The 72,089-nt window shown below is 35.1% G+C and overlaps 5 protein-coding genes, 1 non-coding gene and 1 pseudogene across 7 annotated transcripts; 3 read left to right on the top strand and 4 right to left on the bottom strand.

Moving 5' to 3' along the window:
- Positions 1–450: 450 nt before the first annotated feature.
- LOC116116267 lies at positions 451–557 on the bottom strand. The gene has a single exon (XR_004125784.1). It is a non-coding gene; the product is annotated as a small nucleolar RNA R71 (small nucleolar RNA).
- Positions 558–24,422: 23,865 nt separating this feature from the next.
- LOC116116260 lies at positions 24,423–25,515 on the bottom strand (annotated as a pseudogene).
- An 18,020-nt stretch (positions 25,516–43,535) lies between these two features.
- On the top strand, positions 43,536–47,146 carry LOC116116264 (40S ribosomal protein S25-like). Its single transcript, XM_031402369.1, has 4 exons — positions 43,536–43,607; positions 45,170–45,244; positions 45,372–45,506; positions 46,781–47,146. The coding sequence occupies exons 1-4, from the start codon at positions 43,536–43,538 to the stop codon at positions 46,892–46,894; spliced, it is 396 nt and encodes a 131-aa protein (XP_031258229.1). The 3' UTR covers positions 46,895–47,146.
- A 2,434-nt stretch (positions 47,147–49,580) lies between these two features.
- Positions 49,581–51,426, top strand: LOC116116265 (uncharacterized protein At2g27730, mitochondrial-like). Its single transcript, XM_031402370.1, has 3 exons — positions 49,581–49,697; positions 50,361–50,399; positions 50,963–51,426. Exons 1-3 carry the CDS (start codon positions 49,596–49,598, stop codon positions 51,176–51,178), a joined length of 357 nt encoding a protein of 118 aa, XP_031258230.1. The 5' UTR covers positions 49,581–49,595; the 3' UTR covers positions 51,179–51,426.
- Positions 51,427–51,741: 315 nt separating this feature from the next.
- On the top strand, positions 51,742–57,191 carry LOC116116266 (N-carbamoylputrescine amidase). The gene is made up of 9 exons (XM_031402371.1): positions 51,742–52,034; positions 52,341–52,389; positions 54,086–54,177; positions 54,346–54,497; positions 54,589–54,635; positions 54,739–54,772; positions 56,226–56,392; positions 56,813–56,909; positions 57,001–57,191. Exons 1-9 carry the CDS (start codon positions 51,943–51,945, stop codon positions 57,174–57,176), a joined length of 906 nt encoding a protein of 301 aa, XP_031258231.1. The 5' UTR covers positions 51,742–51,942; the 3' UTR covers positions 57,177–57,191.
- Positions 57,192–63,924: 6,733 nt separating this feature from the next.
- Positions 63,925–65,231, bottom strand: LOC116116262. The gene has a single exon (XM_031402366.1). The coding sequence runs from the start codon at positions 65,152–65,154 to the stop codon at positions 64,075–64,077; it is 1,080 nt and encodes a 359-aa protein (XP_031258226.1). The 5' UTR covers positions 65,155–65,231; the 3' UTR covers positions 63,925–64,074.
- Positions 65,232–66,897: 1,666 nt separating this feature from the next.
- LOC116116263 (rho GTPase-activating protein 1-like) lies at positions 66,898–71,396 on the bottom strand. Of its 2 annotated transcripts, XM_031402368.1 has the most exons (5): positions 71,277–71,396; positions 70,345–70,464; positions 68,309–68,539; positions 67,472–67,763; positions 66,898–67,381 (listed from the first exon to the last, which is right to left on the bottom strand). In XM_031402368.1, exons 1-5 carry the CDS (start codon positions 71,364–71,366, stop codon positions 67,164–67,166), a joined length of 951 nt encoding a protein of 316 aa, XP_031258228.1. In that variant the 5' UTR covers positions 71,367–71,396; the 3' UTR covers positions 66,898–67,163. The 2 variants fall into 2 exon arrangements, with proteins under 2 accessions (XP_031258228.1, XP_031258227.1); XM_031402367.1 differs by having other exon boundaries at positions 66,898–67,763.
- Positions 71,397–72,089: the final 693 nt, after the last annotated feature.

Raw genomic sequence — 72,089 nt, 5'->3', positions numbered from 1 at the left:
CTAGAGATCGAGAGAACAGCTAGAAGACTTATTAGGGAACGAAGAGAGAGAGAAGAAACACTACACACAGAAATGGTGAACGATAGAACTTTGAAGGAATTCTCATTGCCCATGGTTGATGGTAGTGGTCCAAGTATCACTAGGCCACCGGTTCAAGCCAACAATTTTGAGATAAAGCCGACAATCATTCAAATGATCCAACAGTCGGTATAGTTTGGGGAAAATGCACATGAAGATCCAAACTCGCATATTGCTAACTTCTTGGAGATATGCGACACATTTAAAGCAAACAAAGTGTCAAATGATGCCATCAGGTTAAGATTATTTCCATTTTCACTAAGAGATAAAGCAAAGGGATGGTTATTGGCACTACCAGCAAGAACAATCACCACCTGGAATGAATTGGCACAAAGGTTTCTAACCAAATATTTCCTACCAGCGAAATCAGCAAAGATGAGAAACGATATCACATCATTTATGCAGGACGAGAACGAGTCACTATATGAAGCATGGGAAAGATATAAGGAACTAATGAGGAAATGTCCACACCATGGTTTGCCTGTTTGGATGCAAGTCCAAACCTTCTATAATGGGTTGCTTCCATATGTGCAAACAATGGTGGATGCAACATCTGGAAGAGCATTGCAAAATAAGCACCTGAAGTAGCCTATGAGTTACTTGAAGTCCTGGCAAATAACAACTATCAGAGACCCAATGAGAGAATACATCCGAAGAAGTCTATCGGTGTTCATGAAGTTGATGCTTACACGGCCATTTCAGCCCAACTAGCAGCACTTTAGAAACAATTAGGAGGTATGCAGGTTAATTCTATTCAAGCACCTCAATTAACATGTGATTTGTGTGCAGGTAACCATGCAAGCATTGACTGCCAAGTGGGGAACACCTTTGCTTTATCATCTTCATCTTTAGAGCAAGTCAATTATTTGGCCGAAAATCAGAGACCCCAGAATAATCCTTTTTCCAACACCTACAATCCTAGATGGAGAAATCACCCAAATTTTTCCTAGAGCAATCAAGGTAATCAATCAAACCAAAGGACAGTACCAAATCACCAACAAGCGGCAAATCTTCAACCAATAGAGCAGAGGGTATCAAAGTTGGAGAATATGTTCGGGAGATTCATGCAAAAGACTGCAAACTTCATGAATGAGACACAATCTAATTTTAGAAACCAAGCAGCATCCATCAGAAATTTGAAAGTACAGTTGGGACAAATTTTAGAAAAGTTGAATGAGAGAGTTCAAGGTTCTTTGTCAAACAATACGGTGACTAACCCACGTGAACAAGCAAAGGCCATCACCTTACGAAGTGGGAAATCCGTAGAAGAAGCTGAATAAAGGAAGAAGGATGAGAACCCTTCAGAGAAGAAGGGAGAATCTAAGGAAAATATTGATGAAGAAATCATAGTAAAAGAGAAAATGCAGAGCCAAGAAAATGAACTTCATCAAGAAAGTGTGCAAAAGAGAAGAAAAAATAAGCTATCTTTTCCAAAGATACTGCCAGAGTTGGCACATCATACCTCTTCTGTTCGTTTTCCTCAGAGGCTCAGAAAGCAAAATTAGATAAGCAGTTTATGAAATTCCTAGATGTATTTAAAAAATTGTAGATTAACATACCTTTTGCAAATGCCTTGTAGCAGATGCGAGTTATACTAAATTCCTGAAAGAGATTCTTTCAAACAAAAGGAAGTTGGAAGATGATGAAACAGTGATGCTTATAGAAAAATGTAGTGCCATTCTGCAAAAGAAGCTACCACCAAAAGTCAAGGATCCAGGGAGTTTCACTATCCCTTGTGTTATAGAAGATATTATATTTGATAGAGTTTTATGTGATTTAGGTGCCAGCATTAATCTAATGCCCTTTTCTATTTTCAGGAAACTAGGGATTGGTGAGGTGAAGCCCACAACCATATCCTTGTAGCTCGCAGATTGATCCATCAAGCATTCATGGGGTATTATTGAAGATGTGCTAGTTAAAGTGGATAAGTTCATCTTCCTTGTAGACTTTGTTGTGTTGGATATGGAAGAAGACAAGGAAATACCGCTCATTCTAGGAAGACCATTCCTTGCTACAAGGAGGACTATGATTGATGTTCAACAAAGAAAGTTGATCCTAAGGGTCCAAAATGAAACGATGACTTTTAATGTCTTCGAGGCTATGAAATTTCTATCAGAGTTAGATTCATTTTTTAGTGTGGATTTGGTGGATAAACTTGTAGCGGATACTATTGAAGAGATCACCCCTCAACTACCTCTAGAAGCTTGCTTTGCCCAATCCAAAACAACCGAGGTAGACGAGACAAAGAAGAATGAATGTGCTAGGTATTTGGAAGCACTCCAACCGATAAACACAAGCCAAGATCCAGAATTTGAACATTTTGACATAAAAAAAGAAAAGGAAAAGGCAAGAACGGAAGAACCTCTAAAGCTTGAACTAAAGCCTTTACCATCTCACCTTAAATATGTGTATCTTGATGAATCAGAATCCTTTCCTGTAATCATCATGCAAAGTTGAGTAAAGTAGAGGAAGAGAGATTGATTCGAGTGTTAAGAGAGCATAAATCAGCCATTGGATGGACCATTTCTGATATTAAAGGCATTTCTCCATCTCTTTGTATGCACAAGATACTCATGGAAGATGATGTCAAGCCTAGACTGCAACCACAACGGAGATTAAATCCTTCTATAAAGGAAGTGGTAAAACTCTTAGATGCAGACATCATCTACCCTATTTCAGATAGCCCTTATGTGAGCCCGGTGCAAGTGGTTCCAAAGAAAAGAGGTATCATGGTAATGAAGAATGAAAGCAATGAATTGATATCGACTAGGACAATCATGGGTTGGTGGGTGTGCATCGACTACAGGAAGCTAAATGAAGCAACAAGAAAGGATCATTTTCCACTTCCTTTCGTTGGTCAAATATTGGAAAGGCTAGCGGGGCATTTGTACTATTGTTTCTTGGATGGTTATTTAGGATATAATCAGATCCCCATTGCCCCTGAAGATAAAAAAAAAGATGACATTCACTTGTCCTTATGGTACCTTTGCTTACAAAAAGATGCCTTTTGGGTTGTGTAATGCACCGGCCACATTTCAGCGATGCATGATGTTGATATTCAGTGACATGTAGAGCGGTTCATAGCAGTCTTCATGGATGACTTCTCTATTTTTTGTTCTTCTTTTGATAATTGCCTTTCTAACATTTCCCTTGTTTTGCAGCGATGTCAAGATATAAATTTGGTGCTCAACTGGGAGAAGTGTCACTTCATGGTTCAAGAAGGCATAGTGCTCGGTCATTGAATTTCAAAAAATGGCATTGAAGTGGATCAAGCCAAAACGGAAGTGATTGAGAAGTTGTCACCACCTACAAATTTCAAGGCAGTCCAGAGTTTCCTAGGGCATGCGAGGTTCTATAACAGATTCATAAAGGATTTCTCCAAAATCTCTAAACCCCTTTACAATTTGTTGATTAAAGATGCATCTTTTGATTTCGATGATGAATACACCCATGCTTTTCAAACTCTTAAGAAATTTTTAGTGTCTGCACCCATTATTGCAGTTCCCAATTGGGAACTCCCATTTGAATTGATGTGTGATGCTAGTGATTTTGCATTAGGAGTGGTTTTAGGATGGAGAAAGAACAGGGTTTTGCATGTAATTCAGTATGCTAGCAAGACACTAATCGATGCATAGTTAAATTACACCACTACTGAAAAAGAGCTTTTAGCCATTGTTTTTGCATTTGAAAAAATTTGCTCTTATTTGCTAGGTGCTAAGGTGATTGTCTACAATGACCATTCAGCGCTCAAGCATCTGTTGGCAAAGCAAGAAGCAAAACCAAGGCTAATAAGATGGATCTTACTACTGCAACAGTTTTAATTGGAAATCCGAGACAAAAAAGGGTCAAAAAATGTGGTAGTAGATCATCTATCAAGGATTGAACAACCAGCACAGGGAATTAAAGAGGAAACTCAAATTAATAAGACATTCCCGGATGAGAAATTGATGAGAGTTGAAGAAGCACCTTGGTATGTGGATATTGCATATTACATATCATCACGAGTGCTTCCAAATGGCATGACTTTCCAGCAAAAGAAGAAAATTTTCTCTGACTTGAAATTCTACTTTTGGGAAGAACCTTTTTGTATAAACATTGTGCAGATCAGATGATATGAAAGTGTGTCCCAGAAGAAGAAATGAAGAGTATTATAAGGCATTGCCATGAGAAGGAAGTCGGTGGTCACTTTGGAAGAACTAGAACAACAGCTAAAGTCCTTCAATCTCGATTTTATTGGCCAACTCTATTCAAGGACGCTTTACGGGTTGTTCAAGAATGTGACTAATGTCAACAGAGTGGAAATATTTCAAGGAGGGATGAGATGCCGTTAAGTAACATCTTGGTTGTTGAACTTTTTGATGTGTAGGGGATTGACTTCATGGGCCCTTTCCCAAATTCATATGGGAATTTGTATATCTTGGTGGCTGTTGACTATGTATGGGTGGAAGCAATTGCATTACCCTCCAACAATGCCAAAGTGGTGGTGAACTTTGTGAGGGAAAACATTTTCTTAAGATTTGAAGTACCACGGGCAATTATCAGTAATGGAGGAACCCATTTTTGCAACAGATAGTTTGAAGCTCTCTTTGGAAAATATGGAGTGACACATAGGGTTGCTTTAACATACCATCCTCAGACCAGCAGGCAAGTGGAACTTTCAAACAGGGAGCTGAAAAGAATTCTAGAAAAGACGGTTAATGCATCCAAGAAGGATTGGTCACGAAAGTTAGATGATGCATTGTGGGCATACCGTACTGCATTTAAGACTCTAATTGGCATGTCTCCATTCCGTTTGGTGTATGATAAGGCATGTCACTTGCCGGTGGAGCTAGAGCATAGGGCATACTGGGCAATCAAGCAGCTAAACATGGATTTACAAGTTGCTAGGGAAGGAAGAATGCTGCAATTGAATGAACTTGATGAGTTTCATCATGATGCATATGAAAATGCTCGTATATACAAAGAAAAGACCAAGATGTGGCATGACAAGCACATAACGAAGATAAACTTTGAAGTGGGTCAAAAAGTACTGCTATACAATTCTAGACTTAAGCTCTTTCCCAGAAAACTTAAGTCTAGATGGTCCGGACACTTCATAGTTACCCAAGTCTACCCATATGGAGTTGTTAAGATCTCTCATGAGGAAAAGGGTACATCTAAGGTGAATGGGCAGCGATTGAAGCCATACATTGATGGATCGCTGAGTTGCAAGTCACTGCCCATCAAACTCGACATCCCAAAATGAGATCCTAGGAGAAAGTCGAGCTTCCGACTATAAACAAGCGCTTCTTGGGAGGCAACCCAATCGTTTTCATTTTTAGTTGTTTTACATTTGTTTATGTATTATTTGACTGAGGGAATAGCTAAATTTTGTTTTCCTTTTTGTGTTTCAAGTGAAAGATTAAAATTTGGCATAAAGCAAAATTTTTCTAGATTTCACCACGACAAAAGAAAAATTTAGCCGCGGCAATAAACACACTACCAAATGCGTGATCTTGAAATTTCAAAATTTCACTGCGGCAATGTACACTCTGTGATCATTATAGAAAATTGTCAAGACTTTGCCGCAGCATTGAACACTCTGTGACCCTTAAGAACTTTTTTTTAGATTTCACCACAGCAAGAGAAAGACTTCGCTGTGGCATTGAGCAATTCACATGCGAAGAAGAGGGAATTCAAGAACTTCGCCGCGACGAAAACCGTTTTCTATATAAACTCGCTTTATCTCTCCCATTTTTCGCAAGCATTCAAAAAAGCCTCCTAGAACCAAAAATTTCCATCTTCAAATCTTGATCTTTTCCAGTCGATTTCCTCACACTACTCCACTCCATAACTCCCATAAACACCCAATCACCTTACCTTTTTCAAAGATTTTGCACATTATTGAAGAAACTGTGAAAACCCTAGGTTCTCCAAAATTTGAGGATCTTGCAATTTGGGCAGAAATTGGTGAAATTTAAGGTGAATTTGTGGTGGGCGAGGTACGAATTCGTGTTATCTAGCTTTGAATTAGATCAATTTTGGTTTTTAAATGCTTTAGGTTTGAGAATTGATTGAATTGATTGAGTTGTGGATTTGTTGCAAATTGTGAAGTGGGTTTGATTTAAGAATTGTGGATTTTGAATTGATTGTGTTGAGAAAGTTTGGGTTTGTAATTTTGAAGTTGGTTGAGTGCATTTGGAAGCTTGGTGATTTTGGGGTTTGAGTGTAAATTTCGAAAGGTTAAGAGTGAAGTGAGGAATTGATTGCTAGGTTGTGAGAAGTGTGCATTAGTGTTGGATTTGGGAGTTGAATTACTAATTTTTGGTGGTAGATTGTAGTGAATTATATTGAGAGAAATGCCACTCAAAACCGTTCCAAAGGGTAAGGGCAAGCAGGTAGATAATAGGTTTGTAAACAATAAGGCTAAGCAACGATATGAAGTAGCCATTAAGAGAAAGGACATAGATTTTATTGCCGAGAGAGGGATGACCAGTGCTTTTGCGGATGATTGGATCAAAGGAAGAGATTGGATACCCTTTCTGCGAGAACCTAAGCATATAGTCGTAGAGCCCATTGTAAGAGAGTTTTACGCGAACTTCCCTGAGTGTGATCCCAGGCACGTGTATGTGAAGGGTGTCAAGGTGCCATTTAGTGCCAAGATCATCAATGAATTCTATAAGATTAATCCAATCGACCATGATGATTACTTGGAATTCAAGGCTAAGGAGATTGATTATGATGAGATAATTAAGGTTATAGCAAAGCCAGGTACCTCTTGGGAGATCTCGAAGAAGGGAATGAGAAGCTTAAAAGGGACTAACTTGACAGCCATGGCTAGAATTTGGCAATACTTTATCTGTGCGAGATTGATTCTAGAGACGCACTACAGTTCAGTGGATTCGGAGAGAGTCGTCTTACTTTATGTCATTGCAACTAGAAAGAAGATAGATGTAGGTGAAATCATAATGGATAATATAAGGCATGTGGCCAAACCAGTGAGTGTAATACTCTGTATTTTCTTTGTGGGTTTCATTTAATTTTATTTATGTGAATCTGTCACGCCCGCGGCCCCACACAGGAGTTCCTCGCGATGCCCACACAGGTACGTGACTCACAAAGTACTGTCCACCCCCCCCCCCCCCCCCCCTTAAGGGATTTCTTTCCCCCCCCCCCCCCCCCGAACCCCCGCCCAAGGGGCTATAGGCAAATGGGAAGGGGGGGGGGGGGGGACAGTACTTTGTGAGTCACGTACCTGTGTGGGCACCGCGAGGAACTCCTGTGTGGGGCCGCGGGCGTGACAGAATCTAAGGGGTAATATGTAAGAATTGAAACTTTTTAGAGATGTTTTAGTAAGAAATAAGGCATGGTGGGTTTATTAAGTAGTTTTGCAAGAGCACTTGTGTGAAAGTGGAAGTGTGAAAATCTTTCAACAATATTATGAAATTGATTAATGATGAGGGGTCTTTTTAATATTGTGTCATGCAAGGGTACATGTTCTCCAGGAGTGAGATCATGATAAAACTTAACTTTATTTAAAGGATTTTGGTGTGCAAGATGTAAGAATCAAAGACTAAGGGATGCATGCATAATTGGCCATTGCAAGATGGATTAAAGAAAATTTCTTTTGGAGAATTAGCCCACAGTTTTGGCACATTGTTTTGCCATTGATGGTTGTGAAATTTTATTAAATTGAGATGAGGAATGGTGGAGTGGAGAAAGAGATAGCCGAGAGAAACCAAAAAAAAAAAAAAAAAAAGTGTGAGGAGAAGCTTGCTTTATTCTTTTTGTCTTTCTCATTTCACATTCATTCTCCTATGTACATTGAAAGAGAGAAAAATAACATTTGAGTTAAAATAGAGGAGAGCCGAGTGGTGCTTGTAGGAGAAGAATTTTCAGAGAAATTTTGGGGTAAAGGAATAAGGTTACGCATGCATTTTCAATCCTTTATCGTTTTTAATCGATCTTTCATCTTCTCTTTGTTTAGATCTTAACTCCTATAATAATTTTGGATCAACTAGGTGAAGAAGATAGGAGGACTGAGCACTTGAGTTAAAAGCAAAGGAGAAAGTGTGAGTGGAATATTATTAAACTTGCATTTAAAATCATGTGTTGGTTGGAATGATCATATGCGTGTACATACCCGATTGATTGAGGTTTTATTTTAGTTCATTAGTTCTGAATTTCTAATAAATTGAAGATCTCCGTGACATGCATGTGTTTGGAATTGAGAGTATGAAATTATGTTTATGAAAATATTGGGTAAATTGCTATTAAAAAGAGGTACTTATGCGTTGCATGTTACTTATAATTAGGCATGGCTTTTACATGAATTGAATGGTATATTGCATGTGTGGGAAGTCAGCTAATTAAATTGTGTGGAATGAATTGGAAGGTTGTGGGTTAGTTATAAAATTGACTTGATTAGAAACATGAATATGGGTGGATACTAAATGAATTTTGAATTTTATATTTGAATGTTGTTAAGCTTTGTGATGAGTGGACGACTGGAAAATTTGGGAAATAATGGGCATGAGACTGCTGGCCTATATTGTATAGAATGTGAACGTTTACTTTGCCTAAAAGGTTAGAGATTGGCTGGATTTTTTTTGGGTGGTAATGGGTATGAAATCATGACCTGGAGGTTTACTTAAAGTGTATGTATATATATATATATATATTTTTTTTTTTTTTTTGCTGTATTGTTGTTGCATTGTTGGCTAGGTATTTTGGAGTCATCAGTGTAGTAATTGCTGCATTTTCATAAACTGCAGATTTGATTAATCGTGATTGTTGAGTGCGAATGAGTGTTGGAAGTTGGTAAAAAGGTAGAATTGATATTAAGGTAGAATGGATATGAAGTTAATGAGATATTAAATACTATAAATGGTCCATTTTTTTATTTTGGAAATTGCGGAAAGAGTGTTGAATAAAAATGTGAGATTTTTTCTTATGGGCAGTAGGCTCTTGGCAGCAGGGGGTTAATTGTCATGTTTAGAAGTTTTGGGACCTTAGAAAATTGATGATAAATATAGGGTGTAAATAGAATTTTACATACTTTTGTATTTTGACGTGGTGAGCATTGCATTCATGAATACATGTCTTTTATTGGAATTTTATATCATATTATACTTTATATATTCATAAGGCATGCATGATTCATATTTGGAATGAAATTTATTCATGCCTTTTATTGGAATTTTATATCATATTATACTTTATATATGCATAAGGCATGCATAATGCATATTTGGAATGAAATTGTGGATGCATGATTATTATTATGTTTGACTCCCGGATTGGAAACCGTAACCGTCCTCCTCCAGACATCAGCTAGTATTTGATATTTATCCTCATGCGCGCATTGAGATGGTCTGTCCTATCGAGCCATTGGGATATCCTACTAGAACAAGACGGACGTTTGACAAGCTCTGGGTGGGATTACACCAGGTAGTTATTGGCCGGTGTGGGATTTTGGACGCCTTGAGGGTAGACTGTGGGTGAGATTATATTTGATACCATATCATGACGCCCGGAGGGTAGACTGTGGGTCGAGCATGGTTATCCAATGATGTTCGTACCATCCTGAGGGTAGACTGCGGATGGTGCCACCCCGAAGGTAGATTGCGAGTGGTGTAGCTTCATGTCTGAGTTAGGGACTGGTTCAGATAGTTATGATCCAGGCCCCTAAGTGCTAGTAGGGTAGTGATAATTGATTTATTTTATATGATAGTGGTGTGTGATTTCATGGCATCCGAGAATAATATATATATACTGTTGTTGCCTTATCATGTAAGTGAATTAGTGTTTTGTGGCATACAATTATTCATGCATGTTTTCAAAGTTAAAGTTATTTTCGTATAAAATATATTATCCGCTCACTGGGCTTCCCAGCTCACTGTTTTATCTTTCCTCCCCCAGAACCGTAGATCGGGTTCGTGTGGAGCATACTCTACGCTCTAGGTTAGCCTTGATGCATGATGATTTGAATCTCTTACAAACTTTAGTGGACTCTGATACTACGTTTCTTTTTTAACTGGATTTCAGTTCCTGTTTTTAGAATAATTATTTGTGTATTTCCACCTTCTAAACCTCAAACATGCAAATGCACTACTTTTCACTTTCGTCTATAGATGGAATTGTTTTTATAAATGTTTTTTTTTTTAAAGAGTATTCACCTTCCTTTCAGGATCTTAAGTCTCCTGGAGCGCCCGGATCCGGTGGGATAGGGATACTCAGGAGGGGGCGTGACAATGAGAGCTAGCTATGTCTTCTCGCAGCTCATCACGGAGATTTGTATGAGAGCTGGAGTCAAGAAGGCAGATGATGAACCACTTTGTCATCCTACCCCAATCCTCGATCAAGCTTATTTTCGGAGGCTCCAAGATAGACCTACCATTAGAGGAGCCAGTTCAAACATATTTGGCACCATAAATTTTCATTTGTTTGACAGATGATGATGATGAAGAAGCCAAGGAATGGATGCTAGGATTTTGCACAAAAATCGGCCTTCACAAATTAATTAGGGGAGTATCTCTTAACCTCTACTTTTATTTTTCTACTCCTTGGATGTGCATGATGTGACATTGGGGACAATGTCATTTTAAGTTTGGGGGTAGGAAAATTTTGAAAATTTTTGTGTTTAGTTTGTTTGTGTGTTTTACCTTGAAATTGTGTTTCTTTTTTTTTAAGTTCTTTGATTGTTAATTGTTTAGTGTGTTTTGTGTGTTATGTTGTTGTTGCCTAGAGGAATTGCATAAGTCTATGATGAGACTAGGATTGTTGGGATATTATTTACCCTAAACACTTTTTCATACCTTTTAGGAGAATTCCGGACCTCGTGTATAACATAAAAGAGTTGAGAGGCGTCTAAAGAAGTGATGGTTTAAAAAGTTCAAGTTTGGGGGTGTAAGAAAGGGCAATAAAAAGGGGGCAAGCAACCCCAATTGTTTTGAGTTCGAAAAAAAAAAAAAAAAAAAAAAAACTGTATATAGTTATAATTAAAATTTCTGATTTCCTTATGCATTTCTAGCAAAAATAAGAAATGCATAAGTTTGGGGGTTGTGAAAAAGATTGTAAGAGTTGGTTGGAAAATGAGAAAGAATGGGTTTTGTCGATGTTGCTCTTTGTGTTTACATGAGGAAAACCAAGTTCTCTTACTTTGTTTTTCCTATCCCTTCTTTCAAGCCACTCACCCAAGCCTATTATTACAAGTCAACAAAGACCTTTTGATCCTTAGTGATGTCTAGTCCTCATTAGTGGAGACTAGTTCGATACTTAGGCTTATGGAATCTACCATCCTTTGATAAACTTCACATTTCTGCATAAAATAATCCGGGAAGTCGGAAGGTGGATTGAAGTGGGGATTACCTACTTAGGGGACCAATAGAGAAAGATAATCAATCAATTTATAACTTTTTGGAGTGTTAAACATTTTCTTGTAATAATGTATCAACAATTTTTTAGACTTGCATTTGCAATCAATTCTAGGCATCTCTTTTTCATTTTATTTTAAATTTTCCTCTGCTTTTTCAATTTTTTTTCTTCTTTTCTATTGTTCTTCTTTAGTCTCATTGTGTGTCTGATGCTCGAGGATGAGCATACCTTAAGTTTGGGGGTATTTGATAATCCTAGGATTATACTGTTTTTTCTATGCTTTTTGTATGATTTCAGATACTTATTATTAAGTTTTGTGTCGGAATTGATACTTAAATTCATATATTTTATGTTTCAGGCCAAAACGTGCAATTGGAGCAAAAACGAGTGAAAATGAGTTTCTGAACCCAGAATCAAGTGAAATTCAGTAATCGAGGGAATCTTGATGCTGATTGGAAGCACTGTGAAGCTTGTTCCTGTTAGGGATCTCAAAGATCGAAGACTCAAGCGAAGAAGCAAGCGGAGTGTAGTTTCGTAATTTCATAAAAGTTCAGCAAGAGTTCGCCACGACAAGGTTCTTTCTTCACCGCGGCAAGCTAGCCTCGGGTCAGATGTTTAAGCAAAATTCAAATCGATGCCGTGGCGAGATTCTTCTTCGCCTTGGCAAAAACTGTAAAAATATGTTTTTGTAAAACGCTATGTTTTACTTGTATTGTATTAGTTCCTAGGGTTTTTAGCCGACTATTTAAGAGAGACTTAGTTCATTTTTTTGGGAGGGTCGACATTTTTAGATGGGGGGAAGAAGAGAAGGAGATTTGAAGAATTTGGGTCTCCAAAATAGGGAAGAATTCATTCCTGTTCAATTTCTATTATGTTGAACTCCACATTTATTGTTTATGTGATGTTTTTCTTTATTTTGAGCATGAACTAACTCACTTTTGGGTTAGGGTTTTGATGTAACTTGGATTATATTGGTTTAATCTATAAATTTGTGTTGTTCATGAGTTCTATTGCTTGGATTATGTGTTTATTCTTGTTCTTAATGCAGTTGGATGTTGGTTTCTTTTGATTCAACTGAATGTTGAGCATGATGAGACTAAGAAGTGATTCATGTGTTAGCCTCTTAGAGTAAACATCGTAGATTAAACAAACGCTAGAGATAGGTTTAGCGATTTATGAAATCTTTATAGGATTCTATTTAGCATGATAGACTTTGAACTATTAACCTTCATTTTGTTGGGCACAAAAGCTTAATAGGGATAGGTAGGGGAATATAGCCTGAGAAGGTATATTCTGCAACTTAAGAAATTCAATTTATAATCCTTGCAAGTGAATTTGGAAGCAATAGAAATTATAGGTTAAACTAGAGTATCTTAGTGAAGTCGAACCCTAACCTCTTTTGCCTTGATTTGAATTTGTGTTGATTAGTTTAGTGTTAATCTTAGTTGTTTGATTTTGTGTTTTAATTCTAGCTTTACTTTCCCCCACAATTCCAGCATTTTTCTATTCTTCAATTAGTAATAGAATTAGGAAACTCGGTAATTAGCACGCAATCCTCGTGGGAACGATACTTTACTTCATCATTGTATTAATTTTTGCGACTAGTGCACTTGCTAATTATGCATGTTTGTCAAATCACACATCACAAGTGTTGTTGAATATTGTGATGACTTTTTTTATTATTTTCATTCCTAGGTCAGACATTGAAAAAACAAAAGAAATCTTTATCAGAGACAAATAGAGGTTCAAAATCTCGCTCAACAGAAAGAGGTAACAAATGTCATATTGTTAGTTAGACATATTTAAATGTTAACTCAAATATTAAAGTTACTTGGAAAAAAAAAATGTCATTTCGAGTATCCAAATCAACAAAACACATCTAAGTATTAACTTTATTACTTTCTAAAAATATCACGTTATTTCTTTGCACAGTGGAAAAATAGTCCTGGAACTTTGATGAACCATCCTACAAGTTCATTCATTGTGGATCCGTCATGTGGTACGAAGAGTGAACTGTTAAGAACTAAGAGCCAGCCATCCCTTTGTTTTCATTATGTTGTATGGATGGCAAAGTTCAGTTACCGTTATTGAAAGAATCGCCAAAACCATTAAAAGGTTTATTGGATGTGGGTAGTGGTAATAAGACGATTAGTTTTAGAAGCAAAATAAGGATATACAATTCATTGTTCTAATTTACATCGATGGGAGGGCATGTTGACCATGAGATTAACCAAAGGGCTGGTCCATACGTTTTCAAACTTTGCGGACAAAATTACCACTGAATAGGATCGTTACTTCCACCTAAAGGAAGGAAACCTCAGTTTGCGCAGCTTTATATTTATGACACAGAGTCTGAAACCAGTCATAGATTAAATTCTATATGAGATAATACAACCGATGGTATTGTTGACAGGGAATTAGTGCAAGAATTGCAATTGATGTTTGATGCGAATAATGAATTGGTTAAAAGTTTCCATTCTATCAAGAACCATATGCATTGGAATGATATTAGAAATATGCATTTGCGGTTAAAAATGAAAAGGGAAAAAGATGGAAGACAATACAATTTGCCAATTGCATCTGAAATTACGGGGTTAGTGATATTGGAATTTCAGAAATTGGAAAAGATGTCATTGTTTATCATTCAAAAAGGGTCTTCAAAGAATTTCTAACTTGCATCCAAGCTTTATGGCATTAAGTTATCCAATATTATTCCCATATGGAGAAGATGGATAAATAATTGACATTAACCATAAAGAGTTTCCTGACAAAAAGTCTTCAAAGAGAAACAGGCTGAGCATGAGAGAATATTATGCATTTCGGTTGTAGTATAGATTACATGAAGTGCATACTCTGATGAGATCAGGTAGATTATTGTAGCAATATATTGTGGATGCATATATGGCTGTTGAAGAGGAAAGATTTCGTTGGATTAGAAACAATCAGAAAAAATTGAGCAGTGATTAATACAGCAGGTTGATGGATGCCATTTCAAAAGATGATGTTAATGCACAACATCTAAGGAAATCTACGTTGCTCCCTTCATCTCATACTTGTAGTCCCCGATATCGTGTTCAGAATTATCAAGATGCAATGGCGATTTGCAGATGTTTTAGATATCCAGATATTTTTTTGACGTTCACCTATAATCCCAAGTGGCCAGAGATATAATATCTACAGAATTGTATTGGACAATGTGATCAAGAAAGTAGAGTAACTACAGTTTGCAGAGTTTTTGAGATCAAATTGCTTGAGCTAATGCGAGAGATAAAAAAAAAAGATGAATATTTTGGTGAAACGGTGGCAAGTAAGTAATCCAATGAATAATATTTCTACTTTCTTTAAAAATCTGGCTCATTGATATTTTATGATATGAAATTATATTATTCCAACTATTGCTGAATACATTATAATTGTTTTTGTCAGTTATCTACACGATCAAGCTCCAAAGAGAGGCCTCTCACATGCTCATTTATTGGTTCCGAATATAAGAATCCTTCAGCATCCAAAATAGATGAAATAGTTTCTGCTAAAATACCAAATAAGGAAACTGATTGTGTTGCCTTTGCAACAGTCGAGAATCACATGATCCACGATCCATGCGGTGATGTTAACAAGAATTCACCATGTATGGAGAGAGGAAAATGTAAAAAACATTTTCCAAAGAAATTTGTTGATCAAACATTTGTGGATGACAACGGATATCCAATGTACAGAAGATGAAATAATGGAGCATTTGTTGAGAAAAAGGGAATCAAACTGGATAACAGTTTTATTGTTCCTTATATTAGGAATCTTTTGGTTAAGTTTGATGCTCACATAAATATTGAAATTTGTAATCAACATAGATCAATCAAGTATCTATTCAAGTATGTCAACAAAGGGTCGGACAGAACGAGAGTTTCTATGGAAATTGAAAACAATGGTCAACAGAACAATCAATGCGAGATTTTATAGAACAAAGATGAAATAAAGGCATATATGGACTGCAGGTATGTACAAAATACATCAAATATAATGTTTTTATATTGTTTGTTCATGTTTGTTATTAATATAATATTAATTGATTCAATCAAAAACATTACAGATATATCTTTTCTATGGAAGCTTGCTAGAGGATATTTTAGTTTGACATGTATTACAGAGAACCGGCTGTTGAAAGATTGTCATTCCACTTAGAGAACGAACAAACAATTATTTTCGATCCAAGTAAGTGTTTGGTTAAACTTTTGGAAAGCAAGGTTGTTACGCAAACAAAATTGACTAAATGGATTAAGGATAATCAACTATACCATTCTGCAAGATCATTGACTTATCTTGATTTTCCAAGCAAATGGGTTTGGAAGGATACATAAAGACAATGGTCCTCATGACTAAAATCAAGGTGTATTGGCAAGGTATATTTTGCATTTCCAGGTAGTGGTGAGAAATATTATTTGCAAATGCTTCTGAACTTAGTAAGAGGAGCAACATCATTTGAAGATATTCCAACTGTCAACAAAGAAATATTCAGTACATTCAAAGATGCATGTTACGCATTAGGATTGCTGGATGATGATAAAGAGTGGAATGATTGTTTGGATAAAGCATCAACGTGGGCTACCAGAAGACAGTTAAGACAACTCTTTGTAACTATTCTCGTATATAATGAAGTGGTGAGTCCAAAAGACTTGTGGAGAGCAAATGTAGAACGCCTATCTGAAGACATTCCCTACATTCATAAATAGAAAATGCGGATGACAGAATTGAGGTGCACTGAGGAACAGATTCAGAATCATGCATTGTTCGAGGTTGAAGAGCTGATGAAAAAGGGAGGAAAATCCTTGGCTGATTTCTCTGGAATGCCAATTCCAAACTGTTCCATTTCTTAGAATTCACAGAATAGATTAATTTCTGAGGAATTAGATTATGATATCGACAACATCAAAACACTGCACAGTGATTTATACAAGGGTCTCAAGAATGGCCAAAGACGTATATATGATTCAATCCTTGATTCCATCAACAATCAAAGTGGAACACCATTTTTTGCTTACGGACATGGTAGAGCAGGCAAAACCTTCCTATGGTCAACAATCATGGTCAAATTAAGATCCGATGGTAAAATTGTACTGGCTGTAGCTACATCAAGAATCGTTTCATTGCTATTATCCATGTTAGAGTATGTGCCCTAGAGCCAATCAATTATTGTAGAATTGACTCTTCATAATAATGTTCATTGATCAATAAAAGACATTTTATTCTATATCGCGTAAATCATCATTGTATGTATTGATATATGTCCTTAGAATGGTAGAACCGTGACGAGGGTATCAAGTGTTTCAAATCTTGATAGTGAGAACCCTATGAGCACATATGGTGGCCATTCTAGAAACGTCCGTAGCCCTAGTATTATTCTGAAGTAAGGGCACAGATAATACGGTAAGGCTATCATAGTGTTGAACGACCCTGTCGAAAGGCAGTGACTGATCTCACTTGTCAAGGTTGTTTGGTGACACCCTGGTGCAAACAATGGGTGCTGCTGTAGGCAAGTTCACCGACTAACCCACCAGAGATTCCTGGATGGTAACCCTAGTGTCTATGGAACAAATCCTCTAATGAATGTGGGTGCATGTGATCCTTAGACTTAGATCACCGAAGCGCCTTGTGCACCGATTGGTGTAGTTTGACACTAACCCAACGCAATTCTATTCAGAGTTGTCAATACGGTAGTGATTATGGCATCAAGGAGTGCATCAAGACTGGTGGATCGACAGAGGATTCATCACTCCTGGGTACGGGGAAGTTATCTCACGACGCAATTCAGTAAATGGCAATGACACTAAAACTATGGCCACATGGGATTGAGTTGTTTCTCTATCCAGTTTATAATTCAAGTCATTGGTCCAGTAACTGAACACATAATATCGAGAGTAACCGAGGTTACACTATTTCTTGTTAGTAAACGGTCCCGTATACGCAGCACAAACAAAAAATTAATATACAGGATCGTTTACATGACCAAGATCAAGGGTATAATTTTACAATTCTATTAAAGCAAGAATCTGCAGAAATTAATAATCTGTGTTAGAAACCAACGCACGTTTGAGGCTCCACACGATTGTCTTTGAACGTTTTGATATGGATCCAGTGTAGGATCGAACCCACGTAGTCTACACGAAGACATCTCAAAAGAACCAAGAGGTATTTGCTAGATCCTCTTTGGCTTCAAGATTGAAGAAAAGAAATCAAATTGAATTGATTTAGGCAAGAAGGTTTCTGGCGTGGGAGTGTCAAAGGGGGTTGTGTGTTTTTGTTTTTCAAAGAAAAATCTCCATGATTAATTACATACTTTTCTTTTATAGTAAAAACAATTTGCCCTAATCCCATACGGAATAGGCTTGGGCTTCAACCCAAACGCCCCATGTTCCAAACACTCCCAATTTGATTTATTTTATTTTCTATCATTATCTCAATTAAATCAATTAATATATATATATATATATATATATATATATATAATATATATATATATATATATTAACATTAACAATAATGATAATATTTTAAATATGTGCGAACACACATTTAACGTAATTTCACTATTTAATTTTTCTAACAAATTAAATAAAGGCTACAACCTCAGCAAATTTAATTGCACTGTGAAATTACCAAAATACCCTTTCACCTTAAAAGACGAAAATGCCCTTCTTTCTCTGGATCTTAAATTGTCTTCTATGTGTGTGACCCATAGGCTCCTCATCATATCGGCAGTGTATAGTATCGCGATTAACACCAATTAATCGTCTCACTAAACACAGACCAAGATTGGCCCCTAGCAAGGCATCTGGCCACCCGATAGATTCGGATTCATCAAAGTAGCTACCTATCAATATGGTTACTGTGCAATTCGATCCTTTCATCATACGTTATCTCGACGAGACGAAGGCATAGAAATAGTGTCAACCTTCGGTTACCTCAATATTATTTATTCAGTTTCTGGACCAATGACCCGTATTATAAACTGGATAGAGCACACACTCAATCCCACTGTGGCCATAGTTTTAGTGTCTTACCATATACTGAATTGTGCCATGAGATAACTTTCTCCATACCCGAGTGATTGAATCCTCTGTCAATCCACCATAGTCTTGATACACTCTTTGAGCAGCCAATCACCACCGTATTGACAGCTCTAAAAAGAACTGCGTTAGGCAGTGTCAACACACCAATCGATGCACAAGGCGCTCCGGTGATCTCAAGTCTAAGGATCACATGCACCACCATTCGTTAGAGATTTGTTCCATAGACACTGGGTGTACCATCCATATGGAATCCTCTGGTGGGCCAGTCCAGTGAACTCGCTGCGGTGTAATCGCCACAGCAGCACCCATGTGTTGCACCAGGTTGTCACCAAACAACCTTGACAAGTGAGATCAGTCACTGCCTTTCGACAGGGTCGTTCAACACTATGATAGCCTTACCGTATTATTTGTGCCCTTACTTCATAATAATACTGGGGCTACGGACGTTTCTAGAATGGCCACCATATGTGCTCATAGGGTTCTCACTATCAAGATTTGAAACACTTGATACCCTCGTCACGGTTCTACCATTTTAAGGACATATATCAATACATATTGCAATAATAATGATTTACGCGATATAGTATAAAATGCCTCTTATTAATTAATGAACATTATTACAAAGAGTCAATTCTACAATAATTGATTGGCTCTACGGCATCTACTCTAACATTTCTATGCCTCGGTCTCATCGAGATAACGAATGATGAAAAGATTGAATTGTACGGTAACCATATCGTTGACAGGTAGTTGCTTCGTTGAATCCGAATCTATCAGGTGGCCATGATGTCCTACTAGGGGCCAATCTTGGTCTGTGTGTAGTGAGACGATTAATTGGTGTTAATCGTGATACTACACACTACCGGTATGATAAGGAGCCTACAGGTCACACACATATAAGATAATTTAAGAACCAATTTATAAGAAGGGTGTTTTCGTCTTTTTAGGCAAAAGGGTATTTTGGTAATCTCACAGTGCAATTAAATTTGCTGAGGTCGTGGCCTTTATTTAATTTGATATTAAAATTAAATAAGTGAGATTACGTTTAAATATGTGTTCACATATATTTAAATAAATTATCATTATTGTTATATATATATATTAATTGAATTGAATTGAGATAATGATAATTAAAATATCTAAATGGCGCTGTTTTGATACAAGGGGTGTTTGGGTTGGGTTGGTGCCCAAGCCTATTCCATGATGGAATAGGGCAAAGTGTGCACTATATAAGTGCAACACTTTGTGAATTAAATAATTAATTCATTCATAAAGAAAACTCCAGCCCCCTTTCTCTCATTCACGCTACTTCACACTTGATTGAATCAAAGTTTCATTTTATTTTGTTCTTGGTTCTTAAGACTAAAGAGGATCTAGCAAATCCCTATTTAGTTCGTTGGGATTATCTTCGTGTGGACTATTGCTGGTTCGATCCTACCCTTGGATCGGTAGCGAATCCCATTCAGAGTTAAAATTGGAGGAGCCTCCAAACGTGGGTACTGTTTCTTAACTTTAAATTGATTTTCTGTAGATTCTAATACATGTTGTATAAACTGTAATTTTGTGCCCTGATCTTGGTTCCAAGGAACGATCCATGTTGTTTTTGTTTTTGTTTCCGTTGCCATAACTTGATCGTTTCCTAACAATCCGGTGGAAGAACAACACATTCACGTTTTCAAATTCCTTTAAATATCACTGAGGAAAGTACATGTGATATAAAAAAAGGGGACACAATTGGCAAAACTACCCATAGCAAATAGGTGTTGCTTTGAAGCTGTTGATAGAACTCTGAAAGATATTTTGTCTGAAAAAGATCAATCAAATGCAGATAGAATATTTGGAGGTCTCACTGTTGCCTTGGGTGGTGATTTTAGACAGGTTCTACCAGTTATACCAAAAGGGAAAAAAATAGGACATAATCTAGGCCTGTTTATCATCATCTACCCTTTGGAAACATGTAATAGTGTTGAGACTTACAAAGAACATGAGATTGAAGAAAAACTTGGTAAACCCAACAAAATTAGATAACTTGAAGACTTTTGACAAATGGTTACTTGATATTGGAGAAGGAAGGGACGATGTAGAAGATGAGAGTTACATCCAAATACCTGAAGACTTGAAAGTCGATCAACATACCAGTCACGAAGAAACAATTATGAATGTTGTTTTTCTAGATTTATCTGCTCAGATAAATAATATTGACTATATTAGAGAGAGAGAGAGAGAGAGAGAGAGAGAGAGAGAGAGCAATATTGACACCAAAAAATGAGACAGTACATAGATTGAACGACTATATCACCCAAAGTCTGCCAATATATGGAAAGACATATTTCAGCTCAAACAACACTTGCAAAGCAGCAGGTATCTCAAACGATGATGCCATTCTCTATTCTACCAAATTTCTTAATTCTCTGATGTGCTGCGACATCCCTAAACATGAATTGCATTGGAAAATTGGCATTCCAATTATGTTGCTGCGTAATTTGAATCAATCTGATGGTCTTTGCAATGGAACAAGATTAATTATAACCCATTTAGGAAAGTGGTCCATACAAGTAGTGATTATTATCGGGTCAAATATTGGGGATATTGTTACAATTCCCAGAATAGCAATGTCGAATACAGATATGAAGTGGCCTTTCAAGTTGAAGAGAAGACAGTTACCTGTGACAGCTAGCTTCTGTATGACAATAAACAAAAGTTAGGGTCAATCACTCAAAATAGTAGGATTGTATATGAAACATCAAGTCTTTACACATGGTCAATTATACGTCGCACTATCAAGAGTAACCTCAAGACAAGGTATCAAGATTCTACTAGCCCTGCAACAAGATAAGCCGGCAGAGACATTGATAAATATTGTTTTCAAAGAAGTGTTTAACTGAAGGGATTGATATGTTGTATATAAGATAAAGCATTGTTTATAACATAAAGGATTGATACATTGTATATAATATAAGACATTGTTTATGAGAGATTAATGTGAAAGATTAAAGATATTTATATGAATATGAAAAGGTCACATTAAATGTTTAAATATATACAAAAACATAAATTCCTTGATACAAAGATATTTATACATTTTATAGTATTATTGTCATATACAATCAATGCTACATTATATGTATTATGTGTTATAAATACATATTTTTTACATACGCAACTCAACCACAAACTCTTGCACGACAAACATTGTCAAGATATTTAACATCAATATTACAATTAAACAGTTTAAATATTTACAGAAGTAGCATTACATAGGCTGGAGACTTTTTTTCACATACACAAAAATTAGCATCAACTGAATACATCCACGTCCGTAATAATAACACAATTATAAACACTTGCGTGGCAAATATTAGCAATTACTAATAAAATATTTAATAAACAGTTTAAAAATTTGCAAAAGTGGCATTAAGTGGACCAGAGAAAGGTACAACAACATTGCAGCCAATATAATCTCTATTAGGAGGCATCTTCTCATTTTTCGACACAATTGTCTCTAAAAAACTAGAATCTTCATTTGAGAATCTGTGCTTAAATTCTTTGACACAAGCTTTTCTGGTGGCCAAAAACATTTCTGACACTGAATCATAAGCCTCTTCTTTATCACTGCAGCTCATTTGCAAAAGATTGTTTAGCATTTCTAAATGATTCTTGACAGTGTTTCAATTCGGTTTTGACCTTTTCAAACCCCTCCTTTGATATTTTCAACTGTTCTTCCAACTGTGAACCTCGAAAATCACATCTTCATTTTGTTTTTTAAAATCTGAGATCACATCTTCTGAAACAAGCCAATGTTCTTTGATTTCTAAGAAACCTTCATAAGCCTATTTCAAAAACAATGAAACCACGTTAACATCATTGTGCCAAATAAAGTATATATTCACATGATAAAGTGAAAAAACGTTACCTCTTTCCCTAGGCTGAATGTTTTGCTAGCTAGCTCTTCTTTAGAAAGATTTTTCCATTTTCGTTCAGAATTCGTATTTGAACCCTCTTGCTGATAGGTTTTCTATCGTTTTACCAATTTACGTAATGGAATTTCTTCTGACTGATTATCTTCTTCTTCAATCAATTTAACATGGCAGGAACTAGAATCAGGTTTCACAGAATTGAAGACTGAAGCAGGTAAAACAGGAGTCTGTAAAGGCCTTAACAATTTTGACTTGGAATCACTGCTTGATCCTCTTATATACAGAACTTCAGAATCAAGTCTTCGAATAAATTTCATTAAGTTTTTAGGAGACATTACTACAATGAAAAAAAAATATCATCAAATAAAAAAAAAAATAGAGAAAACAGACAATCAGTCAACTTAATAGAAATTGTGAGACTTTGTTATTACTTGGGAGACATTTATTCTTCGTGATACGTGATAGAGACACAATATTACAACTAGTGATTCTGATTCGAAAATAGAATAACATGCAAGCACTATATCAAACTGCTATTGATATACTACCATATATGACTCCAACTGCTACAATTCTCATTAAAACAATAATATCTTAGATGTACTACAGAGAACACCAAAACCTTGGCAAGTGTTCCGAAAAATAAATAGATAATTAGATGATAACAATGATGGTAACTTCTGAAGCATTTATACCATTGGCATTTCATAATGACAATATTATAATATACACTAAATACAACAAGATAATAGACAAAATCGTGATGAGAAAAACAAAAATTTTAGCAGTAGATTTACCGAGAAAATAATGTGCTACGCGACTGCCAGAACAACAAATAAACAACCTAACCTGAACAAACAAAATCGTAATAAGAAAGACACCAATTTCAGGAGTAAATTTACTGAGAAAATAATCTGTAACATGACTACCAGAGAAACCAATAAACAACCTGAGCACAACAAATTATTAGCACAACCATCTAACAACAACTTCTTATAACAATAATAACAAATCTCATAACTCTGTAAGAATAACATGCACTTTAATCAAAGTTAAAATCGATGAAATATTAATTTGACCAATGTAAAATAAAAAACGACATTGTCACTGTAACTAAAGAAAATTTACTTCACTTATCTCAACTTCAGTCAACAAGAAAAGACGAATGTGGAAAACGCGACAAATGGACTGGGACAAATGCTTTTAATGCCAAAACTGATAGAGAAAACCCTAAATCCCCAAATTTACTTCAAGTGAAATACTAAACATTAAATCCGCATATTTACTTTAAATATCAATAGCATTTTAAATGACAACGTTTTTCATCACTTATGAATTTTACAAAGCCAAAACGACAGCACACTATAAAACTTTAATATTACCATTTCAGCTGAACAATGTCACTATAACTTAACATAAAAATATAAAAGAAGGGAAAATCAAAGATTCCTTCAAAATCTCACTACCAAATACTAAACCTGACAATATAAATGAATTTGACACTAATAATTACAAAATCAGTAGAATTTCAAATTCAATAATATAAGTAATAATGATTCCATACATAAAATAACATGAATTGGAAACAATATTCCCAATTCAAGGTGGAAAAAATGTAAATATATAAGTATGACATATTGAAAATAGAGAAATCCTTATAATTTAATTGTAACGATGTAAATGACAGATAAAATACTCAATCGCGTATTACTTTGAAACCACTTCATTTTGAAATAACATTAATGGACAACAAAAGATCAACTTAAAGCAATAGAAAGTGAAGCTTTACCATATGTACATAATTATGCAGACAGATTATACTTTTCCCATGAGAAAAGATCATCATGCAAGTATTACAATGTTGATGACCTAAAATGAAAGCGTTAGGAGGATGACAACCTAAAACACAATGGACCGATTCTATATATGCTTATTCAACAACATATTATGTAGATATTACATACTAGCAAAACAAAATGTAAAAATTACAGTCTCTACAGTGTTCTAATCAAAGAGCAAGAGACCTCGCCTCATCTATTTTCCATAGGCCTTCCCCATACTTGTACCACCTCAGAATACCTTCATCACTTTGAGTACGCTGGCACATGATGCACAAGTGCTCAGTACATGTTAAGAACTCACGTAATCGAGCATCCTTCTGCAAGATAATTTTATCTAGCTTCTTAATAATTTTTTCGGGCATCAGTGGAGAAAGCAGTGGACTTTTATAAGAAGGCAATGTGATATGTTGAAGACTTCCAGGTTTGGTAGGTCATCCAATATAAGCATTAGGGCATCCTTAACTATCACTAAGCATCTCAAGCTCAAAATCTTCAAATTTGGAAGAAATTTGGCTATCGTAGAAGCATAGGGAACGTCAAAAGGACCCATGACCTTGAGTTCACTGAAGTTCTTACAATTTAGGGCTATTTCCTCTATAAGATAAGGTGGATTTACTATACTAGGCATTGTTAGGGATTCAAGACATCTCCATGTATGAATGGCCTTGCAAATTACATCCTTTCTTATTCTGTTCCAAGCTAGCATAACGAGGCGCCTCAGCTGGGGGCACTTGCAGACAATAGTATATGGTGGGTTACTTCCCAATTCATTGTACCAAAAAGAAAATTAAAGACGATGATCACTGGTACCAAAGGCAATGCCAAATACTCAGTCAATAAACAACGAGAATAAAAAAATTACCTTTCAGCAAGGTTTTAAACAGAAACATAAAAAAATTACCTTTCAGCAATATAAGTAAATTGTTCGTCCCCTACATACAAATTGAAGTAAAAAATCAAGGTTCTTATGTATCCTCGGCTGAGACTCAATGAAATCTTCAACAAACTTGTCAATGTCTTATCAGAATACTCATCCATGTATACATATGGCTCTAATGGGATTTTGATGAAATTTGATCTTAACATTAACAAATCAAGAGTTTTCCAAAGCAGAGGATCACAACAAGCTGAACGCCATGAATTACAAATGTGAGCAATCCCTAAAGTCAACTGGAAGACATCAAAAGACATGAAGATTTTCACCAATATGTCAGTGTCCAAATCCTCCCATCTTCTTACAGCAAAGGCACCTTCTTTCATTTGACCAGTTGCCCAATTATCTCATAGAACTTTCAAAGCATCAGCACACCTACATAAGATATCCACATAATCCATGTACAATGCACAAAATATCATTCAATACATTAATTTATATGAATTTAAAAAGATTCGTACTATTCGAGTTTATCAAATACTTAATATACCTAAGTAGAGATATAGATGAATGCAAACCGTTTACATTATTAATACTTAACATTAAATGATTATGACAAAAAAAGTTTATATTCGTTAAATAGAATAATCAATTTTTCTTGGTAGAATCAACAATGAAACAAAGATATCTGATATATATAACAAAATCAAATAATTAATGTTCAACAAAATAAAAATACCATCATTAATTTACAAAAATACTAAAAACAAGATTCAAATAACAACACTAACTCTCATTAATAATTAACATGATATTATCTACCAAATCCAAACACAAAAAATTGTTCACTATCCAATATCTACATGAAAATTATATAAACCACTAAGACTGTAACAACATTATAATTTCCATATACTTACACCAAAAAAAACACCACCAAAACATCATGATTCCTTACAAAAGAACGAAAACACAACCCACAAATCTATTACAATTACCATCACAAATTTGCAACGAATCATTGCAAAAGCAATTCAGAATAACAACACCACTCTTCAAGCAATATGGTTGACGTAAGTTTTACTAATATCATCATGTTTCGTTAATATGTTGATTTCATTGTTTTGTTAGTCATACAGAAAATCGTATTTTGACTCCCAACAATTGAAACGGATTATGCCGAATCACTTGTGTCTTTAGTTCTTAACAGTTTCTAATGCATAAAAACCAAAATACATGTTAGAATCGATATTTAACTGAACCATATTTTTCACACTTTTTTATTGTCAACTTCTTGATCATACAGGTAATGATATTATGATTACCAACTGTTGAAACTATTATTTACACTTCTTTTTGTTGTTGTGGATCTTGTGTTTGGAAAACAATTTTTTTTTTAATTATTATTATTGTGGATCTTGTGTTTGAAACCCATTACTTACCTTACAATTTACAGTGCAAATCTCTAAACGAACAAACAAACGCAAAGGAAGTCTTACATAGAAGAAACATCTTCAAACAACAGCACAAACTACCATCAATAACAACGTCATGTCTTTCGATTATGAATATCCTTGCAGAAGCAGAAAATAAGCATGTTTCACTACTGCTTGGAACACATTTGTTCTTCGTGGAACATGATAGAAATAGAGGATTACAACTACTTATTGCATCTTGCAAACAAAATAACCAACAAGTAATGTATCAAACCGCCGTTGCTCTAATCACTATGCATGACAGTAGAGGTGTAAAAATTCTAATGAAATTAATGAAACTAACCAATCAATTCCACAAACTGAAAATTTTTAGGGAAGTGTTCAAGTCCATGAGTACAACTGCGACAATTCTCATTAAAATGAGAATATTTCAGATTTGCAACAAAGAGAATCAAAATCGTATACATTAGGATATATCAACGTCGCCAAAAAATATCACATGTCCAAGAAGTAACATAGATTATCAAATAGTATGTATGAAATATAATTTTTAGTGAGTTCCTTATATGATTTATTACACATATAAAAATTAAAATGCTTTTTAATTTATTCTGAAAATAGAAATTAAAACTCATTGGATTGCCTACACATGTTTGACAAACATCAATCTAAATATATTATAATGTAAATTAACAAAATCTATAAATAAACATTCCTATCGCACATAAAAAAAAAAAACTTCCATTCTATTACCAACCAAATTAAATCTCATGCTGAACGATAACATCCATTTGGAGCATGGCTGCCGAACCATTATTCACTATCCAACCGATATATTATAATATCATCATGACGTTTCTAACTTGAATACTTAACATAATATTTATTACTTTTGCTACTGTTTCGTATCCTTTTATTCAAAAACTTATTAACGTTTTTTCGATCAACGTGTTTACTTATTACTAGACATTTATTCGTTTTCCCAAAGCACCTTTTGTATTCTCAAAAAGCAAATAAATAATTTTAAATTTTAAATAAATAATTTACATAATATTAAAGTGATACCAAGACAAATTCAGAGAAGTCATGACCAGATGTTAAGATAAATCATTTTTTTTATCAACCAAATTAAATCCCATGCTGAACGATAACATCCATTTGGAGCACGGTTGCTGAACCATTATTCACTATCCAACCGATATATTATAATATCATCATGACGTTTCTAACTTGAATACTTAACAAAATATTTATTAAATTTGCTATTGTTTCGTATCCTCTTATCCAAAAAGTTATTAACGTTTTTTCAATCAACGTGTTCACTTATTACTAGACATTTATTCGTTTTCCCAAAGCACATTTTGTATTCTCAAAAAACAAAAAATACTTTTAAATTTTAAATAAATAATTTACATAATATTAAAGTGATACAAACACAAATTCAGAGAAGTCATTGACCAAATGTTAAGATAAAATTAATAATTATACCTTTATAATTATTAATATCAATTGTACACAGATGTTATTAAATCACTCATGCAAGTTGAGAAGACTACATGAATATTATACTGTCTAATCGTATAATCGATATTATTTTTGCAGACATGTGTTTGATATTTGATGTCATATTTTCATACATATACATTTTTACCGCCTTTTCCAATTTATTCTTATTATCCTTTCTATTAAACTCGTGCCAATTAGATTTTATTCTTCTTAAACAACCATGTTTATTTATTATAACATCTTTATTCATATTATATCTGTTTCTTTTGTATTCCTAATTAAACAAAACAAATCAAAACATGTTTTGATGTGAATCAACAAACTAAGATACTCAATAAAACATAAACAATTAAACAAGACCAATGCCGAACTGTATAAATATTTTATATTAATTGATATATTATCACATCATCACAACATTTTAACTTGAATATTTAACAAAATATTTATTACCGCTTCCTTTAAAATTGTGCCAATAAGACATCATTATTATTAGATCACCATGTTTATTTATTGTTGACCGATGCATTGTACTATTATGTGATATTTTTTATGTGACATTACCCTAGTTAGTAAATACGGGTACGGCAAAAAAAGGGTACGGGAATTTTACGGGTATAATACGGTAAATGGTGAAAAATACGTTTATAAAAATTCGGCCATAAAATTCGGATACGGAAAAAATACGGTACGGGTATATACGGGTTTAATACGATACATTGTCAATAATACGTTTTGAAAAATACGGCAATATCAATCTTAGTTTTAATACTTTTATGGACTACCTGTTTTTGAAAATTCATATTTTAAACATACTTATTGTTAAAGAAAATTAAAAAAAAAGTTAAATTCTTATTCCAAATATTACCATTATTTCAATACAAAATCAATAAATTAATACTAAATCAAAACAGAAAATTCTGTTCAAATTAGATAAGAAATATATTTAAAATAAAATAAAAAATCCTAATACAAGTGTATATTTCCTCTATTACCAAGGATCCTGTCCTTTTAAGGCTTTAATCACTCACATTGGCCATAATAATCACCCGAGGACCACCCAAAATGTCAATTAAAATCCCTCATGAAAAGTCAAGTATATCTTTATAGCCTTCCCTAAACTTCCCAAAACCAAAAAGACAGAAAGAATAAAAAAAGAAAAGCAAAAGGTGGGTGTTACCGTAAATTCTCAATCCCATAAACCAAAAAAGACATCCTCCACTTTCCTTAAATTGTTTGGCTTGGAGTCCAGCCGAGCAGACCAGACCAGACCAGACCAGTCATCCTCTAACATAAATGATAAAACATTTCTTTGTAAACTGTCAAAAAAAAAAAAAAAAACCAACACGCTTCTCTACATCTTACTTTACCCTTTTTTGTGTTTTTTTTTTTTTTTTAACACAGATCTCACTTAACTACTCTGAACCAACTGCATTTTTGTTGTTCTAAAGCACTTTTCTTCTTCTTCTTCTTCATCTGGGTGGCTACAGAGATGAAGATGACTATGATTACCTCTTCAAGGTGGTGTTGATTGGTGACAGGTGTTGGCAAGTCTAATCTGCTTTCCAGGTTCACTAGGATGAGTTTAGTCCTGAGTCTAAGTCCACTAGACAACCTTCCTCTTCTCTTCTTATTCTTCGATTGCTTCTTCAAATACTAGTAAAGCTCTGTTACCTTCCTCCAGAAGCGGGAACTGAAGAAGAACCGAAGAAGAGAGATCTGAGATATGTTTCGTTTTTTTTTCAATAATTCGAGAATAGTTCGCGAATTATTCACGAATTATACGGGAAGTCTTTATACGCGTATAATTCGGCAGATTTCACAAAATACGTATACGTACGTTTATTGCGAATTATACGGTTGTCGTACAATTGCGTATAATATGCGTTTTTACTAACTAGGGACATTACTATTAAAAATTAGGATATTAGAATTTGGTTTTAATTATGGGTTAATGTTCTTATTTTTTTATTGATATTTTGAGATAAGTTTGGTATTGTGATATTTAATGTCATTCTTAATGTAGCTTTTGTTAAAGTGTGATCAAATAAATGATACGTTTATGTAGATATTTATACGATATTAATGGAATTCATAAAGAAGACATTTATTTGATGAAACACGATCGTTTCCACTGGTTTAAAAAAATGGTACTAATCAAATGTCTCAAATGCTTAAATACCTTATAGAAATTTACATGAATGCAGACTGTTTACATTTAAATATAAGTAATACTAACATTAAATGATTAATACAACCATCATTATTTACAAAAACTATAAAAACCAAATTCAGATAACAGCGTAACTCTCATAATAATAACAAAACTTATCTAAGCAGTTGAAATACAAAAAAAAAAAAAAAAAAAAAAAAAAAAAAAAAAAAAAGTTGTTCGCTACCCATATGCGAACTGTATAAACCACAGATACCATATCGACAACGTAATTTCCATATACTTGCACCCAAAAAACAGCACCAAAACATCATGATTCCTTACAAAAGAAAAAAAAAACAAACAAAAAAAAAAAAACCCCCACAAGTTTGTTACAATTACCATCAGAAATTCTACAACGAATCATTGTAAAAGCAACCGACAAATGCTTTTTAGTTTAATCTGAAAATATAATTCAAAACTCACTCAATTGTCTACGATTGATCCAAATATTTAATAACTTATAAAGAAAAATTGATCACAAAATTAAAATGATCAATAAAACGTAAACAATATTTAATAAAAATATTAAACACCAATGATTATGACAATTTTAAATAATTAAACACGTTCGACAAACAACAATCTAAATATTGTTCCTATAACATATAAAAATAATTTTTATTCCATTATTCATTAGATTAAATTCCACGCCGAACCACAACATATTTTGGAAACCTGCCTGCCGAACCATTGTTAACTATTTATTACGCTTTCCTTTAATGCGCTACAAACAGTTTTGCTATGTTTCGTATCTGATCGCCCAATAAGTTGTCAACACTTTTCAAACAACGTGTCTATCTGTTAGTAAATGTCTGTTAATTTTCTCGGAGCCACTTTTATATTGTATGATACAGTACCCCATAAATTGATTGGGTTGTCATGTTCTTAACTGCATCCCAAAAACTTTGAATAAACTGTATAGATAGAGGCATTCATTTTCAAAATCAGTATGAGGATTATGGATGTGAAGGAACCATCGGAATTTTATACTATGACAAAAATTCTTGCATAAAAGATGAGTTCAAATTAATTCTCGCATAAAAGATGAGTTCAAATTTTTTCCGTCTATTTGTTTCCTATTTCTATTTAGATAAAACAAGTCAAGATATATTCTAATGTAGAGTAACACAATTTTAATTGCAAGACTAAATTACTTGATAAAACATAAACAATATTTAATATTTTAATAGATATTTAATAACAATATTAGACAAAACTGTTTATAAAAATGTTAAAAAATTAAACATATTCAACAAACATCAATCTAAATATATTATAATCTTAATTAAAAAAACTATAAATAACCATTTCTATTACAGATTTAAAAAACCTTTTGTAGCATTATTGATCAAACAAGATCGAAGCCGAACTATATGCATGTTTCATAATCATATTGCCGAACCACAATTAAAAAATTAATAAATATATTATGACATCATCATATCATCTCTAACTTTGATACTTGACAAAATATTTATTATCCTACCTTTAAAAATGTATCAATAAGATTTTATTATTAGTAAATCACAGTGTTTATTTATTATGATATCTCAACATCTTGTTGAACCATCATTAACTACCTAACTAATAAGTTGCACACTTAACAAAATATTTATTATGGTTTTCTTTAATATTGTACAGATAGTCTACTAATGTTTCGTATTACCTTATCCAAATAATTATTAACACTTTTTCGATTGACACGTTTATTTATTACCAGTTGTCTACTTATATTCCACCTCTTCATATCCTATTCTCCTATAAATATTGCTTTGACATCAATCACCCATTTAACTTTCTTCAGATACTATACACTTTAATTGTTCATTTCTTCTCCACAACTTAATTCAAAAATGGCTGACAAAACATCACAACCAAAAGAATCTGCAACGAATATCAGCAACGACCTCAACAACAATAATTCTCCACCGAGGCAACAAGAAGGTATAAATGTTCTACATCTTTTGTATCCTAAATTACAAAATGTCAAGCAAAACGATGATACATATTTGCGGGAATATAAAACCATTAAAAAAAAAATTGATATGTCGAGAGTTCATCTCATAATTATATTTATACATTCATGTTACCATTTCCATATATTTATAAAATTTGATTGTATATTGTTTATGCAATTGGTTTAGAAATTTTTCAGGGAATGCCGAAATTGAGGAAGGTTTTCAAAAAAGTTGACACCAATTTGGATGATCTACATACTGCTAGAGACAAATTCAGAGAAGTTATTGACCAGATGTTAGAAATCATGGAATCTGCCCTGGATATTATCTATAACATAAATAAAAGAGAGTATGCATATGCACTAGAGGAACTGAACAACTATAAGAAAAATAGAAAATAAAGTCTACATCATCCAAACCCACTTCACAGTATGAAAAACCAATATACTTATTTCTTTTATAATAAAAGTATTATTCTCTATATTCAACTTTATCTTGATTTTGATGTTACTCATTAATTGATTGAAAATTTTTCCTTTAATTGACGCAATGCATTTACTATTTAATTAACCTACTAAAAATTCTCCATCTTGACATGTTAGTTTTGATTTAATTCTTCCATCTTTACACATTGAATGAGTACTAATAATAATTATATAATTACATTATATAGGCATTCCAAAAATCTAACCATTTTAAATAAAAACATATAAAGATGGAAGTTAGTCTCTTCGTATTCTATTTTGTAGTTCTACAATTATTAACACAAAAATTAATGGAGTTATCATGTTCTCAATTGTAAAACAAACAAAGACTTTGAATGAACTGTGCAAACATAAGTTTGTTTTCAAACCTTGGCTGAAGAGAATCCTATACTGTGAGAAAAAAAAAATTTACCAATCAATGTCAAACATGAAAATGAACTCAATATAAATTTTAAGTTTAAATAATTAATCTTGATAATATTAATTGATATTAATAATTATAAAGGTACAATTATTAATTTTATCTTAACACAACTCTGTACATATATAAAAGTTATATTTACTCTAAAACTTATATAATTTAACAATTATCCTTTCTTAATCTAATTACTTTATTCTGTTAGAATAAATTTGTTTACAACCTATTTAAAAAATATTAAATAAACATACCCGCGCAATGCGTGGGCCTCATGTCTAGTTTATCTTATATTTTTAACTTTTATTATTAACTATATTTTATGATATTTAGGTGATTTTTAAATTATAACTTTCAAACTACTGCTTTAATAGAATATTTTTCTTAAACTTACAAAAATAAGGGTAAATTGACTATGGGTTATAAGGGTAAATATGACTTTTAACACATATATTAGTTTAAATGATAATGTCAATTTAATGTTCTTTAATTTAAATATAATGTCAAATTTTTAGTTTATGTTGTTCAAATTTCGGGATTTATCAATTAGGGTAAAAAGGTTTTAGATTTTTACAATAAGGGGGCGTTTGGATCATATAATGTTTTATTATAGGGGTATATTATATTAATGGAAAGAGAGATCACCTTGAAGATTACTGGGAATGTTTAAAAAATATGTTTGGTTGGTTCGAATAGATTGGTGAATAATATGTTTGGTTGGGAGGATAAATGGATGAGTATGTTATATAGATTACTAATTTGCCCTCCTTTTTAAATATTAATATAATAGTATTTTTTATTATTATTTTTTGAATCATTCTTTTAACCCTCTACATTTGAAATTTTGCTAAAACACGCCAGCCATATAAAACTTTAATTTATAGCAAAATCACCCCCACCAACCCCAAGCCACTATCGACAGCCAACCACGACCGCCAGCCGCCACCAGCAATCGATGGAATGGTGCACGACTGGCCGTATATGGCTGGCCATGAGCCAACAAAGCCGGAAATGGCCATGGATCACAAATCCATGGCCTTTTCATGGCCAAAGATGTGGCTGTGAAACGGCCACAGATCTGGCAGTGAAAAGGCCAGATCTTTGGCCGTGAAACGGCCATAGAAACACTAGATAGATCCATGGCCAGAAAAGGCCTTACCGGCGCACGACCAGCCAAATCTCGCCGGTCGTACACCATTACGACGATTGACGCCGACAGCCGATGGTGGTGAGTCACGGCCGGCAGTGGTCTTGGGTGGTTGGGGGTATTTTGTTAACTTTTAAACTTTTTCTGGTTGGGGTGTTTTAGCTAATTTCTCAAATGTAGGGGGGCTGGTTAATTGTTATTTGGTAGACATTTAGGGCAATTGTGTCTGAAATGATTTTTAATTAAGGGCAAAATGGGAAGAAAAATCACATTACCCCGATAATGTTTTAATAACAGCCTCTAGCAATGTAATAAGATTACCCCCCATATTACCAATAGTAACCACTATTTGCAATAAAAGATTGCCATAATATTTTATTAATTGCAAAATAAACGAATATTACCCCCGTTATCTTATTTACCCCCGATCCAAACATCCCCTAAAAGGATAAAATTACAAATTGTTCAATTAAGGGACAATAAATAGTTAACTAGGGTTAGATTTAACTTTATATAAGAATAAAGATGTAATTGAACAAATTTTAACTTATTTTTTTTACAAAATAAATGATAAAAGCTAAAAATTATTAAATTTAAAAAAACTAAGGGTGTGTTTGGGTGGGGGTAATAAGGGATTATTAAGGTAATGTCATCTTATGTTACTTGATTACCACGTTTGGTTGTCAAGTAATGAAAGATGCCGGTAATCTTCTAAAACCAGTAGTAGTTCCTGTTGGTAATATTGGAGGTAACTTATCACGTCTATTTTCTTAGCTATTTAAAGATTACTTGGTAATCTTATTTTTGTTACAATTTTATCTCTTATTAATAAAAGTTATAGATAAAAATACCCTTCTTATCTAAATAATTTACAATAAAATTTATAGACAATTTTAACCTCATACTTAGGATTTTTAAGACAAAATTACCCTTGAACTTCAACAAAATTACCCAAGACCATAGCCACCCCCAGCCACCACCCTAACTAGCCAAGGGACTGCCGGCCGCCAACCACCGCTGCTGGTAGTCACCGAAACAGCACATGACTACCAGATTTGGCCAGCCGTGCACCGGAAATGGCCATAGATCTGGCTGTGAAAAAGGCCAGATTTGGCGGCTGTGAAATGATCGACATTTCAAAACCATAGATTTGGCATTTTCATTGCTAGATCTGGTCGTGAAAAGGCCAGATTTGGCAGCTGTGAAATGGCTGACGTTTCATGGCCATAGATTTGGCCTTTTCACGGCTAGATTTGGCCATTTCCGGCTGTGGATCATAGATCCATGGCTAGAAACAGCCTTACTGGCGCACAGTCGGCCAAATCCGACAACCGTGCATCGTTATGGCGACTTTCGACAGTGGTGGCCGACAGCCAGCAGTCCATTGGCTGGCTTGGGGTGTTTTTGTTACAAATTAAAATTTTATATGGTTGTGGTGTTTTAGCAAAATTTCAAATATAGGAGATTAAAAAAATTATTTAAAAATTAATAATAAAAATAATATTATATTAATATTTAAAAAAGAGAGCAATTTAGTAATGTATATAACTTACCCACTCATTTATCCTCTCAACCCGCCAATTTATTTCAACCTAACCAAACACATTTTCCTAAACGTTCCCACTAATCTTTAAGGTAATCTTTCTTTCCATTAATATAAAATTCTTAGTAGTACAACTTTCGCTAAACCAAATACACCCTAAAAGATATTTAAATTATTCTTATTTGCAAAAAAAAAAAAAAAAAAAAAAAAAAAAAAAAAAAAAAAAAAATTATTAATAAAAGCTAGCAGCATTAGCAACGAGAACGAGGCAAGCTCATTGCCAACATCACTAGCCTAGCCAAATCAAAAGGCTCGATCTAGCCACGCCGGGTTAGATTGAGACCAACGGCATTGGCCTTTTCTCTTGTGTTGTCGTGGTCTATTTATAGGTTTAAAAAATATATTTTTTTTATTATATTTTCTTTAGTTTTTCATTTGTTAATTTTTTTCTTCTTTATTTTTTTTTTTCCTTTAATAAAGATTGGTTTTGGTCTTTCTCTTTAGTTTTTTAAAATTTATTATATTTTAAATTTTAAGACCTAAATTCACTTTTACGAAAAAAGAAAAAAAAAAAACAAGAGCAACTAATTAGTTTGTCTATTTCCATTAAAGTTAACAACAAATAATCGTTAAATGTCTCTTGAATGAAGAATTCGTAACTTTTATCCTCCTATTACAAAAGTTTTCAAACTTTGTATAATATCCCTTAAATTTAATTGTTTGTGAATTTGATAATTGAATCATATAAGTATAACCAACATACTAAATCTTGATAACGTGATTTGGATAATTTGTAGTAAATATGAGCAAGAGAAACCTAATATTATTGTGGGGGTCAGTTCCTGGATCTTCACGTCTTGGGCAACCGCGGCCTTTTTCAAGTACGTACTCCCAATCAAAGCCTGCAAAAGGTCGAATACTCAAGAGTTGTATTTTCAGAAACAAAGCATTTAAAGTTGAAAATTACCTGAAACTTCCGAGCCACTGCCCATTCAACAACCACACTCATTCCTATCTGGTTCAGGCAGTTCTCATTCACGGGTAGTAGGGAGGACTCGATTAGCTTCCCCATCTCGACTGCATTAGAATAGACATAAGTCATCATCGAGAGTGTGATGGTCATCTTCTCAGCATCCTCATCAATTTGGACACTCTTCGATGACTTGGCTCCAACCGAAGGCCACATAGTCGGTAGAGTTAACTCGATTCACTCCACCTGAACATTCTCCCTTGACCTCGACGCCGACTCCCACTTTCTCTTAGCTCAGCGATAGGTGACTACTTCGTTCGCACTCAAAATGTTAACATTGATGGTTTTCATCAGTCTCTTTACAAGGGCAAACTCTTCAAGAGTTAGAGGATGAAGAAACAAATGTCGAAAACAGATGTGGTTGCAGTAGCGAATCAACAAAACGCTCCACATTTGCTTCAGCGTAGGGAAAGGTGTATCTCTCTCCACCGTAGCTACCCCGTTCCAAAGATGACTTGCCCTCAGGTTTGCATCTTGTAATAGCACTCTCTAATCTCTCTGTTTTTGCGGTATAACAAGCCCTTCCTAGGGGACATGTCCAGTCCAGCACGACTCTGCCTGACTTTGTTGAACGAAGGATCTACAAAATAACGGAAGATAAAGCTCAATACTCAAAGAACAAAAGACAAGTAAAAAGGTCACTCACCAGTCGCCCTCCAAGTGAATGGTATGTCGCCCTGCCCTCTCTCTCCAAAGATTGCCTCGCCCTTCAGGAAGAAGAACTTCCCTTTCCAGTTTTTATCACTCAATCGCAGAAAAGTCACTAAATGGAGCTGATCATGCCTTAGGGTGACTGCGTATCTACCCTTGTCTTTATCATGTGCCTTCAAGTAATAGGAGTAAAGGAACTAATGCAAGCCGAATCTCACTTGGTTCATTGTGCAAAAAAGCTCCAACGATATCAATAGTCTCCACCCATTCGGCATGAACTGAGTCAGCGCGATCATAAAGTGGTTCAGTACTTCCCAAATCAATTGGGGAATCGGTAACCTCAGCCCATCATAGAAGTAAATATTGTACATCCCGATCTACCCTAGTACATCCCAATCAACTCGCTCATAGTGCCTCGGCAAACGTATCTCCACCGAGTTAGGAACATGTTACATGATCCTTGTTCTCCATTCATCATCCTGAGTGAGCTATGGGGGATAGTCCAACAGTAAGATTCCTCCACCCGGTCGGCTGGGTTCATTCCTTGAACTCCCACTCGTGGAAGGCTCGCCCTCAGGACTGCTGCTTGGTTGTCATCGTTGTCTTCCCCACTCTCCCCTTGCCCATCAAATTCGTCACTACTCGATTCAACAACAATCGGCTCGGCCATGGCTACACTTTGCCCTTTGGAAACTCCCACGGGCATATTACCCTCTTCTAATAATACCACCATAGTGGGAGCATTCTCGTACTCTCCTCCTGCCTCTATCTCAGCCTGGCTGTCCCTACTTAACTCAAAATCCGACATCGGGTATTTGAACGCTAAACCTCCTTCACCACGATCGACTCGGTCTAACAGATCAACGGGATGACCGAATCAACCTTTACCTTGAAGGATGAAGTTACGTTTGACTCCAAAAGTTGTTACTCGACTCAATTAAGCACCCCGGGCGAGCTGAGTGGAGCTAGTGAGTAAATTGACCTTTTCTCATCTTTTCCAAAACCCAACTCCCAAAATTACCAAATACTCTCCCAACGACCCCTTCGCTCTTAAACCAAAATCCCTAAACCTTTTTTCAAAATCCCTAAAACGTTAACCAAAATTACCCTAAAAAAAATAAAAAATAAAAAATAAAAGAAAAAAGAAACACCAGTTCTAATCCCCCGAGGTCTAGCCAAATCCAAGAATGCTCACTCAAACTTCTAGAAACTTTAGGCAAAACCAAAGAAATAAAAAAATACCAAACCATTCTTGTCCAAACTTGTCAAAACTACTTCAAAAAAGAAAGGAAAGTAGAAACAAAGAAAAGAGAATCAATTTCTATGACGAAGAAGGGATTTTACCATGAAAAATTGTTGAATCCTCGACAAGACTTCAACGGCGATCGAAGAAAACTTTGAGAGAAAAAGAGAACGAAAAGAAGACGAAGATGAATAGTCACCTCAAGGTTTCCCCCTTTTAATCACCTAAACTGCCAGAATAACACGCGACAGTAGCTAATTGGCTATGACTCTTTAAATTCCCGCTTGAAAGAAAAAGGAGATTCTAATCATACACGTGTCATACGATAAGACCACCTCGGGAATCCCAATCTCTTGTTTCCCGCTCAAAGTCCACATAACCTTACAATACACGTGCCCCGCTCTCCCATTGCCACCCAATCGCACTCAGATGGAGCTCAACTCACCCGAGCAAACCGACTTGATTCCCAGTTCGAGAAGCAGACAAGATCTACCTTTCAAAGTACAGACCACACAGACATTCAGCTTGACTGGCCGACTGAATTCTATAAAGGGTCACTCATCGCACCCTATCACTTGACTTAGTTAGCGGAGTGGACACAACTACAAGGATTGGGCCTCACATCATAGCACTTGGTTCGATCAACCAAGTGGACACAGTTACATGGATTGCACCTCGCATTCTAGCACTCGACTCGATTAACCGAGTGGACGCAGCTATGCAAGAATGCGAAGGTACAACCCATAGGCACCTTACATCTTTCACCAAGATGAGTCATCTTCACTTAGTCAAGGGAACCCTCACTTGTCCTGGTAGACCGCCTTTCAGCTTGGTTAACCTCCCTTCGAACCAGTTACTCTCTAAGCTAAATACTTTTTAGCTTAGAGAGTGGGGGGATAACTATGGGGGTAAAAAATCAGCTAGGGCCATATCAGACCCAAACAGGCATGTTCCACTACAACAACCGAAGGTTATGATCCCTTTTCAGTTGGGTCAGCATCAGAACTCATGACGTGGGCCAAGACGTGCGCCCCAAATCCAACCTTCCTCCAAAATGGGAGACACCAATAACCCACCTAAGGTCGGGCCTTCCAAACCAAGGTAAGTAGGACTCTTTCTGTTTGGTTCTATCCTAATTCGCCCAAGATTCTGTATCTTAAGTAAATTAGGACTCTTATTACTAATAAGTCAAGTGAACCAGGATCTTTCCTATTCACTAGACCTCTTTCCTTATGGATTCAGAGTCCTATCAGAATACGAAGATCCTACAACTACTATATAAACATGGGTCACTCCTTTGTTTAGGCATTCAATCTCAATACCACCTACTTGCACCCAAGCTCTTACTCCTAAGAGCTATACACCTACGATGTGGTTCTATTCTTCGACTTAACCTCTGGTAACCCTTTCTTCCCTTACCCTCACTAAATTTCTCGTTCAGCCTTACTAACTTGGGCGTCGGAGTGCTTACAGTAAACATCACACTGGTGTCTACGTAAGCTTCATGCTTGTTTGCTTTGTGTGCAGGTGCAGCGGATTGTCAATGGCCTCAACTTTATAGGATCAGACCCTACTTCCGCAATCGTAGATTTTAGCATCTACAATTATCATGCAATTATAATGAAACTTTTTTTTGTATATTGTATGCGACTATTACCGTATAAAGGTAATGTAATTGGTCCATTTGATACTTGAGGGTGGAGAACAAAAATTGAAAATAAAACAAGGGACTAAAATGCAAATTTATTTTTATAATAAATAATGAAGTGAATAAACCTTTAAATCAAAAGCCTTGAAGGTCTAAAAAATGAAAGAGTAATACTACACATACAACATTTCTCTTACAACATTATGTAGTAAAATATGATTAGCTGATTTTAAATTAAAATTAAACTTTCATCCAATCATCTTTTATAGCATAATTTTATATGAGAAATGTTGTATGAGAATGTTGTATGTGTAGTATTATTCAAAATGAAAACCATGACAACTTTGTAATTAGTTTTGTAGTGAATATTGTTATCTTGCCAAAGATTATTATTAAATTTTATGTCAATCAAGAGCTTTTTTTTTTTATAAATAAAGGTGAAAAATATGTTGATGGTTCTAGTAAATAAAGTCACGTTTATTGTTATCTTGATTCTATTTCTATTGTACAAAATAAAAGTTTAATATTTAGTTACAATTGTGTATATATTATTATAGGTTTAATTATATATGAAAATTGATTATATATTTGATTAGTTATATGAAAATTGACATGTATTTGATTAGTTATTAAATAATACTGATATACAAAAAAAATTGATTAGTTATTATGGACAAATATAATTTATAATTAAATTTGTAACAGTGTTCTTATGATCTTAATACAATTCTATATTTTATATAGATGATGAAATTCTGGTTGCAATGTATAAATAAGCCATATATTTAGAGTGAAATCTTTTCACAATAGTCAAATACAACCTATCCCAAAAAAAAAAAAAAAAAAAAGATCAAAACCTAAAAGATATATAAAGCATGTGATTTATTTTTTGTTTATAATAATTCAAAAGCTGTTGTATTTAACTATTGGGAAAAATTATAAACAAAAAACAAATCACATGTATACCAAAACAGTATAACATATATTAATTATAACTAAAATAGTTCTTCATAATATATGTATCAATTTTCAAGATAAGTAAATATTCTATATATATTTTATATATGTAAAATAAAAAGTTATTTAAAAAAGGTTAAATAGACCTCTAAGATATGATAAAATTACAAAAAATTTCATTCCGTTAATATACTATTAAATGAATAAATGAGTCGTTAAAATTTACAAAGTTATGAGTTTGTAAATATTATTAAATTATTTTTTCACCGTTTATTTTAACGTTAAAAGTTAAGAGCAGAAGAATATTATTTCGAAAAGCTCCAAATTTTTGTCTTTTTATCATATCTACGGGATTAACGTCATTAACCTTATTACGAAAATTTTGAAAAAGGAGTGAAAATATCAATAAAGATAGGGACACCGAAAAACCTGCACCGAAATTATATATCACCCTACGTGTAATATACCTTTGAGTTTTTTAATAATTTTTTTCTAGTGAACGGCCGTTCATCAAATTTGAACGGCCGTTCACTCACATGGACGCCCGTCCATATTATATGGATGGGATCCATATACCAAGAACGGACGTTCCCATTTAAAGGACGTTCGTCCATAAGTAAAATAGAATAAATTTTTTTTATAAAAATTAGGGACGGTCGTTCATCCGTTATGGACGGCCGTCCCTTCATTTTGGACAGGTGTCCGTAAATAAGGGACGCCCGTCCTTAACTAAAATATAAAAATAAAAAGAGAAAAAAATTTGGAGACGACCGTTCATAAATTTTGAACGGCCGTCTCTTAAGTTTGGACGGTGTCCATTCCTAATGTACGCCCGTCCATATTTTAAAAAAAAAAAAAAAAATTCTAAACAGTAAACACCTCTTCTTCTTCGCCATCTCCTCTCTTTTTCTTCGTCTTCATTCCCCATCTTCTTCGCCTTCTAAATTGCATGGGAACCCATTCTAATCACCATGCATGATTCGGAATTTATAATCATATTTGTTTTTTCCAGCTGGTCATACCTTTAGCCTTGCGTTTTTTCCATACCGAATAGCATAAGTAGCAGAACAGGGGAACCAATAGAGCTGCTCCTAATATAATCAACGATAACCACCATTTCTCTACTGCAATTAAAAAAAAAATAAAAAAATTAGTTTCTCATTTCATTGAACATAAATATAAGATTTAATGATTCTGACTTGATTAAGAAAAGAAAATAAATATAATAAAAACTGTTTCGTGGACGAGTTAGTGTATACTAGTCCTCTCAGATTTCCTCCTTACAGCTTGAGATACCTTTGGCAATTCTCTGTGTGCACATGCAGTGCTAGAAATTCTTATTTCTGAGTCAATATATAAGGTTAGCGGTGTTCATACCTTCTTTCCTTCTCTTAAATCCCCATAAAATAGCCATTGCAGTTGCAAGGACAGAAGTTGAAACGACTGCTGCTACTGATGGAAAAATAAACTTGTTCTTTTCTTTGTATAAAACTGTAACAACAATATCCGGATTTCCTTCCACACTAGAATCAACAGAAGATGAAACAATATAAGACTTGAAATGATAAGTACTTGATAACACAGAGAAAGATGCCACAGAGAAGTCTGATGCTGCAAGGGAAGCATTTTTGGCAGAACTTGCACTTGATTCTAAGAAGGGTGCCCGAGGAGGTAGTGATAACTCGAAGCATACACTTGATAAGACGAAGGATAAAAAAAGAAACAAAGATTTCAGGAAAACCAAGGATTTAAAGGTTTCAAGTTTGTGGTTTTCTTTTGTTTGTACGTACAAAATCCATGATGCAAGTCTAATATTTTCGTATTTTTCAGTCGTTGGTGGTAATCAACATGATATGGTTCATGATGAGACGTCTGAGCGGGTGTATGTCTTCCTTTTGCTCTTTCTTTGCACATATGCCCTCACTCTTTCTATTACATGCCACCATTTTTTGTAAATAGATGCTATACTGGGAGGGGGTTTATTGTTAATATATTGAATTCATGGCTTAGTGCAGTTCGTATCCAGAATCTGATGGTGATCATCCAGATTCAGAGACTGGTGTTTCTGTGAATGGTGATGACTTAAAACTTCTGGAAGAGGAATTTAGACGTAAAATTGAGCTTGAAGCTGAGGAAAGAAAGCTTGAAGAAACCTTGGAGTATCAAAGACGAATGGAGCATGAGGCTAAACTGAAACACTTTGCAGAGCAAAATAAAAGATTTGCTCAAACATTTCCAGAAAAGGTGACGGAGGGAGTCTGTGATGTTTACTTGGATCATGGTGCTGATGATCTTGAATTGCATTAACCTATCTAACCTCTGACACCAGTTAGCATCCATGTCTCACTCTGTTATATGTGATAAGATAAAGTTGGGGCTACTGGTCCTTAATTGCAAGTCCATTTCCATGGACAATATCTCTGAGATATGCTAATAAGAATTCCATGCTGCTTATTATAGAGGAAGTAGATTCTTTATCTAAGGAAACCATATGAACTTGAATTTTTCAGGTGCATTTGATGTCGAAGAATGGGTTCCCAAGCAATTCAGAAGGCGAAGAAGATGGGGAATGAAGACGAAGAAAAAGAGAGGAGATGGCGAAGAAGAAGAGGTGTTTACTGTTTAGAATGTTTTTTTTTTTTTTTTTTTTTAAAGTATGGACGCCTGTCCAAACTTAAGGAGCCGTCCCGTCCAAACTTAAGGACGGCTGTCCAAAATTTATGGATGGTGGTCTCCAAATTTTTTTATTTTAAGAACGGACGTCTCTTATTTACTGACGTTCATCTAAAATGAAAGAACGGTCGTCCATAACGGATGAACGACCATCCCTAATTTTTATAAAAAAAATTTATTTCATTTTATTTATGAACGGGCGTTCTTTAAATGGGGATACCTATCCCTAGTATATAGACCCCCGTCCATATCCATCCGTCCATATTATCCATATGAGTGAACGATCATCCAAATTTGATGGACGACTATTTACTAGAAAAAAATTATTAAAACACTCAAAGGTGTATTACAGATAGACTGGTACACAATTTTGATACAGGTTTTTCGGTGTCCCTGGCTTTATTGTAGAAAATATTATCAATACATGTCTAAACAGTAAACACTCTAACTACGGAAGTACACAACACTATATGCGCACGTTAGTCAAAATAAGTCAAAACCCTAGCACGCCAAACCTTATATTTTGCTTTGCTCCAGTATTTTCTTCTGTGCTGCCGCATCTCCTTCTTCACTCCAGACTTCTCCTGCGACTACACCAAGCATAATGGTAATCCATCTTCAAGTCCTTCGCCTTCTGTGTGGTGTCTGAAAAAATCTCACGCAAATAAAATGAGAAAAATATGATCCTGTTTAGTAGATTGGGTATCTATTAGCTAATGTTTACTCCATTGTTTAGTACTTCATCTCATCCAAAATTTTTCTAAGTGACCAAATAATTTCTATTTTCTTTTTTCATGTCTTTTCTTAGTAATTAAACAGAGAAAATGAGATAATTATCTGATATTGCTTTTAGATTTGTTAGCTACTGTAACTAGATTAGCTCAGTGTAATTAATTGCTTATAGGTTTTTCTTAGTGCCCCCAGGTGACTATGATTTATGTCTGAGATATTTACTGTTTTCAATATTTATTTCTTTTCTCAACATGAACTTGTAACTTAATTTTTATTTTTGAAAGGGAAAATGAGAAAGCTGAAGCTGATGTTTTTGAGTGGATTTGATTTAATTTCTTAAGTGTTAGCATGTCATTTTTTTCTTGAAATGAAAAAAAATTGTGTTCATATTATCGTGGCAGGCACCGAAGAAGGATAAGGCCCCTCCTCCATCCTCAAAGCCTGCGAAGTCTGGTGGAGGGAAGCAGAAGAAGAAGGTAAATTAGTCTATGGATTTTGATTTATTGAGTTCAGTTTGTAGTTTTCAGGTTATTAGTCATTTTCATGAATATGTTGTGTTATATGAATATGGGTGGACAATTTATTCTGCTTGATGGATTGCAGAAATGGAGCAAGGGAAAGCAAAAGGAGAAGGTGAACAACATGGTTTTTTTTGACCAGGCAACGTATGACAAGCTTCTTTTGGAGGTTCCCAAGTACAAGCTTGTTACTCCTTCAATCCTATCTGACAGACTGAGAGTACGCACTTAGCTTATATAATTTTAGACTTGATTTATTTTTGGTGATTGTTTCACTTGTTAGATTTAGAACATTAAATATTGCATAGTAAATTAATAGTTTGCAACTTTATGTGAAGCTATCTGGAATATTATTATATATTTTCAATTAGCCTTGATTTTCTCAAATGTCTAGCTTATTACATCTTATCCAAAGATTTATTGTTATTACAGAAGGTTCTATATCGAATAACATAAATAAAGTTAATGCTGATATAGGAGAATGTTTTTTATGCCTTAACATCATGTGTTTTAACTATTGGCATTGTGAAAGGCTATAATTTTGGTTGGTGGAAAAGGAAATGGGAGGGGAAAAGAATGATGGAAGGGAAATGGAATAAGTGGTGTGTAATTGAATTCCCATATTTGGTTTCTGTTCAACTGTGGTTTCCCTACAAAATGAGTGTGCTTCTAGACTGGTTTACTTTTTTGTTCTTTCAATTTGATACCATGATTTTGCTTATGGTGAAAACATATATCTAGCGATGTTTCAGTTGCATATGTCCAAAAATTGGCCCCACATGCTTGATATGCAACCCATAAATTTGGTTATTGGCTTATGAAAATGTCATTCTAGCTTTGAGGGCATGGGTCCAAAATTGGATCTGCGCTCCATTGCTATATATGTTAAATGCGATATGACTATTGCATCTTTATAGAACTGTACTATTTTATTTTTTCTTACTATTGCATCTTTATAGAACTGTACCATTTTATTTTTTCTTACCCTTCATTTATGTATTGTTGTTGATTTTATTTTATTTTTTCTGTTGGTTGATTATATTCTGTATCAAGCATCACTATTTTGCCCAATGATGGACAAATCAACAGTATTAAATGGTTGTGTTTCGTATTCATAAGCTTTACATGCCACCACTCTCTCTCTCTCTCTCTCTCTCTTATTACTATGTGTGTGTGTGTTGTGTGTGTTAGTGTGTACCTCTTTGGTGGTGTGTAAAGGTTCTGATTAGTGCCACTAGTGTATACCATGTATGATCTATTCTAAGCTATGAGATCTGAGGGCAATTTCTTTTTCATATGCTATGCTATTTTTGTGTTCTGTCTTTTCTGATTAAATTACACCTATTTTGTTTAAGAAATTTTGAGGTGCAATGTTAGTCCTTGATCAATACTAATATCCACTTGAGTGCATATGCATTTTTGATTAATTATGGAGTTAGACAATTCATTAAGAGTTGGCATGATGTTTGTTTGTTATTTTTTCTCCATTATCAGATCAATGGGTCATTGGCACGTTGTGCAATTAATGATTTGATGGCAAGAGGTTCTATCCGGATGATATCAGCTCATGCTAGCCAGCAGATTTACACAAGAGCCACCAATACCTAGAGGAAGAAAACCATATTCTCACTGTGTCATGGATAGATAGGTTGTTTCCATCTTTTACGTTAGGAAACCGTTATGCTGATGAGTCTAATTTTTCCCCATAAATTTTGATCTTCATGCTTGTTATTTTGATGGAGGAAACCATTTTTGTTTTTGTGCTAATTAAAATTGTTCAATTGTGTTTTTTACTGGCACAAATGAAAGTTGTTGAAATGATATTTTATTGATTAAGCCAACAACCTTCTTATTTCCTTATCGTTACTTTTTGTCAGAAAAATAGCCTTGTTAACTAGTTTTTCTGTTTCTACCCGTTGAGTTTTTTTTTTTTTTTTTTTTTTTGTTGTTGTTACTCAACTTGCTTGTACGATCTGCAAATACTATACCTATATTCTATTGCCTTATATTACACTAATACTAATGTTTTTAGTAATTTCTACCATAATCAAAAGAAAACCATCTCCTCTTGACTATTACTTGATTTGCAATCTCTACCCAAATGAAATGAACAAATATGCAAAATGAAAACAAAAAATTTAATTTACTTGTTCAATATTATTCTGAATATTGACCCTCCATTTAAACATAATTTACATAACTATGTCAATAGTTCCAACAATACAAAACAGTTCTAAGTAAGAGACAGAAAACCCTCCTCAATAATACTATTACTCAAGCCAACCGTTTCATTCTTAAATGCAATCTCAAGAATCTGAAAAACAAAGCAAAACCAAGAAACATATTTAAGAATCTTAATTATAATTTCCTAATTTCTATGAATCTGCTACATGTTTAATATTCATGCAGTAGGGACAAATGTGAACTTTCACGCATATTATGCAATTGCAACTGTCATGTATCATGCATTTGATGTAATAATGATATATTCTTAAATGTGTATGAATATCAATATTCACTTATCTTAAATGTGTATGCATTTGACACGTTTAATATTCATGCATCCTATATCATCACAAGCTAACTTTAGTGGCTTTACGATTTTCTTTTTATTTTAAAAAATTAAATATCAATATCAATATTCACTTATCTTAAAATATTTAAAATTAAAAACTAATTAGAGTTTAGATGTCAAATTAATTAAGCTTTTTATAATTTAAAGGCAGATTTTATTCAATCCCATTATAATTACTCTAATTTTTTGTTATATAAATTTTTACAAACTTAAGATTAATATTAAAAATTGACTTTTACTTATTCTTATTTATTTAATTTATCCTAACGATTTCTTTCTTGAATCACTCGGTGGGCATCTTCTTTCCCGTAAATCATATCCATTGGGTCCGCTTTAAAACCCCCATCAAACCCTATACAACTAGGAAACTAAGCTAAAAAATCTCACCATTTCATTTCTACATCGCTCTGTGGACCGCTTCATTTGCCGAAGTAAGCCATTTCAATTTCTTTAAACCTTAAAAATTAAATTTACTTCTATTTCTTTTCTCAATTTCTTTTCGTTTAAAAATTGTTAGATTTTATGTTCTTGAAAATTTTTCCAGTCGCCGACTCTTGATTTTTTGATAGTGGTTAATCGGAGTTATATTTCGCTTCTAGTCTCTTCTGTTCTCCTTTGATGTATTTTTCAATTTTTTAATACAATGATTATTATGTAATTGATGGATTTGTTTATCATTTCATTTATTGAAAATCCTGCTAATGCTTTTTCTTATTTGTGGGTCGAGTTTAGATATTTACATTAGCATTAGCTGGGTTAGGGTTTAGTTATTTGGATGTAGTAGCTCATTTAGCTAACCCAATTTCATAATGCTCCGTCTGGTTGAAGTTTTGATAAGCTTGGATGTAATTTCTCCAAATATAATGTGATTCAATTATTGTGAATTTGTGATATAGCATAGTCTTTTTTATTATACAATCTCGGTCAGGTCATTAGAATAGCTATTGGAGAAGCTATTTAAACATATTTTGAAATTTTGTTATCTCTGGAAATACCAATACAATGTGAAGGTAGTTATTCTACTGTTTTTCATGTGTATAATTTTAGAGACATTCAATTTGGAAATTAGGAATTGGGGTTGACCTGTGAAGGATTCATCTCATTATTAGTATTATTATTGTTGTTGTTTTTTTATTTGTTTGCTTTATCAATGAACTCATTGGCAGACTGATATATTGTAGGTTTGTACAGATATACAGCATACATGAGTGCAAAAATGATTTCATGGTTTAGCTAGAATTATATATTAATGGCCATCAGAAGCTGCATTCCCTTCTGTTGTTATAGGACAGCTGATGAATTGATGTTATGTGTTGCTTTTGGGGGCTGGTTTATTATGAGCTTTAAAGAAATAAACGATGTTTTATTTTAGCAAGGTGTAATATTCTTGTTGATTGCCACCAAGTTTTCAGTTGAAAAGTTTGTGAAATGAGCCAGATGTTTGAATTGGAGAAATGTTTTTCTCTTTCCCTTGTGTCGTTACAAAGCCACATTCTGCTTTTTAGAGTTTGGACAGGGTTGATAAGCCGCCAATTTGGCAGTCAGCAAGTATATGAAATGAGCCAGATATGTGATCTGGGGAGATTTTTTTTCTTTCTTTTCCTTCTGTAGTTACAAAACTACATTCTCTCTTTTAGAGTTTTGGACTAATTTCATTAGTTGATCAAGTTTTACGGTTGTTTTGGAAGCTCATTGTCCATTGTTCTACTTACAGGGACTATATAATTAGCTATCATGGCAACAAGGAATTTTGCAAGATATGTTTCCCGAAGATTCTCTAGCGGTGGCAAAGTTCTTAGTGAGGAGGAAAAAGCTGCAGAAAATGTTTACATCAAGGTAATGTACATATTATCTTTGATGCATACACTTAAGCTTTCTGTGTGTGTGTCTGTGTGTATGCACATTTACAGAGGACATTGCATTTTGTGTCTGTGTGTAAGCACATTTAGAGAGGACATTGCATTCAGTGTCATTCTTTTGTATCAAAGTGATGATTCTCTCTCCCTTTTTAACTGGGCATCCTGTAAGTAGGTAAATACATGGGTGCAAACTTAAGTTTTACCTGGAATTCACTGTAACTCAGGGTCTTGGCATCAGCTTATCAAGATACCTGCTGTAATAAGTTGTGCTTTATGTTTCTTATCAAAAAATAAAAAATAAAATCAATAAACACGTACATGTATATTTTTCCTACTTTATGGTGTTCTATTGTGTTAGAATGGCGACTTGCTCAAATTCACTGAATAATCCTTAATAGTAGATACTAGTATTGGTATGCAGGAACCACAAAACATGAAAATTATGTATGTGGATGAGACAGTGTTATTATACTTTTATCCTGAGTTAGACTTTTATAGTTGATTCTTTAAGACAACATGTGCTTGCTTTATCAATATTTTTGTGAGTGACAAGAATATGTATTATAGTTTGAAATATTTGCTTGTATATATTGCGGTGATTCTTTTGGACGCTGTTTCATAAATATTTGTAATATTGCAGAAAACTGAACAAGCGAAATTGGAGAAGCTGGCACAAAAGGTATGATCCAGTTTTTGCATTTAATGGTCTATTTTGAGGGCTCAATAGGTTATATGCCAATTTTTAGAATGTTCTAGTGTTTGAGCACTCAGTAAAAGCTTTTGGTTGCAAGCTTCATCAAGATAGATGTTATGACTGCTTGAGCGCTTTTTGTAACATTAGTTTAGGGTTTTTATAGAAAAGAGAAATTTTTTTGTAGAATCTTGATGCACAAACAAGTGTATTTGCCATGTTTATCGAAGCTCTTTACTCTCTAGAGCTTTTAGGAGTGTCTTTGTCCATGTTTAACTCTTTAATTCGGTAGATAGATTGGATTAGGCTCCTCATTTGGAAACTTATTTTGGTAAAATCTATGTAAAATTCCCTGTGCACAACAGTCCAGATCATGTCGTCGTTGAGGTGTTTAGTAATTCTGAGCTTCCTCTGTCTGTAAGATCAATCTAGAAAACATGTTGGACTGCTTTGCCAATTAATATATATATATATTTTTTTCTCGGAAATTTTATGAGCTTGTGGTAGAATGGTAATAGCCAAAACCTATGCTTTATGAATCATAATTTCAGGGACCCAAGCCAGAAGAGAAACCAGCTACTACCTCAGGGGGTGGAGGTGATGCCAAACCAAGTGGCTCGGCCCCAACTGCTGGAGCATCAACCGAGAAAGTATCAACTGACAAATACAGAAACTATGCAGTTGTGGCAGGTACTGTAACTGGTCTTGGTGCTCTGGGATGGTATCTCAAATCACGCGGGAAGAAGGAAGAGGAAGTTCAGGACTGAGAATGACATGCATGTGATGAATATGAGAACAATGGACGATAGCTCCCATGACTATCACATCTCACTGAATTCATGTAGTAATTAGAATAAATCAAACTACTTCATGTATTGTCTCCATTTTGTTTGTTATTCTCTGCTTATTTCGACAGATTATAGTTTTCTTCAATTTGCTTATATCCTGAGTCTGGCAATGGTGTTCCAGAAAATGGGTTTTTGTTTTAGCTTTATAAGAACTGAGCATCCTCCAAGTTCCATTGCATTTTATAGTTACAACATAATCAAATTGCATTTAGTTTTGTGGTGGGATAGCAAGCCATTTATTTTAAACACAGTATATAAATTCATATATACAAATTATTATATAACATTATTTATTCACTTCACTAATTAATTATGACCTTGTAAACCAATGGAATAAAGTTACCAGCATCACTACTAAACGTTTAAGATGAACTTTTTATTTTTTAGTTTAAATCAAAATTATAATATACCTTAAACGGATTAATATACATAATCTGAAGAGAGGGCTATTTTTTTTTCCTTTTTTATGTGATAAAATTGGGATGATAATTGGAGTGGTAAAATTTTTAAAACCCTTCCCGTGATGGTAACCTACACCAAAATCCACAAAAATCCCAAAGTTGTTTTTGTCCCAGAAAATAAAATCTACAGACAAGAACCACATTGACGGTGAGTTGGGGAAAAAGGTCAACAACCACCACTTCTTCACATCTGAGTTTTGAATTCTCGTCAAGAAAGTAGAAATGGAGAATGGAAGGAGAGGTGAAGTGGTGGTTTCAGCTCTGCAGTTTGCTTGCACCGATGATGTCTCCACTAATGTTGCCACTGCTGAAAGGTCCTTTTCCTTTCTTTCGCTTTTCTAACTCAAATATGATACTTTCGTAGGATGCTTTCATTATTTTCTTAAATTTCCGCTGTTCTATGATTGCCTGCTACTTGCCTCAAGGTGGGTTTCATTTGATTAATTCTCTGAAAAAGTTTAAGTTTGTCTTCAAATATCACCCAAGCACTCACGTTTCTTTTAGGTGAAATTCATTCCTGGAAATGATTAAGCATGACTTATCTGGCCTCTTTTATTATTATTATTTATTTATTTTGTACTATTGCACTTAGTATTCGGATTAACCTTCCATCTCTGCAGGTTGGTTAGAGCTGCTCATGCAAAGGGTGCAAACATCATCCTTATTCAGGTAACTGCTCTTTATTTTAATCATGTATTGTTCATATCAGAGTATATATATTGCTTCCTTTGCCTTTAGGCTCCATTTCATGGACGCACGCACACTGGAGGTATCTTTGAATTTGCATCATGTTTTAATTTATTTGCTTTTCTGATTTCTTACACACTTATTAACTCATTATTCTGTCCTGTAACTAAAAAACAACTCATTTATTTGCTAAATTCTAGATTTTAGAAGTAAAAGGAGGCTTACTTGTGAATACATTACCTTGAGTTGGTGTAGAGAGTTTAAACTATTTGATATATTTATCCTTCATCTTTGAACAGTCGTGCCATATAGGTCTCAACTTGAGAGTTTTTGGATAGGTTCTTTTGCTTGCTAAATTTTTATTTATTTTTTATGTTTATTGAAAATTTCTGGAGCAATGTTGTCTTCAAACAAGGTTAGGTAATTTAAAAAAGAAAGAGATACTGGTGATAAAAGTCAAGATGGGTGGAGAAAACTCAATTATTTCGTAATTGTTGAATTTTTTCCCAACCAAAAAATGAAAATTTTTAAAAACAGCTATAGGGGCTGCTGTGAATTTTGTGTGGACTGCTAATCAGTTCTTGTGGGCATTCAAAGTGATTATTTATCTATGGTTGGCCTTTGGTGGCATTCCTTGTTCTTGGGTGGATCTAAAAGAAGTCAGTGCATTATGGATGTTGTAATGGACTTCTAACAGACTTACAGTTTGGACTAACTAATCAGCCCTATATAGTGCTTTTTGATATCATCTCAATGGAGCAAGCTGTGGTAGGAAGACCATCTTGGAAGGGATGTTGGGAGAATGTGTGGAATTGGTGAAAAGATGAAGCACCATTTTTTGGATGGCTTTGTTCCTATTGTGGAAATTAATCTGAGGGGATTACTGGTGGTAATGTCACGGTGCTACATAGAAAGTTTTAATACTGTAAAAAGTGCCACCTATATTCCTGTTTTCCCTGGCGATACTTGAAGCTATTAAACTTAAGGAAATTTTCCCTCTAGCTTTTCAAAGTTTCTATGTAGCCACATAAATTTACTAACTGCAAGGTTGAAGTTGGCACGCCCTTGCTTCATTGCAATACCTTATTTTCTTCTGAGAGGAAGATACCAGAGCCTATTTATATTGTTGAGGGGACAAGTATATTTATGCTGTTTGTCAGTCAAGATTGCAAGTAAGCATCTCATCCAATACATACGATTTTCAGAAAGTTTATCATTAACATTTGGTCCACTGAAATGTGGAAGGGATTGCAATGGATGTTTCAATGCAAAAAATGCAATTTTTAGAAATGATGTCAACATTCGTAATTTCATATAGTTGCAACGTGATTGATGGAGATCTAATTTCGGCTGCTGAGCTGGTTTCGGATCTTTTTTCTGCCTTCAATAGATGGTGGAAGAGTCATTTTTCACCAAAAAAAAAAAAATAATATTAAAGAACCTGGATCATCAATAGTAATTAGATTTATTGAGCATCGATGATAAAGGGAGGAATCCTTTATTCTATTAGGTTTGAATTTATGCTTCAGTATTGTAATTGATGGTAGCATCTGTTGGTTTTTTGTCGTAAACTTGAGGAGATGATGCACATGACTTTTTCTTGTGACTCTAATTTCCAAAACCTTTTATCGAGATATTGCTTAAGCTTACATGCTGTTCTTCCTATGTTTGTCTTTAGGAACTCTTTGAGGGTTATTATTTCTGTCAAGCACAAAGGGAAGATTTCTTTCAGCGAGCTAAGCCTTATAAGGGACACCCTACAATTCTCAGGTAAATAATTTAGCTTGTTTGGCTGGATCCTTCAAACTCTTGCCAATTAAGACAGTGGCTATTAATCAGCCACTAGTGTAATTAAACATCTTTTAAGTGGAACTTCATCTGCTTCAGACTCAATTCAGTTAAAATTCTTTAAAATATGTGTACATTGTCATTGTCCAGAATGCAGAAGCTTGCAAAAGAGTTGGGCGTAGTGATACCAGTTAGCTTCTTTGAAGAGGCAAACACTGCCCATTACAATTCAATTGCTATTATCGATGCTGATGGAACCGATCTTGGACTTTATAGGAAGTCCCATATCCCAGATGGACCAGGTATCTAAAAGGGATGCTTTGTTGCTTGAATCTGCTATGATTTGTCTTTTTTGTGATTTTAAAATCTGGGGTACTTTCCCTACCTTTTCAGGGTATCAGGAAAAGTTCTACTTTAATCCTGGGGACACTGGGTTTAAGGTTGGTACTTAGCATAATTTCATCATAAGCTTGATGCTCTTCTGTAGTTTTCACGTGGTCAGTTGCCTTAACAAGTTTACTTACTAGTGGTATTGATGAACAGGTTTTCCAAACTAAATTCGCAAAAATTGGAGTGGGTAAGCATTTTTATTGAATTTCAGTATATTTATTAGATTTTGTATTTTATTAATATTTTAAATTTTGTTGGGACATGCTTGTAAATTTTAAGTAGATGAATGATTCCTATCATCAACAAAAGAAAAAAAGGGAAAGATTTCATAAACTACACCGAAACTTTTGCTAATAATCACTCAGATGGGAATTATGATAGTTTTAATAAAAAACCACGTGAGCCCTTATGCTTTCCAATTCTTTACTTTAGAGGTAGAAATATTTGTGAAAATATCATTTTTCCTTCACTTACGCTAATTTTGCAGAGTGATGAATAATTTAAGGATATTATGTTTAAATTACTTATGTCCCCCCAAATTTTCATCATGATTACTACGGCAATTAAGCTTGTAAATGCTAGAAATGCTCATATGTGTTTTTTTTTTTTTTTTTGTTACAATCAATAACCACAATCAAGCTTGAAATATAAACATCTAATTCTCTTGCACCACTTTAATTAAATGTCTCTGCATTTGTGAAATTTTAGAAGATTGTCTGGCTGGCATGAACATTAGGTTAGCCTTAGCCATCATATGGTTTCATCATTTCCCTTGCCCAACAGGTTGGGTATAGCTATTAGTAAGAAGGGAATTCCATGGTATACTGGAGAAGTTAGTCATATATAGTGAGACAGGTGCATTTCAAGTTACCTTTCATAAGGTTTATTGTAAACCTTGACTTCAATTTAATGGAGCCAAACTTGATGACTGCCGATCTTTAACCAACATTCATCAGAAAACAGGAGTTTTATACAAGTAGACATATATTAGCTTCAGAAACCAGTGTTCTTGCCATATAGGCAGTTTTGATCGGCCTTTACAGAACTATATTCCCAAAAGAGAGTTAACGGGAATCAATTCAAAGTAAACTCAGGAAAAGAGAAGGAAAATATACTGGAACAAGAAACCATTAACAAAAAGGATTTATAACTATAACAAACATAAACCACTAGAACCAAATCTGTCAAATACAGGAACTGCCAGACAAGCTTTGTAACTTTATCTATTTTATGCAGTGGGTTTTTTTTGTATGGGTTTTAATGCAAATGGTTATGGGATTCTAAGTTTATGTTGGTGGTCATCTTTGAGGCAGTGGTCGAAGATAGGAGAGGAAAAACAGTTGGGTTAGTGAAGTTCATATAGGGTTTAAAATAAAATCCTCCATGCGCATTTACGAGATTGCCCATGTCATGTTAACATACTTGGACAGCATTAGGGTTCAAGGGTGGTTTTTGATTAGCAAATGATCTAAGGTAGACTATGAATGAACTAAGATTGGGTAAACCCAAAGGATGGTGTATCAAACAAGTGGCTTTTGCAAATTTGATGTTTTCTTTATGGTCACTATTGTTTTGTTTCATCTTATTCAATGAGAAGTGAAGTTAGACAAAAGCTAATAACTACTTCCTTTTTATGCTAGCAATATGCTGGGATCAGTGGTTTCCGGAGGCAGCCCGAGCCATGGTTCTGCAAGGTGCTGAGATATTGTTTTACCCTACCGCTATCGGTTCTGAACCTCAAGATGATGGGCTTGATTCTTGTGATCACTGGAAACGAGTGATGCAAGGGCATGCTGGGGCTAATGTGGTAAGTTATGTAGACTACTTGGCCGGCAACATTGGTTTAGTAGTGAAATTGATCTAGTTTATTCCAGGTTAGCTTGCCATCTTTATCCTACGATTGTGAGCCTTACTGAAGAGTAGAAATTTGATAATATGTAGTCCCATCTCATATGAATACTTGCCAACTCTTATCCGTTTAATGGTGTTCACGATTTAATAAAAATATGGATGTATTTTTATTATTTATTGTGCCCGTACCATTCCCACAGGATTATCCTCGGTCCTTGCATTTGTCTATCTTATAATGTTCCTTGCTTATATGAACTCCAGTTGCCAATATTTCAGTGGTTAGATGTCAATGCCTGTTGTGCCTCTAAGTATATGAGTTTGTTTTGAAAAATGACAATATTTGCAAAGGAGATTGACCTAGACTTGACTGATTCAGGTACCTCTAGTGGCTTCAAATCGCATTGGGACAGAAATAATTGAGACTGAGCATGGTAACAGTAAAATTACATTCTATGGGAATTCCTTTATAGCAGGTACTTAGTTCTTCTATTAGCTTGCTATTTAGTCATACATGACAAACTTGTGCATGTTGTGAATCTGTTATATATTTTACTTTGGTGACAGGACCAACTGGAGAAATTGTTGCCACTGCTGATGATAAAGAGGAAGCAGTTCTTGTAGCACAATTTGATCTTGATAAAATTAAATCCAAGAGATGTAGTTGGGGAGTATTTCGTGATCGACGTCCACAATTATACAAAGTTCTTCTGACATTAGATGGCAGTAATCCCTCAGTGTGATTTTTGTGACCCTTTACCATTATTACCTTGTAGAGGTAATAGATTGAAATCTTTTTACTTAATGAGTGATAGAAACAGTAAATTCACTTTATCATCATGCATTACTTTTGAAATATTGGAAAAAATAATGTGAACAATTATACATGAATTTATGAATAATAGACATTAAATTACGAGAAGAAAACTTCTTTCAGTGTTTTGAAATTAAGCTTCATACCAAATTTTGGTTTGTGGTTGATGAGCAACTTGGGAGGCCGGTCTATAGTAGGAAGGGTAGAGGTGAGAAGTAGAGGAATATTTGCTATGCATGAGGTTAGGACTTGTTTTTGGGAAGACAGGTGGCCTAATGAGATTGGATGGAAGAAGAATTCGGTTAGGAGCAAAAAGGTGTCAGGGAATAAAAGTGAGGGAGAGAAGGAATTGAGGATATTCAGAAAAGAAGGTTGAGGTTTGGAAGGGGAGGTGACTGACCCTCGAAGTTCAGTCTTATCTTTATTTTTTTTTGATGTACTTAGAATTGTTCCTATTTGTTGCTTGTTCACTGGGTAGATGGTAGAACATGATCTCTGGATGTACTGTTCTATTTTAACGTCAATATAGAGAGTTATTTCCTTTTCTTGACTGTGATTATTGATTGTGAATTGGTATTGGATAGATTTTTCTTGTGTTATTTGGTGAATTACAGGTCGGTGTTCTATCAAGTGGTATCAGAGCATTGGTTTCTGGGTAATGGTTGTGACGAGAATGGATTCTAAAATGGATAATGTTGAGAAATAGGTTACAAAGTTAGGGTTTGAAATGGGTACTATCCGAGAATGTTTGGTAGAGATACAATCCTGGGTGCGAAGAAAGGACGAAGAAGCTGGCAGAACGGAGATGCGCTCATCGGGAAATGTTCACTCTCACCAAGTAGAAAATCCTAATGGAGCTAACGAGTTTGGTGACAGTAACCAAAATCGCAGTGAAATGGGAGGACGAAAATTGGAAATGCCAATATTTTCCGGCGAGGACCCTTACGGATGGATTTTTAGAGTAGAGCATTACTTCAACCTTAACGAAATATCTGAGCAAGGGAAACTGACAGCGGCGGCCGTTTGTATGGAAGTTGAGGCCATCAACTGGTTCCAGTGGACTGAATCCAGAACTCCGACAAGTTCGTGGGCCATGTTTAAACTTGCACTACTCTAGAGGTTTAGCGGATCACAGGAACATAATCCTTATGAGTCCTTAATGGCGATGAGACAGACTGGTTCAATGGCTGAATTTCGTTGGCAGTTTGAAGCGGTGGCTGCACTTTTGGTTGAGGAGAAGGAAGAGGTATTATAGGCTGCTTTTGTTAATGGGCTAAAAGTTGAGATCAGAGCTAAAGTTCGTTTAGCCCAACCCAACTCTTTAATTCAAATAATTGAAGTGGCCCAAAGAATAGAGGAGAGAAATCAGGCCTTAGAGGAAGCTCGATTAGGAGCAACTAAGTTTGCCCGCATGAATGGACCTGGACTTTCATACGGGTTCAACACCCATGGATCCAGAAATCTGGCCCGACCCAATGACAACTCAAAATTCCCAAATTCACTAGAATCCCTAAAATCGACCCCTGTTTCCAATTACAATCGACGAACACATGAATCCTCAATACAGAGTTCGTCGACCAATTACTTTCCTTACGACCAACCACTGTCCTCTTTTTGACCCTTTCAGCAACCATCTTTTCAACGAAAAGAGTTCCCATTCAGACGGATGACAGATGCAGAAATCCAAAAGAAAAGAGAGAAGAGCCTTTGTTTTAGCTACGATGGTAAATTCTTTCCTGGACACAAGTGTGGTGAAAAACAATTCCAAATCATCTTAATTGATGGAGAGGAAGGTGAACCAGAATCGATTGGTGGTGGAGAAATAGTTGAACCTAAAATCGAGCAACAAGAAGAAAATGTCGAACTCTCTCTCAACTTGGTGGTGAGGATCAATGGTCCAAAGACAATGAAGCTTAAAGGAAGAATCAAAGGTAAGGAGTTGATTGTATTGATTGATAGTGGGGCTTCCCACAATTTTATCAGTTCTGAGGTGGTTAAAAGGCTGGGGATATCGGTAGTAGGAACTCAGTCTTTTGGGGTTAGAGTGGGTGATGGGTATAGCGTGAGGTGTGAATGAGAGTGTAGAGATGTTTGTATGGAGTTACAAGGTGTTACCATTGTTCAAAACTTCTTTCCATTTGACATGAGTAGTGTTGATGCTGTTCTAGGAATTGCATGGCTGGTGACTTTAGGTGAGACAGTCACTAATCGGAGAAAGCAAACAATGAGGTTTAAATTGGGAGATCAGACAGTTAGTTTGTGTGGAGATCCATCACTTAACAAAACCATGGTGTCTCTCAAAGCTATGATTAGGGCATTGCAACGTGAAGGGTAGGGTTGTTTGATAGAGTTTGGACAGATTCAGACACAATGTGATGGAAATGGGGATATTGATGATCGATTGCTGGATGTGTTGGAGCAATTTAGTCAATTTTTTAATCCATTTCCAGGATTACCATCTGCCAGATCGAGAGACCACACCATTCAATTAGTTCCAGGAACTCAACCACCAAACCTTAGACCGTATAGGTACCCTTACTATCAGAAAAATGAGATAGATCGTATTGTCAAAGAAATGTTGGCCTCTAGGATTATAAAGTTGAGCATAAGTCCATGCTCAAGGTCTATTTTATTAGTCAAGAAGAAGGATGGAGGGTGGAGATTCTTTGTGGATTATAGGGCAGTTAACAAGGTGATAGTTCCAGAAAAATTCCCGATTCCAGCTATCGACGAGTTATTTGATGAGTTAGAAGGGGCAACGGTGTTTTCTAAGCTTGATTTGAAGTCAAGCTATCATCAAATCAGAGTTAAACCAGAGGACACACACAAAACAGCTTTCTGAACACATGAAGGGCACTATGAATTTCTGAATTTCTGGTTATGCCCTTCAGCCTAACCAATGCACCAACCACCTTTCAAGCAGTAATGAATGATGTCTTCAAGCCGTATTTAAGGAAGTTTTTGTTAGTTTTCTTTGACGACATACTGATTTACAATAAGGAGATGGGCGAGCATGCAAGGTATCTAAGCATTATCTTAAAAACACTATTAGATAATCAGTTGGTGGTCAATAAGAAGAAATTCCATTTCGGGCAGCAATAGTTAGAGTATTTGGGGCATGTGGTCTCAGCAAAAGGAGTAGCGGTTGACCCCTCAAAGATAGAGAGCATTACTAAATGGTCGGAACCAAGGGACATCAGGGCACTCAGAGGCTTTCTTGGTTTGATGGGATATTATCGACGATTTGTTCGAGATTATGGAAAGATGGCCCTTCCACTCACTGCTCTATTAATGGCTGAGATGGGTTCCGTGGGCGGAGTTTTGGTTCAACACAACTTATAGTAGCTCCACAGGTATGTGTCCATTTAAGGCTCTCTATGGACGCGACCCTCCAACGGTGTTGAAGTATGCTGACCACACTTCCTCAATCAAAGAAGTTGGCTAACAACTCCGGCATCGCAACAATATCATCGACGAGTTAAAGGAGAATCTCCTCAAGGCTCAAAACCGAATAAAGACTTATGCTGATAATCGACGGCGAGAAGTTACGTCTGAGATAGGGGAATCTGTGTATTTGAAGTTACAGCCTTACAGATTAAGATCTTAAGCTCGTCGGTATAATGAGAAACTTAGTCCGCGGTTTTACGGTCCATTTGTGATCACGGACAGAATTGGGGCAGTAGCATACAGGCTGGCATTACCTTCCTCAACTCGTATTTATGACGTTTTCCATGTTTCGTAATTGAAGAAGGCAACTTCCCCACTCCCCAATAGCCAACCCCTACTGGCAGCCCTCAATGAAGATTGTATTTTGCAAATTGAACCTGAAACTGTACTCAAGAAAAGAAAGCTCTTGAATGGACAATGGGAGGTACTAATTCAATGGAAAGGCTTACCTCCTTATGAAAACACTTGGGAGGATTTTGACACAATCCACTCTCAATTTCCTTCCTTCCACCTTGAGGACAAGGTGGTTCTCCTTGGGGTTAATGATGAGCAACTTGGGAGGCTGGTCTACAGTAGGAAGGGTTGAGGTGAGAAGTAGAGGAATATTTGTTATGCATGAGGTTAGGACTTGTTTTTGGGAGGACATGTGGCCTAATGAGATTGGATGGAAGAAGAATTCAGTTAGGAGCAAAAAGGTGTCAGGGAATAAAAGTGAGGGAGAGAAGGAATTGAGCATATTCAGAAAAGAAGGTTGAGGTGTGGAAGGGGAGGTAACTGACCCTCAAAGTTCAGTCTTATATTTATTTTTCTTTGCTGTACTTAGAATTGCTCCTATTTGTTGCTTGTTTATTGGGTAGATGATAGAACATGATCTCTGGATGTACTGATCTATTTTAACGTCAATATAGAGAGTTATTTCCTTTTCTTGACTGTGATTATTGATTGTGAATTGGTATTAGATAGATTTTTCTTGTGTTATTTGGTGAATTACAGGTCAGTGTTCTATCAGTGGCACTCTAGCTAGTCTCTCTCTTCTTCTATCAGTGGCACTCTAGCTGGTCTCTCTCTTCTATACCAACATAATGTGATCCAAATATTTAGACTGAATAATGTGGTCTCAGGAAGTGGTCCAAACTCCAAAGTGTATTATTTTCACCTTCTGCCTTTTGATGTCCAGTTCAAAATCATTCCATGATTTTCTGTCCCCGTGTTCTATTGCAAGCCATTCATTTGAGATACAAGTTGTTCATCAAGTAGTCTGTTGTCGGAGTCTTCTCTTGTGTAATCATCTTATGTCGTCATCATTTATACGAAAAAGTTGTAGTTCTTTGTTGTTTGGTGGGATTGCTCAACTCTTTTAGAAACTGAAAGTATGTGCATCGATTTGTCTTTACTGTTAACCAGTAACGGTAACCTATATAGTTGATAAACTTTATTGCGTGCGTCGATAGTGAACTTGGTGAATTCCTAAATTCCAGTGATTCTGTCCACCTTGCACAAAACCATACCAATGTAGTTGACAGTCATTCTGATGTCAGAAGTAGAGGTCACGTGTTAAACATCTTTAAGTCCCAAGTAGTTGGGAGCCATACCCTCAGTATATCATTGATATCTCCTTATGTCATCATCAAGTATAGATGATACCTATCTCTCTTTTTTTGATATCCATAAATCTCTCTTTTATTCACTTAGCATTTCCTTAAAGTCTAGAGTTAGATTCCAATTACTTTTCATGTAAAACAAGCTTGCTAAAAAATCTTTTCTGGACCATAAACTGTAAGTCTTGAATTATATGGGGTTAGCGTCGGTTTGTTCTTATTTGCTTTCTCTTTTCCTTTTGGCTGGTGGGTATCCATTGCCAAACTATAACCTTTCGTTTTACACAGGACATGACATTTTGCCGAAATAACAGTAGAAATGGTTCCCTATCTATGTGTCAAGTCTAGGGTGTACTATGAGGATCCTCACCTTGGAGATATATTTATTGATTGCTTTTTATGGTTTAGTTTGATATATATGTATCCATTTTGTGGTTCTGAGAAAGGTGATAAATTGTAATTTAGCTACAGGTGGATAGAGGACCACGGTGATCATGTGTTTTAGGGTACGACATGTGTAAGCAAAATCTCCGTAGGTGGTAGTTTCAAATGTCATGGTTGAAATAGTGAGTACCATGCCTTTCAAGTCACGTGACGTTAAGTGTTTTAAGACTTTGGAGTCACTTTACCTAATCTTTACTAGGCGCCACTCTTTTCTGACCAATGGTCTCCGGAAACTCTCACTTACAAAAATCTAAGCTGCTGCTTGGTTCTGTTTTTATTTTCTATTTATCTGTTTTCTCTCTTTGTAAAATGCCAATTACTTGTCTGGCACTTTTTTATTTTTATTTTGTTTTCATATAATACAAAATATTGTTTTCATTTATTAGAGCTAAATTCTTTTCTTTTCTTTTTATTTTTCAAAGCTGTGGAAATAGCTTTTAGCTGTTTCCTCTATTTACAATATTTTTTTGTAATATTAGTAACTGTTTATTATTAAATTTATTTAAGAATATAATAACTAAATAATAAAGATATGTTTTTGTTATATTTCCACCAAAAAGAAAAGAAAAAGCTTTACCAAAGGCACTTCATTGATTTCGTTTTCAACATGTTGTCTCTAATCTTAAAAGCAAAAAATTAATAATTTGTTTTCTTGTTTTGCTTCATCTTAGGTATCTTATGCACTTGTTTACTGTCTCTACTAAGACCGTTCTTTGATTTCCTTGTCTTCATTTCTGGATTTTTTTTTTAATGGCTACAATTATATGCATGATGCTCTAGGCACCCAAAATCCATTTGTTGAAAAAAATTATAATCCAGTATTATTCTGTGATTTTATTTATTGGAACTTGACATATTGATGGAAGCCATGCGTGATGTTTTACTCCCTTTTTTTGTCATATTTGATTTAATAATGGGTATAATCCTCATATCACCTTTAGGTTAGATGTTGGTTATTTATCTTTTATGCATTTGGAACTTTGGTAGATGAGATCTCGCATGCTGGCAATAAGGAAATTAATAGAAGCATGTCAGTAGGAAATCACTAATTTTCTTATGTTCTCATTCTATATACTTGCCAGAGGAAGTGCTTTGACTGAATGGAATTATTTAGCATGTAACAATGCCCTGTGATTGCAAAATGTAAAGAAGATGTGATAAGCTGGACTTGATTTGATTTAAAAAATCTTTTTTTTTTTTTTTTTCTGAGTGGTGAGAAGGAAGACAGACTATTCTATGAGCAGCAAAGTTGATTTCATTTCTTCTGTTGTCTACTTATTTGCAAATCCCTTCGGAAAGAAAAGCAGAAAAGGAACGTCTGCCCTTGAATTTTTCTACCTATAGCGAATCTTTTCCAACTTCATTTCTTCTGTTGTCGGTCGTCCTTTTCTCTTCTTCAACGTCATCGAAGCTTTCATTGTCCTCTTCCTCTTCCTCTTCCTCTTCCACATCTACTTCTACATCTTCAAACCCTTCATCTTCCTCGAAATCCTCTTCTTCAAGTTCCAGGATATCATCATTTGGCTGAACAAACTGCAGCTTTAGACGCCCATCTTCTCTGCATGCATGCAAAAATTCTTGGCTTGGCATCCTTATCTCCTTAAGGACAAATCTGCCATCATGCCTGTAAGACTTGAAGCAAACCCAAGGCTTACCGCTCTTCCCTATACAAGAAATCGGAGGAGGGAATGCTCCACCACATGTTTTTGACCTTCTGAATTCAGTGCATAGATTCTCAGTTGGAGAATGCTTTGCAATACTTACTTTCTCCTGCTGCGTCTGCCAATCTTCACTTATCTCACTCTTTAAGTCCTCAACATCATCAGAGCTTTCAAAACCAAGCCCCTCTGTACATAGCTGCAAGCTTTCAGAATTCATCGATGAAAAGCTGTCACTTTTGGTGTGACAACTGGTGTATTTGATGTTTGGGGTGTTAGAGAATAAATCGAGTGACGAGGGGCTCTTCTTGTTCCCATCGTCGAGATAGCCAGAATTATTATGATGTGGTTGTGGGTATATATCAAGAAAAGATGAAGAAGATGACATGGGAAAGGAAGGAGCTGAGGAGGAGGAAGTGGTGGTGGTGGAGGAAGAGGAAGAGGGTGAAGGAGTTTCTTTGAAATGAAGTTCACCGAACATTTCAATGAAGGAGGATTTGTCAGGTTTGATTTGGTTCCATGGAGAGAAGGAATTAAGTAAAGATGGTTTTTCTGGTAAAGAGTTTTCAAAGATGTGTTGGTGGAGGCTGTCACAAGCAGCTGCAATGTTTTGTGTATCCAGCATTCTGTTAGTGTTGAATGATGGTAAATTACGAAAGAGAGGGGGGAGGTTAAGTAATATTGTTGGTGAGGACAGAAGAGGGAGATCAGAGTGATGAGAGAAAGAAACAGAAGCAGCACGAGATGGGCATGGGAGCATGGGTTTGAAAAAATCAAGAGGAAGGTGCTATTAATGGGACGGTTGCTGTTTCTGATTTCTTGATTTTGGTTTTGAGTTGAATAGAGATTGGTGGTTATGAATGCAGCTATGTCTCATTTCTAGTGGTTATTATTTTTTCATCTTTTCTAACACCATTTCAGCAGATTTAATCTCTCATTTTATGGCTGGACTCCACTCTATTTTACTAATATTTTCATTTTCGCCCCTACCTTTACCTTATTCTTTCTTTTTTGTTTTTTCCTGTCTTACAAACTTACTATACTAATATATATTTCTTCTTTATGTCAAACTTGTAATATCCTATTGCTAATCCATTCATATTTTTACATTTCACAATATCTTCCAAAGGGAAAATAAAGCAAACCCAATGTTATATTTTATGGTTATAGGTTTAACATTTTAACTTTTTTAAGGGCTCAATATTTAAGAAAAACAGAAAGGGATTAGCTGTAAAAAGTTCAAAGGTAATGTTACCTCTTTATGTGCTGTTAGATTACCGATTAATTATCAAACTTCTTTTAACCGTCAGATTATGTTTTCAAAAAGAAATGAGAACAATCTGACAGTTCACAAGGGATAATGTGACATCAGTAGCTGTTCAATGAAAGGGTGAGTCAAAACCATTGAGAAGGAGATTTTTGTTAGCTCCAACGAAAAGATGCCAAGAGTTCGTTGGGTGGTGGCGTCCAGAGATATTGATGTGATTGCCAAAACATTACAAACCTTTCTTAACAATTCTTTCAATTCATTTTCTGTTCTATAAACTAACTGTTTATCAACTGGGCATATCATCTAATTTTAGCTATTTTACATTATCACATTTCCAACCAACCTAATCTTATTCACTTTGCATTTAAATTTCCCATTTCCCCTTTCTTCTTCCTCAAAACATAGTTTTTCATATAACTGTGACTTGTTGAGTTCCTGAGCTATGGAGAGTCATGGTCATGGCAGTAAAATATTTGGGTGCAAAAGGGGTTTCAGAGAAGCGAGTGAAGCACAACCAAGTTATTATATCTGGTATTCAATTCAATGACCGTAATTTTTCATTGGCAATAAATAGCATAGCACCATTGCATTCAAGTAATATTCTCATGGATCCATTTTAACATGTCCACTCCTTTTTGGGCAAAATGAATGGTTACTATCATTCATTTTCAGTGTTCTATGTTTATCCCAATCTAAATATGTATAAACAAGATATTGTTGCAAACCATCACCAGATGAACCTCCTTATCACTACCACTTTCTATCTACTTTCATATTATTACTTATTTTATTTTATTTTTTTTCCTTTTATCATCTTCTTTGTGGTCCCTATACATACATGTATCAGTATACCACCACTTGCCCATTAGCTATCCTCACAATTTATGAAGAAATACAAAAAATTGAGGAAAAATCAGACAATGTAACTCACATGAATCAAAGTCAGGTTTTCATGAAAAGACAACCAAGCTAAGTTTAGCATGTTATCAACATCTCTAAAGCTTCCATGCTATAAAGATAATGCTATCAAAAACAAATTTTTTACATGAAGGGCTTGTAACATATAATCGAATCTAACAGTTTATGTTAAGAGTATAATTTTCCAAGTTACCCAAAAGAAAAAGTTGTTTCTCTAACATTATAGGGCTTGTAACATAGTAAAGTATGGGATGTTCAAGAGTTCTAGTTCTTACCAATGCCCGTAAAGGAAAAAGAAAAGAAAAGAAACAGAAGGAAATATAATAGTCATGCAATAATGAAAATAAATACAAGAAACCACATCAATGAAATTCCAATGTCAAGTAAATGGTAGACATAAAAGCAGAGAATGTTAGTCATACCATGGAAGTATAGTATCAGTCAAACTAGAATAGGTTAAGCAACCACCAAGCACACTGAAAACATACAAGACAATTCACAAACTTCCCCTCACATGTTGCAAACTTTGAGTGTCACTTTGTCATAGGATCAGTTGGTTTATAACTGAAGATGAGCCTTTTTCATCGCCAAGCTTCAATACGCTCTGTCCTCGAATCTATACAGCTCAGATTGCTGATTCCCTTAGTCTTTTCAGCAGTTCCTGGTATGCCAAGCACACTCTGTTGCCTGTCAAATCTTCTGGGGCCTCTTTTAAGATTTGATTCACTTGACTGGCCAATCATGGACTTTCCAGTTTTTGCCTGAAGACCCGCTTTTCGACCATTGAATTCACAAGCACCTGTTTCACAAGTTAAGGTGTCAACTTGAGCTGGAGTCTGATGAGACTGCTCGTTATCAGCAGTTAATTTCTCGACATAGGTTACAGGACCGTGATCTTCTCCATCAGTTATCTCATTCTTCTGGCCAAAGTTTGTGGAACCTTCTATGACAGGTTCCTCAGCAATGAAGGCTTGCTCAATCTCTTCACCATCTCTTTCAGCAACTTGCACACAGGATTCTGAAGGGCTCTGGTGTCCATTCTCATCAAAAGGCTCCAAATGTGAAACTGGACTCTGCTCTACAACAGAATCTCCTCTTTCCCGCAATGTTCTCAATATAAGTGTCTTAAGGAAGTTCATCACTTGAACTGCATACATCAATGCAGTCAAGGGGTCCGCCATCTGCAATAAAAAATAAAGTAAAGAAACTATTATTTGACCAGAAATTGGCATCCGTCATCTGCATTTCCATAGGAAACATAATTAAAAATAACTTGAACAACTTCTCTGTCGAAATTAGGGAGAGAGAATTCATGATCAGCAAAGAATAATCTGAGAATTCATGATCAGCAAAGAAGAATCAGAGTTTCGGACCAAAATTTATTAGTTGTTATCCTTATTACATGGCATTTTAGCACACACATAGCTAACAGAAATTCCAACAAAATACATAGATAAGATGGCCTTCAAAACCTAGATATGCACCTGGTGTGAACAAGTAGAGAATGCGGGACTTCATTACACATGCCAAGCAAAACCTAACATATCCAAATCAGATCCTGGCACTGTATATAGTGGCTTTTTTTTTTTTTTTCCAGTTCTGCCCAAGGATTTTTCTTTTCTGTTTTTTGGTTTTGGGGGTTGTTCAGAGTCAATGATGCATCTTTGAACCAGAAATTATTGAATGTGCCTTTATCATTACAATTCTCTAACATATGAAAACTCACCTGAGTCATATTTGGTGCAAAAACCATTGCTATGTTGCGTGCATTCATCTTGTTTAGATGTTCTAGTTGCACAACATCAGCCATCAGATTGATAGCCCAATCCAATAGAGCAGCTTCTGTTGGGGGTAGAAGCCTCACAAGCTCAATGCAGTCCTCTTCTGTCTGGCATCGCATTACCTGCTCAGGTGATAAAGAATCCAGAACCCCAATTGGCAGTTCTCTAAACCAAGCCTAAGATATAAAACATAATCAAGTCAATATATTACATTGGATGCAAAATGAGAGAAGTCCAATTTGGAAACAAGATAATTGTCCTGCAACTTTATGGAATGCACTTGATTGCACAAGAAGAAGAGGAAAATCAGGCATCCTCACAACAAAGAATTTATTTTCCCTTCAGACATGGAATTGCCTAAAACAAGTTCTTGTCATGTGCACCTTGAGCTGATTCTTTTTAGAATCAATAATGTCTAAATGGAATCAAGGGCAACCGTAATTCTGGTATATAAAATATGTTATTACAAGCCAAATTTTTTATCTCAAATGAGGTGTATTTATCTGTGGTCCTAATATGTAAATGATGAGCTGATATTGCAACACAGAAATGCTTTATAGGTGACACATGAGCTGAGATGAGAAATTTCAAATAAAACTTCGTATGCATGGCATTACTCACATAACAATGGCAATACGGGTGAAGTTCAAGGTTAGAGGTTGGAATTTAGTGACATTTTATCGTGACATTTTATCATGCTCTGGCTACAAATGAGTCTATGATATTTGCCAACTCATGGTCCTCAAGCATGCCAACCTTGAAAATCACAAAGAAAGTCGCTATCTGAAGATGGAAAGATACGTTCACACCAAACTTCTAGACCAACAAGGTGAGAAAAACACTAATTTCAGATAGTTCTTCAAGCTTCTCAGTTCTAGTACGAATTAAAAAACCAAGTGAGAGAAATTCTAAATGCAATACATTATATATCCTATGCAAAACTTGGTTTCACTACTGTTGGTTGTCTCATGTGATGTAAAGATACTAACAGGATTACTGAATGGTAATCCAAGCAGCAACATTAAACATTAAGGATTATTAAGCTTCCATCTTATTCATCGATGGGGTTAACCATGTAATGAGCAGGACTGTTGTCCAGTAATCAGTCTGGAATAAACAAAACATAGTTTATGCAGTGATCACTGACCTCAATGTAGAGTATTTTCTATTAAACAAAAATTCACAAAAGTAAAAACAAAACTATACCCACCACCTACTGGAGGTTCCTCCATCAAACAAGTGCTAAGATAAATACATGTAATGTGGAGGAGACCATCTCCTGGGGTTCCAAAATGACCATTTGGTACTTGATAAAGTAAAAGTTAATAATTAATTTTCCATTTCTGATGCCATATTTTATAGAAGGGACCTATGCATGGAGTCAAATATGATATATGCCCGAATCACATTCCTGATACATATCAACCATGAGAACCACAGAGGAAACTGGCAGCTGAAGTTAGGAAGATGCTTCACTTTGGAGTTTTAGTAAGGATCGAAAACCGAGGCGAGAGAAATTCTAAATACAAGATACCTATTAGGCTTTCAGATTAAACACCAATGGGCAGGACTTAACAGATAGGATGTTTTAGTAATCAGCCTATAGTAGACAAAACATAATTTCAGCTGTGATAACTGACTGCAATGCAGTATATTTTCTATTCCATGAATATGAATGAGATTAAGCCAGGTCAAAAACGTTATGAAGCAATAGCACAGAAGAAAAGTTAAAGTACAGCGTAGTGAGGTTCCTCCACCAAAAAAGCAAGTTTTAGATTAATACAAGTACCATTTCAGGAAACCATCTCAGTTCCATTTTTGACACTACATGAGTGCATATGTATGAAAATGAAACAAAGAAGTCAAACCAGTAATCCTCATGATAGGGGCATGATGACAAATATATTTGAACCATGATTCACAGAAGAACATAAAGCATGATGAATGTAAAAAAAAGGAGTCAAAAGAGGTTACTGGATACCTTGATAAGTCCTGCCAAACAGTGCACATCAACACCATCTGGTATCACTCCACTATTTAATTGGTCCCTCACATACTCCTCCTGACTATTTTCTGCATTTATTCTGAAAATCCCTTCTAACTGGATTCATGAATTCAAAGGTTTAAAAATAAAGAAAGCCAAAATAATAATCATAACAACGATGACAACAACAAAAACAATAAGATAAAATAAAAAATTTGATAGCAATTTAAACAAGCCCCCACCAGTACCACAATGGTAAGACAGCACACAGTAAATGATAGAGACCCATCTAACAACTCAACCAATTGGGTTGGGCAGTGAGCCTTTTGTGAGTTTAGGTAGAATTCTCCTTGGAAAACCGGCTTGCCAAGAGAGGATGTCCAAGCCCTTTATAACCCACATGCCCACTCTTTTCCCTTCCAATGTAGGATTCTAACATTCCCTCATGCTTTGAGACCCAACGTCCATGTTGGCCCACTCTGGATGGCTTCACTTTGGGTGGCCTAATCTCTAAGGTCGCACCTTCCCAAGTAGCCCTTTACAAAACATCGTTAGCCCACTCTAGACGGCTTCACTTTGAGTGGCCTACTCTCAAAGGTCGCCCCTTCTTAGGTAGCCCTTTCCCAGGTCGCCCCTTCCAGAACATGGGCTCGGGCGGGGTTTGACTCTAATACCGTTTGATAGAGACCCATCTAACAACTCAAACAATTGGGCCAAACAGTGGGCCTTTTGTGAGTTTGGGTAGAACTCTCTTTGAAAAACCGGCTTGCCAAAAGAGAGTGTCCAAGCCCTTTATAACCCACATGCCCACCATTTTCCCTTCCAATGTGGGATCCTAACAGTAAACACTTAATGAACAAAATATGTCCAAGTACCATAATAAATGTAGAAATATATGGAGGAAAAGAAAAGAAAACAATGTGAGATACCTGCAAGCCTCCTCGACCATACAAGTGTCTTTGCATTAGTAGCAATATTGTTGGCACACTGTTCCCTCTGGAATCGTATGACAACTGCATAGATTCTGTGGAAACTCCAAAAACAGTTGCACTGCATATTTATAACAAAGGGCCTTCAATATCACAGTTAGATATGAATCATGACAAACAATAAAGAACCCATATGAGGTTTTATAGAGATTTTTGCAATGGATTTAAAACAAAGAGACTTCAACGGTCAAAGTTATATCATGTAAAACAATATAAATGTCATTAAATTATATTATTTCAAACAATATAAATGCCATATGAGGCTCCCTAGAAATTATTGGTTGAGTTTGTAAAATTTTATTAATCTACAGTGATGCTAATAAATATTGCTATTCCCATTCCTGATTGTCACTCCAATCTGATGTTTATCAAACTGAAATTTGTTCATAATGTGGGTTACATACCAAAGATGTGGGATACATCTGACTAGATGTAGATGATTTTCAAAGGCCTCGAAGGAGAGACTGTGTTAGGAGATCGCGCAGCGGAAAACATACATTCGAGATAAATAACATAGGAATAAAATCACACCACATAAAGAGACACGATATTTACGGGGTTCAGCTTAATCCGCCTACATCCACGGATGAGAGAAATCCACTATAGTTTTATGAACACGATATACAAAGGTACACAACACTATAAACCCAGTACATAAAACAGAGTGGAAACATCCTGGTTTCAAACCACGCTCAACCCAGTACCTAGAGTGGAAACAATCCCAATTCTAAGATACTCTCCCCATGGTGTTAA

Source organism: Pistacia vera, unplaced genomic scaffold, assembly GCF_008641045.1.
Source record: "Pistacia vera cultivar Batoury unplaced genomic scaffold, PisVer_v2 Contig768, whole genome shotgun sequence".
Taxonomy (NCBI): Eukaryota; Viridiplantae; Streptophyta; class Magnoliopsida; order Sapindales; family Anacardiaceae; genus Pistacia; species Pistacia vera.
The sequence above is the reverse complement of the archived record's forward strand: the minus strand, read 5'-3'. Positions and strand labels throughout refer to the sequence as shown.

Coding starts and splice junctions, on each gene's coding strand:
- LOC116116265 (XM_031402370.1), top strand. CDS start 49,596: ATGGCAACAAGGAATTTTGCAAGATATGTTTCCCGAAGATTCTCTAGC. Junction 49,698..50,360: donor CAGAAAATGTTTACATCAAG/GTAATGTACATA, acceptor GTAATATTGCAG/AAAACTGAACAAGCGAAATT. Junction 50,400..50,962: donor TGGAGAAGCTGGCACAAAAG/GTATGATCCAGT, acceptor TCATAATTTCAG/GGACCCAAGCCAGAAGAGAA.
- LOC116116264 (XM_031402369.1), top strand. CDS start 43,536: ATGGAGCATGAGGCTAAACTGAAACACTTTGCAGAGCAAAATAAAAGA. Junction 43,608..45,169: donor CTCAAACATTTCCAGAAAAG/GTGACGGAGGGA, acceptor TTATCGTGGCAG/GCACCGAAGAAGGATAAGGC. Junction 45,507..46,780: donor TCCTATCTGACAGACTGAGA/GTACGCACTTAG, acceptor CTCCATTATCAG/ATCAATGGGTCATTGGCACG.
- LOC116116263 (XM_031402367.1), bottom strand. CDS start 71,366: ATGCAGTTGTCATACGATTCCAGAGGGAACAGTGTGCCAACAATATTG. Junction 70,465..71,276: donor ATGGTCGAGGAGGCTTGCAG/GTATCTCACATT, acceptor TCATGAATCCAG/TTAGAAGGGATTTTCAGAAT. Junction 67,764..68,308: donor TTGCACCAAATATGACTCAG/GTGAGTTTTCAT, acceptor TTTTTATTGCAG/ATGGCGGACCCCTTGACTGC.
- LOC116116262 (XM_031402366.1), bottom strand. CDS start 65,154: ATGCTCCCATGCCCATCTCGTGCTGCTTCTGTTTCTTTCTCTCATCAC.
- LOC116116266 (XM_031402371.1), top strand. CDS start 51,943: ATGGAGAATGGAAGGAGAGGTGAAGTGGTGGTTTCAGCTCTGCAGTTT. Junction 52,035..52,340: donor AATGTTGCCACTGCTGAAAG/GTCCTTTTCCTT, acceptor CCATCTCTGCAG/GTTGGTTAGAGCTGCTCATG. Junction 54,773..56,225: donor ATTCGCAAAAATTGGAGTGG/GTAAGCATTTTT, acceptor TTTTTATGCTAG/CAATATGCTGGGATCAGTGG.